The sequence below is a fragment of the Myotis nattereri genome (assembly GCF_964212035.1).
Source record: "Myotis nattereri genome assembly, chromosome: X".
Classification (NCBI taxonomy): domain Eukaryota; kingdom Metazoa; phylum Chordata; class Mammalia; order Chiroptera; family Vespertilionidae; genus Myotis; species Myotis nattereri.
In genome coordinates, this window is record NC_138078.1 from 18,490,302 (window position 1) to 18,562,390 (window position 72,089).

The following is a 72,089-nucleotide window of genomic DNA, read 5'->3' on the forward strand; positions in this document are numbered from 1 at the left end:
AGAAACTCTGGGGATAGAGGAGAGGTCCAATTATGGGTTGAGAATCCAATAGGTTATTACAATGCATGCTAACATTGCAGATCCTCATAATCTATGTGGTCGGCAAACCACGCCTCCCGAGCCACATGCGGCTCTTTGGCTCCTTGAGTGTGGCTCTTCCACAAAATACCACATGCGCGCGGGGGCCCACGTACAGTGCAATTGAAACTTCGTGGCCCATACACAGAAGTCCGTACTTTGTGGAAAATTTTAAATTAAATTTAAAATTTAATTTAAAGAGCTAATATGCTAATGGTTGATACACCATAAAGGGGTAATGACCAGATCATTAGCATATTAGCTGGGGCATTGCTCTCCAAGACAGGGCGGAGGCGCGGGAGGCGCGGGAGGCGCGGGAGGCGCGGGAGGCGCGGGAGGCGCGGGAGGCGCGGGAGGCGCGGGAGGCGCGGGAGGCGCGGGAGGCGCGGGAGGCGCGGGAGGCGCGGGAGGCGCGGGAGGCGCGGGAGGCGCGGGAGGCGCGGGAGGCGCGGGAGGCGCGGGAGGCGCGGGAGGCGCGGCCCCAGGAGGCAGAACCATCCTGTGCCGGGGAGGGTAGGGATGAGAGCCCACTGCACCCTCCACACCAGTCCTTCACCACCCACCGCTCGCACTCTGAGTGCTGCATGGCCCACCTGCCAGGGGAAGGAGCACAGCGCAGCAGGAGGGAGGCTTCCACGCTCTCCTCTGGCGCCATGATGGGGCGAAGCCGCCATGTTGCTAGGGGGGGGGGGCGAGGCGGCCAGCGGCCCGTTCCCGTTCCCGGGAGAGCGGGGGTGAGAGCCCACTGCACCCTCCACACCAGTCCTTCGCCACCCACCGCTCGCACTCTGAGTGCTGCACGGCCCACCTGCCAGGGGAAGGAGCACAGCGCAGCAGGAGGGAGGCTTCCACGCTCTCCTCTGGCGCCATGATGGGGCGAAGCCGCCATGTTGCTGGGGGGGGGGGGCGGCGGCGAGGCGGCCAGCGGCCCGTTCCCGTTCCCGTTCCCGTTCCCGGAAGAGCGGGGGTGAGAGCCCACTGCACCCTCCACACCAGTCCTTTGCCACCCACTGCTCGCACTCTGAGTGCTGCATGGCCCACCTGCCAGGGGAAGGAGCACAGCGCAGCAGGAGGGAGGCTTCCACGCTCTCCTCTGGCGCCATGATGGGGCGAAGCCGCCATGTTGCTAGGGGGGGGGGGGGCGAGGCGGCCAGCGGCCCGTTCCCGTTCCCGGGAGAGCGGGGGTGAGAGCCCACTGCACCCTCCACACCAGTCCTTTGCCACCCACCGCTCGCACTCTGAGTGCTGCATGGCCCACCTGCCAGGGGAAGGAGCACAGCGCAGCAGGAGGGAGGCTTCCACGCTCTCCTCTGGCGCCATGATGGGGGGAAGCCGCCATGTTGCTGGGGGGAGGGGGGGGCGGCGGCGAGGCGGCCAGCGGCCCGTTCCCGTTCCCGGAAGAGCGGGGGTGAGAGCCCACTGCACCCTCCACACCAGTCCTTTGCCACCCACCGCTCGCACTCTGAGTGCTGCATGGCCCACCTGCCAGGGGAAGGAGCACAGCGCAGCAGGAGGGAGGCTTCCACGCTCTCCTCTGGCGCCATGATGGGGGGAAGCCGCCATGTTGCTGGGGGGGGGGGGCGGCGGCGAGGCGGCCAGCGGCCCGTTCCCGTTCCCGTTAGAGCGGGGGTGAGAGCCCACTGCACCCTCCACACCAGTCCTTTGCCACCCACCGCTCGCACTCTGAGTGCTGCATGGCCCACCTGCCAGGGGAAGGAGCACAGCGCAGCAGGAGGGAGGCTTCCACGCTCTCCTCTGGCGCCATGATGGGGGGAAGCCGCCATGTTGCTGGGGGGGGGGGGGCGGCGGCGAGGCGGCCAGCGGCCCGTTCCCGTTCCCGGAAGAGCGGGGGTGAGAGCCCACTGCACCCTCCACACCAGTCCTTTGCCACCCACTGCTCGCACTCTGAGTGCTGCATGGCCCACCTGCCAGGGGAAGGAGCACAGCGCAGCAGGAGGGAGGCTTCCACGCTCTCCTCTGGCGCCATGATGGGGCGAGGCCGCCATGTTGCTGGGGGGGGGGGGCGGCGAGGCGGCCCGTTCCCGTTCCCGGGAGAGCGGGGGTGAGAGCCCACTGCACCCTCCACACCAGTCCTTTGCCACCCACTGCTCGCACTCTGAGTGCTGCATGGCCCACCTGCCAGGGGAAGGAGCACAGCGCAGCAGGAGGGAGGCTTCCACGCTCTCCTCTGGCGCCATGATGGGGCGAAGCCGCCATGTTGCTGGGGGGCGGGGGGGCGAGGCGGCCAGTGGCCCGTTCCCGTTCCCGTTCCCGGTGAGCGGGGGTGAGAGCCCACTGCACCCTCCACACCAGTCCTTTGCCACCCACTGCTCGCACTCTGAGTGCTGCATGGCCCACCTGCCAGGGGAAGGAGCACAGCGCAGCAGGAGGGAGGCTTCCACGCTCTCCTCTGGTGCCATGATGGGTCGAAGCCACCATGTTGCTCCAGAGATTGGCGGGGGGGGGGGGGGGGGGGGGAGAAGCGCCCAAGGCAGGACCAGCCCAAGGCGACTTGAGGGACTTTGGGCGGGTCTTGAAGCGGCCAGAGAAGGCCAGAGGGTTTGGGGTCTGGGCCAGGCACGCTGGAGCTCTGCGTGGACAGGTCTGGTGTTAAGGCAGGGCTGCAGGGGGGTGAGCGGCACCGCGCAATGTCGCGCTGAGCTCCTAGTTAAATATAAGAGAACACTTACTGCGTTGCTTTGAAGAAAGCGATCCTCCCTTGACCACTGAAGTCTTCCGAGACTGCAAAACAGCCAAGAGATGAGACCACGCAAGATGAGAGGGCACAAGAAAGGAACAGCTCAGGGGAAGAGGAGAGTATGAGGAGAGATCCCGCGAGATAAGAGGAGTGCCTAAGAAGAGACGTGATCACGCGAGAAGAGGTGAGTGAGGAGATCACGCGAGAAAAGATAATGAGGAAGAGCACAAGAGAAAAGAGCATTTGAGAAGAAATATCTCGTGAGAAGAGTTAAAAAGATCACGCGAGAAGTGTCGAGCGAGACGCGGGTATGAGAAAAGAAGAGCTGGCGGGAAGAGGAGAGTGTCACGTGAGATAAGGGTGCAGGAGAGGAAATCACGTGAGATAAGAGTGCCCGAGCCGAAACCGGTTTGGCTCAGTGGATAGAGCGTCGGCCTGCGGACTGAAGGGTCCCAGGTTCGATTCCGGTCAAGGGCATGTGCCTGGGTTGCAGGCACATCCCCAGTGGGGGATGTGCAGGAGGCAGCTGATCGATGTTTCTCTCTCATCGATGTTTCTAACTCTCTATCTCTCTCCTTTCCTCGCTGTAAAAACTCAATAAAATATATTAAAAAAAAAAAAAAGAGTGCCCGAGAAGAGAAGCGATCACAGAAGAGGCAAACAGGTGGGGAATTTGGATACCACAAAGGCGATATGGCTTTGAAAAATGTAGACATAAAGCTCCACCTTCACTACTGTGAGCAATGTGACTTAAAACATGTGAAAACAATTTTAAAATCATGATTTTTACTATCCATTTCCACAGTATTCACATGATCTGTAATCAAATGTAAATTACCTTTCACTGTTTGACATGTTACTGTTGAATGTATCGATGTCCTTTGTTACTAAGAATGTTGTGTCCTTTGTTGTCAATCGCCAAGTGTAAGGCAGCTGAAACACACAGCATACAAACAATGTTTATGTGCATGTACTAATATTCCTTTTTTTTTTTTTTGAAAAGTTGGTTTATTCTCCGTTTAGCAGACTTTTTTTCTTTCTGTCCTTTCTTTACTTGGACCTTTCTCATCAGCCATAACCAGAAATTATTCCCTGTCTCTCTGTTTACATAAGCAATGTTATCATATCCCACTGCCTTTGTATCATGATGAATTTTACTTCAAACACTGTCTTTATTATAAGCGTATTCTAATTGGTGGCCCAGTAACTGCAATGGGCCTCAGAAATGGTATACTAGAAGGAGAGAAAAACTGAATATTGATGGACACTAGCAATTGTACCACGCGTTATATAGCCTCTCAATTCATTTTAAATGCTTTTGTTTAAAATAATTTCAGACTCACAGAGAATTGCAAAAACAGTACATTGCTGTCCAAGTTTGACCTCTGTGGAGGCTGAAGAGTGAGGGGCTAAGGTCAATGATTGAAATGCTCCTTGCTTACATGACCAAGGTTGTCAACATTTTGTATGTGCCATCACACATCAGTGCTGAAAGAATAAAGAACTTTTAAGTGTAACAACACAGAACAGGAATAATTGAAAGCTTGTGCCCAGTGTCACCTGGACCCCTCGCTATGTGCCTTTTTGCTTCGCTGGTTTTAACCTGTATCCTTTTGCTGTAATAAACTGTAATTATGCCCTACCTGGTATGGCTCAGTGGATAGAGCGTCGGATTCTGGTCAAAGGGCATGTACCTCGGTTGCAGGCTCCTCTCTGGCCCAGGCCCTGGTCGGGGCTCATGCAGGAGGTAACCAATTGATGTGTTTCTCTCACATTGATATTTCTCTCTCTTTCCCTCTCTTTTCCACTCTCTCTGAAAATCAATGGGAAAATATCCTGGGGTGAGGATTAAAATAATCATAATAAAAATAAATTGTAGTAGTGAGTTTAATAGTTTTTCAGGTTTCTGCGACTTCTAATAAATCATCTATCCTGAAAGTACTCTTAGAGATCTCCAGTACACAAAGGAATAAATGATATCTAAATGTGAACACACTTTACCTAATGTAAATAACATGGGAATTTCTAATGTGTGGAGTAGTTCTCACTTAAGCTCTCCAGACAGTCACCTTTAATCCACAATTAAATCTGCTATGTTATTCAACATGCTCCTTCTTCAACATGCCATGGCATTCTAGAAGGATAACATAGTAATTTCTACAAATCAGGGCAGAAGCAAGGAATGAACCTTCTGGAAGAAAGCAAGGCAGCAGATTTAGATGAGATTCTACCTTAAGAGAGAATTCCAAATTTTTTAAAACAGTTTTATATATTAAGGAAGCCAATATCAATCAATCCATCTGACATTTGAACATGACACTTTTTAATATGCTTGATTTATGCAACCCTAGAGGAACTGAAGAAGGGATCAGCTTCACTTAAAGCCCCTAAATTGAGATATCAGGATGCATAATTCCCTAAAGGAAAACTGGAATGTAACTTTTCGACACATTATCAGAACCAACTAAAATCCCATATGTAATATCACTTACATAGTTCTATTGTCACTCAAGGATCCTTACATAACTCCTCGAGTTATTTAGGCTCCAGGGAAGACAATATCACTTCATTCTATCATTCAATGGAACCTGAAGTGTGTGTGCATTACAAAACACACCTTTCTCAGTCTTCAGTCCTTTCTGCTTTGACAAACTCCTGTTTGTTCTTTACGTCTAGGGAAAAATTCAGTATTTTTTCAGACCACTTGGATGCAATAGAGTAAATAGCCTAAGTGTACAGTATCTGGACTCATATTGCCTACGTCCCGATCCCACATGAACCAATTCCTACCCTGTTAATTTGAGTATGTTTCTTACTTTCTCTAAATCTTGTTTTCCTCTATGTAAATGAAGATAGTAGTATTCACCTCGTGGTGCTACTGAAGACTAATGAATCATTCTGTTATCAGTGAGGTATCATCCGTGTCCTCATCTGTTGCTGGTGGAAGAGGAGCTCTTGGGATGCCTGGGGAACAAGAATTTCCTGAAGCCCCCACAGGAGGATGAGGTATCATGGAAAGCTTTATTTCTGTGGAATTAAACCCTTGGGTTTCCAAGGTCCCATCTCCCTCTGACCCACCATGGAAAAAGTCCCATTTTGTGTTCAGCAGGGCTAAGATCCAAGCCATTGCCCAGAGTTTCCACTCCATATTTTTTGGTGGTTGTTAATCCTCACCTGAGGATATTTTTCCATTGATTTTTAAAAAATATTTTTTATTGATTTCAGAGAGGAAGGGAAAGGGAGAGACTGAGATAGAAACATCAATGATGAGAGAGAACCATTGAATGGCTGCCTCCTGCACACACCCCCACTGGGGATCAAGCCACAACCTGGGCATGTGATCTGACCAGGAATCAAACTGTGACCTCCTGGTTCATAGGTCGATGCTCAACCACTGAGCCACACTGGCTGGACTCCATTGATTTTTAAAGAGAGTGGGAGGGAGGGAGAGAGTCACAGAGAGAGAAATATTGATGTGAGAGAGACACACCAATTGGTTGCCTCCTGCCCCAGTGAGGGGTTAGGGGGGACGGGGCAGTATCTAGCCTGCAACTGAGGTATGTGCTCTTGATCAGAATCAACCCCTGGACCTTTTAGTCTGGGGCTGATGCTCTATCCATTGAGCATCGTTCCATATTAAAGCACAGTCCAGTCCATCACCTGGCTATGTTAGCTGGTTTTCCCAGTTGCAGTCCATTGCATATGGGATCTGCATGGCCATGGGCCTTGTGGCTTCTAGGGCCACATGGCAGCTAGCTCTGGTCACGGAGCAAGTGAGTGCAAGGAAAAAAGTGAAGCAAGAGGAACAAGGAAGAGAATGCCTTTGTCTGGGGATTATGTATTCCCAAATTTTTGAAGGCTTGCATTGGGGTCCACCCTCCTAGCCAATGATTTTTGTTCCTTAGGCTAGACTGACAGGAAAGCACCTTTCCTAGTAACCCCAACTTCACTGTGCAGGTGCCCATCTTCCCATTTGTTGGACCTCTTCCCCCAGCGGTTTGCAGAGAATGGACCCGTGGTGCCCTGGGGAGTATAAAGTTGCAGCTTCCTGCTGAAGCTGGCCAGATGACCAGGCTTATAATGTCTGGCCTCCCCTTTGCTCCTTTCCTATTATTAATATTAATAACCAGCTGGTTATGATGGTAACAATTCCAGGTAAAGTACTTAGTACTAGGCAAAGACAGGACATGTTAAACATAAATAGCATGATATATTTCTCATTCTAATCTCAGTGGCACTTTTAATTATTTTGCTCCCTTAGTTGCTGTGACATTCCCTCCTCTGAATATCTTTACAGATTTTTGCTGCCTTTACTTGTTTTTTAAATGTATTTTTATTGATTTCAGAGAGGAAGGAAGAGGGAGAGAGAGAGAGAAACATCAATGATGAGAGAGAATCATTGATTGGCTGCCTCCTGCACGACCCCCCATTGGGGATCAAGCCCACAACCCCGGCATGTGCCCTGACCTGACTCGAACCTGGGACCCTTCAGTCTGCAGGCTGATGCTCTATCCACTGAGCCAAGCTGGCTAGGGCATACTTGTCTTGTTTTCAAGATCAACCTCCTTTACTAGGCCAGTAAATGATAGAATACCCAATGCCTCAATCCAAGGACACTAATTCCTCCTCTTTTCAGTCTTTTTCAGTTTACTCCCATGCTTTCAATTAATAATTTATATACTAATATCTCCCAAAATAGATCTTCCTGTCATAGATGTCACTGCTGAATTCCATAGCTCAACATCCAGTGGCATTCTTGCCATCTCTACCCAGGAGGTGAGGCCTTTGGAAATAAGTGGACCATGAGGATGGAGCCCTCATTAAAAGAAAAAGAAAAAATTTTTAAAAACTGATTTGGATTCCACTAATAGACTACCAGCAGTTACAGGTAGATTTTGCCGCTTCTTTAGTCATTTAATGAATGAGTACTCAAGTTAATTATTGACTTAACTTTATTTACATTTTTAGTATTTTTCAAAATAATACTACAAGTCTCAATAATTCAATAAATAATGCACATGATAAAATGAAGGTTTTTTGTGAGTATGGATTTTATTTAAAAATTAAATGAAACTAATAATCTCATATGAAACACCAAATTAGCCTGTAGTGAAATTCCAATCCCTTAATATGGGTATAGCAGAGATATCTTGAAGGTGCACTGATTTGTAACTATACCTGAGGAAAAAATGTAATCTATGAACCAAATTCAACACAAATTTATGTTCAAATGACATGATCTTTTATGATTATTGTAATATACTACAAACCTTTAGTATTTCATATCATATTTGTTATTTTAATCATCTAAAAGGCAAGGATTATAGACTTCTGGTAACTCCTTTGAAAACCCTAACATCTTCTTCAAATAAGGAAAATATAAGAAAAATATTAATTTGACATCAAAACATTAAAGCACAAAAGTAGGAATTACTTAGTGGATGAACTTTCTGAACATTGGTTAATAAAACATTATCTAAACGTGGTGAATCTCACTGATACTATGGATACCCAGGCTAACTACTTATCTAGGAAGATAATCTGTTTTGTAACCTTTTTTAAAGCAAAGCACTGTTCATAGTTCCACCTTTGAAAAATAATTCACAGGTCCTAAATTACCCACAAAATAAAACCCAAAATTTAATAGCCACTATTCAAGATATTCTGCCATCTGGCCTCCAGTTGTCTTCACAAAATTATCTCCCACTCTTTTTACTCATACACTCAATGTTCCAGCCAAAACAAATTACCTAGTTTTCCCTGAACCTACACTGAGTCTCTGCACCTCAGTGACTTTGTCTCAACTCTTCCAGTGATGCCATCTCATCAACCCCAAATCAAACCATCTGTCAATGTGTAGCTCAGATGCCAAATCAGCCATGAAGTCACACCAGATTGCTATATATGACAGTAATTTTCTCTCCTCTAAAGTTCCATCATACCAGTGACATTCACCACATGCTAGTATGCATTAAAATATTTTTGCAGATATCTTATCAGTTAAAGTATTCTTGAAGCTGAACCCTCTCTTGATTTGTCATTTTTTATTTTCCCCCTTTATACTGCCTTAGTCACTGAGTATAATTGCCGTGCTAACAGAGGAAAAGATAATATTTGTGGGAACACTCAAAGGGAAACATTACTCACTGATTTCATTTTAATACGTGTCAGTGTTTCTTTGCTGAATATGTAACTTTAACTATTACATATCCAGAAAGCTTTATGTATCAGTCTCAGAGTAGTTAAACCATTATGAGCTATAATTGCCAAAACAGTACTACAGTTCAATACTTTGTCCTTATTTCTGAAAGGAACATTTAAAGGGATATAATTATAATGATCTAAGCAATGGTAGTATCATATTTAGATTATTATATGACCTCGTAAGTGCAATATTTTAATCATTCAGGTAATTTGGGAGGGGGGAACCCTCTATTGTTTAAAGTTGTACTTTTTTCCCCAATGGAAGAAAGCCCAGTACATAAATGAGGAACACAATATTTTACAAAAAGTAGTGATTCACTTACCTTTTATACCCCTGCTGCCCAATTTGCTCAACAAATATCTCTTTTGAAAAGTGTGCAATTTTGTTCCAATGAGATTACTTATTAACCAAAATGAAAATAAAAATGAATGGGAAGAATAAAGAGCAAAGCAAGCATAATAGACTTTTGGAAACTGAAATTGCAAGAAACCTTGGCTAACAGATACTAAAATTATTACCTAATATAAATAAAGTTATGGAAATAGTATGTAAATAGGTTAATAAAATGAATTAGCCCAGAAATAAACTTTAATATATATGTAATTTTAAGATATGCATGTAAAACCCCAGTTTTAATGTGTTAAAAATATTATTTATTAAAGTGTTAAAACAATGGTTGACTGTTAGAAAACAATACTATCCCTTCCCAAAACAGATACCAAATATGTATTTTGAGTGACTTAAAGAGATAAATATAGTTGACATAAATATGACTGGTTACTTATCATATTTTAGATATTTGAGCAACAGATCAGAAAAACGTGATAAAAATCTAAACACACCAATATAAATTCTGCACCCATAGAATTCTAAATTCATTTTGAATATTAGAGAATTTCACTGCACAAATTAACAAAGATAAAGACAAATAGAGTGACTTAATCTGTGATGCAAAGAAAGCATGATAACATCTAGAGAAGGATCACTTTTAAAATATATGTTTCAAGTCCTACCTAATGAAGAAACCTAAATAAGAGGGAAGTAAGCTATTTTCCTACCATTGAAATAGGACTATATAAGACTAGAGATCAGCACAGAAAAAATATTGTAGAGTATACGGATATCAGATTATGATGTTGCACACCTCAAATGTATGTTATCAAAGTTACCTCAATAAAATAAACATAAAATAAGGGGGGGATGTTTCCCTGTTCTAGGAAGGAGACCATAATATCACGTGATCATAATATGTTGGCTGGTGATACAAGAGCAAACTCTATTTTAAAGGTTTACATATATTTGTACATTTTGTCAGTTTTATGAGGAAATAAATATCATCTCCATTTTATCAATAAAGTTTGAGATTTTTGAAATTTAATTATTTGTTAAAGGTCTCATTAAGCCTCAACCCAAGGTTTGCACTCTTGATCAGAAGTATTATTACCACTGCAATAAGTCTGGATAGTTTAGTTCATTCATAGAAAAATAAACTATAACAAGTTTATAAAATAGAAAATAAAATTACGAATGAGATTACAAAATGTTGTACACAGTGTTCATAACTGGTCTTTTAGTGTATTCAAAACAAATAAAATAGGAAAGATCCAGTTTTCACCAGGCATCTCTTCCAGGGAAATGAGCTGAAGCAAATCAGATGAACCATATGTCACAGTGGTGATATTGTCTGCTTTTCTTTTATAGATTCTGTTCAGTTCTGTGTGTGTGTGTGTGTGTGTGTGTGTGCGTGCGTACTGAAACAGTGATTACAAATTGAACAAATTCTGAGTCAATGAACCAAAAAATTTAATTTTGTCTCCCTAAAGACGATTACACAGAATAAAATTTATATTAAATTCTAGAAGATAAACATACTTTATTATTTTTTAGAATAAAGACAATAGTTTGGCAAAGAGTTATGCAAGAAATTCTATGTAGCAAGTGGTAAACTAAGAACTTACAAGCTTATAGTCATTGCTTAGCAACAATCTAGGATGAATGCCCAGGAAATACTTGCTAACTATTAGAGACAAGTAAAATTTAGAGAGGAAAAATATATCATTGTTGAAGCTATTAAAAACAATAATGCTTTGTTTCTGAGCTTAGATATCACTGTTGGATACTACATAGTGGCATTTTTGTCCCCCCCCCCATCTGTTCCTATTTCAATCTCTGTTTCTTTCTTTTTTGATACAGTTTCAGTAACATCGTGGAACTCATTTTTTGACAACTAAAAAGAAGTTTTGCTTATTCCTAAATTGCTATCATTTTGCACAAATTCTGAGAAAAATAAATCAAAACCTTAAATATGCTCAGAAATATAATTTATATTACATATATTTACTGAATAATTTAATGATTCCATAGTTCCCCATAGTTTATAAAATACTTTCCTAACCATCACATAATTTAATTGTGTTTTTAAATTGGATTTATTGGGATGACATTGGTTAGAAAAACCATACAGGTTTTAAGTGTACAACTCAATAAAACATCATCTGTACATTGTATCATGTGCCCATCACTCCAAGCAAAGTTTCTTTCTGTCCCCATTCTCCCATTTTTGGCCACCTACCCTCCCACCCCACCCCCCTCTTTCCCTCTGGCTGTCACCAAACTGTTTTCTGTGTCTATGTGTTTAATATATATGATTTTTTGCTTAATCCCTTCACTTTCTTTCATCCAGCCCTCCAACCCTGAAGCTGACACTTATGCTTTTCCTACTTTATACATGTACACATATAATAATGAGCATAAGTGGAAGACACATTAAATAAATATGAAAATTTGGTCAATATTCTATGGTATTTAACTACCTGAGAAATTGTTGCAGTAAATATTTAAGGTAATCTACCTGTTCTAAATCTGCTGTTGAGGAATAATGTACATACACCTAAACTCATCTATAATAATAAAAGCATAATATGCAAATCAACCAAACAGCCAAACAGCAGAACGACTGTCCAAATGACCACGCTATGACACACACTGGTGCCAGGGCAGCTAAGGTGGGTGCGATGCGATTGGTCGGGGGGGGGGCACCATTGCCCCATTATCACCCTGCAGAGGGAGGCTCGGGCCACCGGCTGGCAGGGCAATCGATCAGGGGGCTTCACAGAACCAGGGAACTGGGGGGGGGGTGGCGGCGGATGTGGGCAGTGCCAGGCTAAGGTGTGTGTGGGCGGGAGGCAGGGCCATGAAGCCGGAGCAATGAAGCCGGAAGCCAGGGGAAGGAAGGCTACCCTTGCACAAATTTCGTTCACCAGGCCTCTAGTCAATTATAAGCATGCAGGTTGATGAAATTTGACAAACCAACAATGGAAAGAATTTCCTCATCTTAAGTGAATCAATAACAAATACACAGTTAGTGGACGGACCTAGAAGGTATTATACTAAGTGAAATAAGTCAGTTAGAAAAGGACAAATACCATAAGTTTTCACTCAAATGTGGAATCTAAAGAACAAAATAAACGAACCAACAACTAAAATAGATTCATAGAAAACACACTTATGGGTGACAGGGGAGGAGGGTTGGGAGACCGGTGAAAAAGGTGAAGGGATTAAGAAGTACAAATTGGTAGTTACAAAATTGTTACTGAGATGTAAAGAACAGCATAGATAACAGGATATTGTAATAACTATGTATGGTGACAGGTGGGTACTGAAAATACCAGTGGGAACACTTTGTAAAGTATATGATTATCTAACCACTATGCTGTACACCTGAAATTAATACAAAATAATATCACATGCTAACTGTAATTGAAAAATAAAATTTAAAAATATGCAGTTAACATATAAAAATTCTTCCAGTCAATAATTAAACTTTAAATATATGGACACTTATCTTTAGTAAATACTTGACTAAAGAATAGTCAATAAGCACAGGAATAAATTTCCATCTTTAATCATCAGGAAAATATAAATAAAATCCACATTCGTATGCCAATTCAACACCTTCCATAATAGCTAAATTTTAAAAGTGTCACAAATCAAAAAGTGAGGATATGGAGGAACTGAAACTTCATACAGTGATGTTGGTACTACAAAATGGTACAACAAATTTGGAGAACATTTAAGCAGTTTCTTAAAAAGCTAAATATACCCCACCATATGATCCAACCCCTCTACTCCTCTACAAAAATGTTCATAACCACTTTATTTATAATAGCTAAAATCTGGAAAGAACTATAATCACCATAAACTCATAAACAGGTTAAAAAGTAAGTGGTGCAACCATACAATGAAATTGTAACTCAACAATGAGAAGGAACTGATTTCTGATACATGCTAGAACATGAATGAATGAATCTCACAAACATCATGCCAAATGAAGAAAGCAGGACAAATCAGACTATATATGGCATGACTCTATTAACATGACATTACTAACAAAGACAATTCTATAGAGACAAAAGCAAGTTCATAAAGTATTTCAAAATAACCTTTAGTAATATGCCATCATGTGACTGTTCCTTTTGCTTTTATATATTAACTAGTGGCCTGGTGCATGAAATTCATGCACATTAAAAGAGAATTCATGAAAAGAAATATTTTAATATTGCTATTTGCCCTATCTCTATAATAGAAGTGTCAGAGATGAAAGAAAATTAGTAAAATGTATATAAAATCTCCCTCCTGTCAGAGTCTGGGGTGCGCTGTGGGACCTAGAGTCAAGACCCCGCCTACCACACTCACGTGCTTTGAAAACGCAGGAGACCTAGACCCAGCCATCCCCAGCCGCATCAAGCCCCTTCAGGTGGGGGAAATGGCCTCAGGTGCCCCAACTCAGCACCCGGTGGGGGCTCAGCCTCAGGTCCCCGGCCCAGTGCCGGTGCGGGGGTTGCGGCCTGAGGTCCCTTGTCAAGACCTGCTAGGCAGGGGGTACAGTATGAGGTCTCCCCGCCCTGCGCTGGCCAGGGGGCACAGTCTGAGGTCTCTCGGCCTAGAGCTGGGGCAGGGGGCACAGCCTGAGGTCTGCCGGCCTGGAGCTTGGGCAGGGGGCACAGCCTGAGGTCTGCCGGCCTGGAGCTTGGACTGGGGGCACAGCCTGAGGTCTTCCGGCCTGGAGCTGGGGCAGGGGGCACAGCCTGAGGTCTCCCGGCCTGGCACTGGGACTGGGGGCACAGCCTGAGGTCTCCCGGTTTGGAGCTGGGGCAGGGGGCACAGCCTGAGGTCTTCCGGCCTGGCACTGGGACTGGGGGCACAGTCTGAGGTCTCCCAGCCTGGAGCTGGGGCAGGGGCACAGTCTGAGGTCTCCCAGTCTGGATCTCGGGCAGGGGGCACAGCCTGAGGTCTCCCGGCCTTGCACTGGTATTGGGGGCACAGTCTGAGGTCTCCTGGCCTGGAGCTGGGGCAGGGGGCACAGTCTGAGGTCTCCCGGCCTGGCACTGAGACTGGGGGCACAGCCTGAGGTCTCCTGATCTGGAGCTGGGGCAGGGGGCACAGTCTGAGGTCTTCCGGCCTGGCACTGGGAGTGAGGGCACAGTCTGAGGTCTCCCGGCCTGGAGCTGGAGCGGGGTGCACAGTCTGAGGTCTTCTGGCCAGGAGCTGGGGCAGGGGGCACAGTCTGAGGTCTTCCTGCCTGGCACTGGGACTGGGAGCACAGCCTGAGGTCTCCCGGTCTAGAGCTGGAGCAGGGGGCACAGCCTGAGGTCTCCCGGCCTGGCACTGGGATTGGGGGCACAGCCTGAGGTCTCCCGGTCTGGAGCTGGAGCAGGGGGCACAGCCTGAGGTCTCCTGGCCTGGAGCTGGGGCAGGGGACACAGCCTGAGGTCTTCCGGCCTGGGACTGGGACTGGGGGCACAGTCTGAGGTCTCCCGGCCTGGAGCTGGAGCAGGGGGCACAGTCTGAGGTCTTCAGGCCAGGAGCTGGGGCAGGGGGCACAGTCTGAGGTCTCCCGGCCTGGCACTGGGACTGGGGGCACAGCCTGAGGTCTCCCGGTCTAGAGCTGGGGCAGAGGGCACAGCCTGAGGTCTCCAGGCCTGGCACTAGGATTGGGGGCACAGCCTGAGGTCTCCAGGCCTGGAGCTGGGGGAGGGGGCGCAGTCTGAAGTCTCCTGGCCCGGAGCCGGAGTGGGAGACATGGCCTGAGGTCTCGTGACCTGGAGCTGGGGCAGGGCACACAGCCTTAGGTCCTCCATCAAGCCCAGCCCTCCCTCTCCCCGCAGCAGCCTCATACCAGTGCTGAATGGGGATGCATGCAGGAGCAAGCAGGAGCACGCAGGAGCATGCAGGCAGCATGATGTTAGCACTGGGGGCGGAAGTCCCTGCCCATGGCCCTGCCCACAGACTGGTCATGACTGGGACAACATAATGGACAAATTAGCTTATTACCTCTTTATTATATAGATTATAAATACAGAATATACTTAATGTAAATCTTTCACAAAATGCAAATATACTAGGTGTACCTGTTAATGCGGATTTCTTTCAATAGATGGAGTTACACCTATGTTGATATATATGCGATTTGATACGTATGCTATTTTGTTGTATTGACAACAAGCTTCAAAACTTCACATGTCACATTTTATGAAGGTGTTAACATCATAGATATTTGTACGCTTAAAAATGTCAAATTTTGTGCCAAAAAAAGAGCATTTGTGGGAAGTTTTAATTTATTATTTTATCTTGAAGAAAAGTGCTGCTGAAAGTTATCATATACTTCGGGAAGCTTCTGGTGAACGTGCTCCATCTCAAGATACTTGTGAACGCTGGTTTAAACGCTTTAAAAGTGATGGTTTTGATGTGAAGGACAAAGAACATCCAGGTCAACTGAAAAAGTTTGAAGACCAACAATTACCAGCATTATTGGATGAAGATGCGTGTCAAACTCAAAAACAACTTGCAGAAAGATTAAACGTTGCTCAGCAAACAATTTCTGATCATTTACAAGCAATGGGAAAGATTTTAAAGAAAAGTGGGTGCCACACCAACTGAATGAAAGACAAATGGAAAACCGCAAAGTCATCAGTAAAATGTTGCTTCAACGGCATAAAAGTCTTTCTTGCTTTATTAATGCAGATTACCTGTTAACGAGTTAACCAGTTGGATTACCTATTAACTGGTCAACCAGGTGGATTACCAGTTAAACAGATGGATTACCTGTTAACTAGGTAACCAGGCTGATTTTGTAATCCAAAGAAAACAATAATTTCAAGAGAAACATCAAAGGCGCTTTATTCAAAGTAATGTCCATCACTAGCTACACATTTTCCCCATCTTTCAGGTAATTTGTGGATACTGTCCCAAAAGAACTTTTCTTGTTTTGAGGCAAACCATTCAGAGACCCAATTTTCCACTTCTTAATATGTTTTGAAGTGCTGCTCAGAATGTGTGTGTGCCATCAATTGGAACAAGTGGTAATCTGAAGGAGCAAGATCTGGTGAATAGAGCCGGTGGGTTAATACTTCCCATGCAAGATCTTTTAACGTGTCTTTAACTGTTTTTGAAGTGTGTGATGGTGTATCATCATGAAGCAAAATTACTTTGCCGTGTCTTCTGGCACATTATGGTCATCAAAGCGTGTTTCAAATTGATTATTTGTTGTCGGTAGCAATCAGTATTAACGGTTTCACCTGGTTTTAGAAGCTCATAATACACCACACCTTCCTGATCCCACCAAATGCAGAGCATTGTCTCCTTTCCGAAGCAATTTGGCCTTGCAGATGATATTGATGGTTGACCTGGATCAACCCATGATTTTGTGCATTCGGGATTCTCAAAATAAATCCACTTTTATTTTTCTTTCATGCCGTTGAAGCAACATTTTACTGATGACTTTTCGGTTTTCCATTTGTCTTTCATTCAGTTGATGTGGCACCCATTTTCCTTCCTTTAAAATCTTTCCCATTGCTTGTAAATGATCCGAAAATGTTTGCTGAGCAACGTTTAATCTTTCTGCAAGTTGTTTTTGAGTTTGACACACATCTTTATCCAATAATGCTGGTAATTGTTGGTCTTCAAACTTTTTCAGTTGACCTGGACTTTCTTTGTCTTTCACATCAAAACCATCACTTTTAAAGCGTTTAAACCAGCATTCACAAGTATCTTGTGATGGAGCATGTTCACCAGAAGCTTCCCGAAGTATATGATAACTTTCAGCAGCACTTTTCTTCAAGATAAAATAATGAATTAAAACTTCCTGCAAGCCGAAACCGGTTTGGCTCAGTAGATAGAGCGTCGGCCTGCGGACTGAGGGGTCCCAGGTTCGATTCCGGTCAAGGGCATGTACCTGGGTTGCGGGCACTTCCCCAGTGGGAGATGTGCAGGAGGCAGCTGATCGATGTTTCTCTCTCATCGATGTTTCTAACTCTCTATCTCTCTCCCTTCTCTCTGTAAAAAATCAATAAAATATATTAAAAAAAAAAAAAACTTCCTGCAAATGCTCTTTTTTTTTTTTTTTTGGCACGACATTTGACATTTTTAAGCGTAAAAATATCTATGATGTTAACACCTTCAGAAAATGTGACATGTGAAGTTTTGAAGTTTGTCAATACAACAAAATAACATACCTATCAAATTGCATATATATCAACATATGTGTAACTCCATCTATTGAAAGAAATCCGCATTAACTGGGACACCTAGTATACCCCTTTGCAGAAAGAAACCATGAGTAGCCATCAAATGTGTATATTAGCAAATGCATATATGTATACATTTACGTACGTAATATATAAATTTGTGCACCTATCTGAAAGCCTACAATTTGCTTTCTTTTAAAAGAAAGTACATTTTTAAAATATATTTTTATTGACTTCAGTGAGGAAGAGAGAGAGAGAAATATCAATGATTAGTGAGAGTCTTTGATAGGCTGCCTCCTGCAGGCCCCACACTGGGAATTGAGCCTGCAACCCAGGCATGTGCCGTGACTGGGAATCCAACCATGACCTCCTGGTTCATAGGTCGACACTCAACCACTAAGCTACTTTTTTATTAGAAAGGTGCCTTGGAGATGTTTTTGTAAGTATATATAGATTAACCAGATGGATTGTAGCAGTTGTATAGTAATGGCAGTGTGGATACACTATAATTTACTTCACAATTATTTTGCCTTTTATGTATCCATACTTTTAAATCTGTTCCTAATTTAATCAAGGATACACAAGGTGCTGCACTGAATAAAAAGGTCCCATGGCAGATGACTGGGGCCCCTCAGGGGGCATTTGCTTTTTGCAGTTGAGTAAAGGGAATGGCACAACAAGAAACAACTTAAGTCCCTCGTGGCTCCATCTGGACCTAGGAGGAGTAATTGAGGAGGTGGTCCAGCTGACAAATCATTTTATTTGGGTCAGTTCACCTCCACCCCCTGGGTATCAGAGTATCCCCACTGCCACTGCCCTTCTAAAGATAATTCCTAAAGGTGCACAGGACGATGCCCAATCATGTTAGCCATACTGGCCAGGGCTTCCAGGGGACTCAATTATAAGTCCTTCCTTGAATGCCAAGGTCCCAAGCTGGGTCAGCCTTTTTTTCTCCACCTTTCATAGTCTTCAGCTATTTGTCTCATTTGTCTTATCCAAGTTTTAGGTATAAGAAGCAAAAGGATTACAGTGAAAGAGCTTATTCTCCCAGATCTGTATTCTTAAAAGATGGCTCCTGTCTGAGGATGTGTAGTATCATGGTTAAGAATAGTTAAGAGTTCAGAAGCCAAGTATCATGAATTATGAATTCAAATCCTGGCTCTACTATTCAAGGAATGTGAAATTCTGGGCAGGAAATATAGCCTCCTGCACTCAGTTTTTTCAGGTGTAAATTTATGCTAGTATTAACATACAGTTCATAGTTGCACGTAATATAGTCCCCATTTAACTCATAAGGGTTAAACAAGTTACTACATATAAATAATATGGATCAGTGTTTGTCACATAGCAAATGCTTACTATGTATTAGGTATCATTAGTATAAATTTTATATAATTATCTGGAGAACCACTGACAAGTAACTGTACAAACACCATGCCAATTATTAAATGATTATTAACACTGCATACCCACAACACCCTCCCAAAGTGCAAGCAAGAATCATCAAAAAGCAGATAAGTCAAAACTGCAAGAGATGTACTTGAATTTGAACTAATTTAATACACTATTTTAAAGGGTTGAAAAAGTGGAGCCTCTGATATCTTAAGGTATTTCAAATCACAAAGAATATTGATGCCAAAACTACAAGGACCCTATTACAGTGTTTTTCTTTTAAGTAATTATTTTCTCCCCTCAGGGACAGAAGCAGAGAAAGGACTAGTGTTTCATTAAGGCTATACCTACTCTCATTCTCTCTAGAACAACATTTGCCTTCTGTGCAAGGGCACCCATTAATCTCTCTTCATGGAAGGACTTTCACCCCTTGTCAACCTAGAGAGGGGAGGTTCATTCCATCCTTCAGAATTCATCACATGTCATCTAAGTTTATTAAGCTAACCACCAGAACAAAGAAACCTGTACTCACACAATTCGCATGGCGGAAGAAAGAAAACAAAGAAAACCTTGCATATAAAGCATACCATCAAGTAAAACAAAATAAGTAAGACCAAATAGTTGTCTTGGAATGGAATAAGTTCACATATTGGAAGGAAAAGGCTGATAAAATAACATTCTCAGATGTATGCTGCATCTTAATAAGTGTATCTACAATGATTTAAAAGAAAAAGTATGAACACAATGTACCATAATATTAATCCCAATGTAGAATTTTTAAAGAAAAAAAAGGGCATGCCATAATGATAAAGAGCACTGTTCACATAAATAATAAAACTTTGTGATTAATATTTATATATTGAATAACAATGTTGAAATTATGAAACTGACTACATGAACAAAATTAAGGAAAATGATAAATGTGAGAAACAGATTTTAACCCACCATAAATAACTAATGAATGAGTCATATAATCTTTTTGAGTAGTTTATCATATAGCCTATCAGGAAAAAAATGTGATTGGAATTGTCTTATTTTGAATTCCCCCTGAAGCAAGACAAGAATTCCAGTGAAATGTGTTTATTAGAGAAGACAAAGAACACAGGTAAGGAAGAGAGAAGATATATAGTGAAGGGAAAGCATCCAATAAAGGGTACACAATGAAACTACTTATCACAGATTAACTGCATGGAAAAACTCTGAGAAATATATAAAATATGACCACATTTTCCTCCAAGGGCGGGGAGCAGCTAGATCATTTATACATCGTGCACTAGCAGTCACTGCTTGGGAGTTGCGGGGCATGTGTTAATTTACCAGAATGTCTGGCCTGCTGCATGGGAACAGAACAGCCTTCTAGAATTTTGGAAAAAGCTTTGTGGCAGAGTGGTACAGACACTGGCAGTCGGACATTCAAAGGCACACATTGAAAATGGTAGGATATGAGGGATATGGACAGGGTACTACTGGCATCTACTATAGTCATATATTATTATACAAGAGGCCTGGTGCATGAAAATTCATGCACTGGAGGGGGGGGGGGGTCCCTCAGCCCTGCCTGCCCCCTCTCACAGTCCGGGAGACCTCAGGGGCAGGAGGCGACCCGGTGATCAGGGGAAGGTGATGCCCCATCACACCTCTGCTGCTGCCACTGCTGGCAGCATGAGCCTCGGTCAGCCCTGGTTACCTGAGCCTCAGGTGGCCCTGGGCATCTGGGGGGCTGAGGGAACTGGGGGACTCTGGAGGCAGGCACGCAGAGCGGCCGTGCCCTCCTGGGGGCGGGCTTGGCCTTGCCACACGTCTGCTACCCCGGTGGGGCTGAGGGGACCTGGCACCGCCATCTTGTGGCTGTGGGCACCGCCATCTTTGAGGTCATGGCAGTCAATTAGCATAGTCCCTCCTTATTAGCTGTGGATGCCACCATCTTTGCAACAGCATGAGGGTCAACTAGCATATTCCCTCTTTATTAGATAAGATTACTAGTGACACAGGGCACAGATTCATGCACATTGAAAGCAAATTAATTAGAAGGTGGCTGGTGGGGTGGAACTGAGCAAGATGGGCTGGATACACCCTGGAGCCAACCTCCTGCGGTCCCACCCCAGTGTCTGTGGAGTGAGTGGGGTCCCTCGGCCTGGCCTGTGGGGATTGGGCTGAAACCAGCTCTCTGACATCCCCCAAGGGGTCCCGTAGTGCAAGAAGGCACTCTGCAAAGTTGCTGTCATACAGATGTGGAACGTAAGTGTAAGTGTGCAATAAACCAGATTTGGGGCCAACAGTGCCCCAGCAACAACATAACCCATAGCCAAAGGTGGAATTGCACAGGCCCCATGAGGAATCAGGCTCCCTCCTCTCTGGTTTTGGCGTGCATCACCCAAGAGCTGCCGCTGCCAAGTCATTGCAGTTTGGCAGCTCCTGCATTGAGTGTCTGCCTCCTGGTGGTCAGTGTGTGTCATAGCTTCCAGTTGGATGGTCGGACACTTAGCATATTAGCCTATTATATATCCTATATAATATAAGAGTAACATGCAGATAGACCATACAACAGAACAACCTAACAACCATTCAAAGCATAATATGCTAATGATATGCTAAGGCTGCTCAACAGCTTGCTATGATGTGCACTGACCACCAGGGGGCAGATTCTCTGACCAGTAGGTTAGCTTGCTGCTGGGGTCCAGCAGATTGGAACTGAGCGAGATGGGCAGGACATGCCCTGGAGCCCTCGTGTGGACCCTCCCCATCCTGATTGTGCACCAGTGGGGTCCCTCAACCTGGCCTGTGACCTCTCGCAATCCAGGACCCCTCAGGGGATGTCACAGAGCCAGTTTCAGCCTGATCCCGCAGGCCACTTCCCTTGGGAGGGTACCAGACACAGGGCTCATGGCTGGCAAGCACTGCTGTGGCAGTGTGAGCCTCTTCCGATTGGGACTGATTGGGCACAAGCCCACAGCAGGCACAGTGGGGCCGGGATGAGCGGGAGTGGCAGGTAGGAGCTGCAGGCAGTGTTGGACTGCAGGTTTCGGCCCAATCCGTGCAAGACACCCAGAGGGACCCCACCCATGCACAAATTCATGCACCAGGCCTCTAGTATAGATATAATAAAGTCGCAAAATTATACCTGATGATAAGACAACTACTAAAATTAAGCATGTGTCAGATAGAACACAGAGAAAATCACAATACATAAGAATGTAAAAAAGAGCCATTTTTCTGACCACAATGGTGAAAATATTTAAGATTAAGGAAGAAAGAAAACGAACTGTGGTACATTTACACAATGGAATACTATGCAGCAATAAAAAAGAAAGATCTCTTACCACTTGCAACAGCATGGATGGACCTGGAGAGCATTATGCTAAGCAAAATAAGCCAGTCAGAGCTATACAACTCAGATTAAAGGTGAAATAAAAATCAATACTGCATAATACAGAGTCAATAATGATTAAAGATGCACATGTTTTTAAAATGGATAATGCTTGACAGTCTGTTCAATGTTGCTCTGCCTCTATCTATTTTTGTTTATCAACCGAAGGACTTGTATGCATGCATATAAGCATAACCAATGGACACAAGACACTGGGGGGGTATGGGAGGCTAGGGGAAGGTCAAGGGGAGAAAAAAAAAGGATACTATTTAATAATAGACAAAGATTGAAATTGACATACCTTCGCTACGCCTCCCATTGGCTAATCACCGAGATATGCAAATTAACTGCCAACAAAGATGGTGGTTAATTTGCATACGTAGGCGCCAAGTGACAGAGTGAAGACTGAAGGCAGCTCCGGCCAGAGCAGCGAGGGCTGTGAAGGCAGCTCCCGCGAGAGCGGCACTGGTTTTCCTCCGGCACCCGGGACCCAGGCCTATTGCACGAATCTTTTCATGCAACAGGCCTCTAGTACATATATAATACTCTTTGTAATACTTTAAGCAATAAAATAAAAATAATAAAAAATAATAAAATAAAATGGGTAATGCTAAAGCTATTCGTGAAAAAAATCCACCATACTTTTAAAAAATATTTTTTATTGATTTCAGAGAGGAAGGGAGAGGGAAAGGGAGAGAGAAACATCAATGAGGAGAGAGAATCATTGATTGGCTGCTTCCTGAATTCCCCCTACTGGGTATGGAGCCCACAACCCCGGTATGTGCCTGGACTGGGAATCGAACCGTGATCTCCTGGTTCATAGGTCAACACTCAACCACTGAACCATGCCAGCTGAGCTCCACCATACTTTTTAACACATATATTCCTAAATAAAAAATAATATTTATAAAGTTGTTAAATTTTCATATTAAAAATTTTGGAAAAAGAACAAAATATAACCATGAGAATAACAAAGAAGAGAAGTTCAAAGGTTTAAATTAATAATATTAAAAATCTAAAACTAGTTAGTTTATATATTTTTTAAATGATGTTATACTAATTAATATATGAAAAATGAAATGCTATGTTAGTAAAATTGTAAATGAGAAAAGAAAAAGCAAAGAAAATTAAAAGACATAAAAATTCTTTAGTATAATTTGTATAAAATTCTTTGAAAACAAGGATTAAATGTCTTGTATTGTAGAAATAACAGAAGTTACTAAAATTAGCCCCAGAAGAGATGGAAAATCTAAACAAGCCAGTAACTAAATGAAATTAAAACCTCACCAAAAATTAAAAGGCCCAAATGGCATCATAGTAAGCAATCTCAAACCAAGAATTTAATTCCAATGAAATTTCAATTTTCCAGAGCCATAATTAAGCCAATGTTTAAACATATTTTTGTCAGTGTAATACTGATAATAACATTCACTTCAGTATAACTTATCAATTGATCAGATAAGAAATCAACTATAAGAAGAGAAGATACTGATGTATGAAAACAACTATATAAATTTTGGGCAAGGATTTTCCATGTTTTATTTATTTCTGAGTCTCTAGCATATTGGAAAATATCTGCCACATTTTAGGCACACAATAAATATTGATGATATGAATAAATAATGACAGGAATACAAGGGTGATTCAAAATTGTCCATTTAGTAAATATATATGTAATATGTATATGATATATATGAATATAAATGTGTATATTATATATATAAATTACATGTATAATTTAAGTAGATCAGGGGGAAAAGTTATTTTTAACAATTTGGATTATAGACACACATAGCATAGTATTCAGTCCTAATTTTTTTATTGAGATACTAGAGGCCTGGTGCATGAAAATTCGTGCAGTTGGGGAGTCACTGAGCCCGGCCTGTGCCCTCTGCTGCTGCTGCCACCAGCCTCCCTCTGCAGGAGGCGATTGGGAGGGCAGGTCAGGGGACAGCGCAGGCCAGCGAGCAGCCAGCCCCAATCCCTGATCGCCCCTCTGCCACTGCCGCCCTCCCCCTCCCACCCCCCACCCTCGATTGCCGTTCCCTCCCTCTGCCCACTGGCATGCGCCTTGGCTGGCCTGGCAGTGCCTGCTCACCAGCCCCACCCCCGCTGACCAGTCTTTCTGCTATTTGGTCTATTTGCATATTATGCTTTTATTATATAGGATCATTGACATATAACATTTGTAAGTTTAAGGCGTATAACTTGTTGATTAACAACTCTATCATGTCACATAATTACTATTTCTTTTTGGTGGTGAGAACAATTAGGATCTAGTCTCTTACCAACTACTGTACTGTGGACTATAACTACTATGCTGCACTTCAGATCTTTGGGACTTATTTATGTTGTTTAAGAATGCAAACTTGGAACTAGTACATAAACATGTCCTGCAGTCCTGATTTTTAGAAACAATAGTCTATATCTATACTGAAAATTAAGGAAAGTATAATGCTTAATGAGAAGACACTAGAATCATTCCATAAAAATTTAGAAAAACTAAAGAGCCCAGAATTATAACACTATTATTATTTAAAGTTGTTTAAAAATTCCAAGTACTTTCAAATGTAAGCAACATGTTTGTGTGTGTGTGTGTGTGTGTGTGCAAAAATAACATATCAAATTTATGATTTGGCAGTAAAATAAATATAAATGACTAAAAATATAAAAGAGCATTTAACTTAAAAATGCAAACAACACACCTATTTTCAACTATTGGTAACCTTATAAAATTACGTGAAATGATGATTTGGAACAGATGTGGAAAAACAGTCACCTTTAAAGCTACTCGTGAGCATCTTCGTAAGTTTTACAGAGACCAACTTTTCAGTGTCCAAGGAAATTTTAAAACCAGAAACTCTTTTTTAAAAAAACATATTTTTATTGATTTCAGAGAGAAAGGAAGAGGGAGAGGGAGATAGAAACATCAGTGATGAGAGAGAATCATTGACCAGCTGCCTCCTGCACGTTTGGGGATCGAGCCAGCAACCCAGGCATGTGCCCTGACTGGGAATCGAACCGTGACCTCCTGGTTCATAGGTTGATGCTCAACCACTGAGCCACGCCGGCCGGACCAGAAACTCTTGGACCTAGGAATTTTTGCTGGGGAATTATCACATAGACCCATTTAAATACTATGACAAGAGCTCATTATAATGTTATTTAATTTTGATTTAACAGCAAAGAATCAAACCACATGTCCAATAACTAAGAAATGATTAAAAGATTGTGTGCATCTATTTAATGGACTAGAATAAAACCTTTAAAAAAAGATATAGGGAGTTCCACATGCTGCTATGGTATGTTCCCCATTACAAGTATATATAGAAAATGTAATAATATATTTTAGAAAAGAGTTAGGGGTCCTTGTAATGAGGCAGAATGGAGAAACTTCAAGTTTTTCATTTACAATTTCATAGTTTTTTTATCCTGTACATGTAACATATATGTTTATGCTTATATGTGAGTGTATATCCATCTATAAAATAAATAGTTTTTAGAAATTGGATAAGTTCACCATGACAGATTACTAGAAAAGATTAACTGCACATTCCATTTTAAATGTTTATATTACTTGGTATTGAGAATAAAACAAATATAACACATCATCCTCAGAAGCATGTATACATGTATGCAATCATGTTGTCACAACACACACAATCTCAAATTAGTTAGGTCTGGGAAATCGCAATTAAATTTGCTTGGTAACTTTTCTAAGGGAGTGGAAACTGAAACTATGTTTTTGTATCTTGATAATGACAGAAAATTAGTTATCTATACCAAGAGCCACTTATTTGAAAAATTCACATTCTGAAGTTTTGGAGGTTTTGATATGTGTAACAAGGCCTTCCTAATGTATATAGGCCAATGGCTTTTTCAGACATTTTGGCAAATTAGACAAATACACAGTTACTATTTCTTAGCAAACGCATCAAATGTCATAGCTTCTTCTGGAAGATTACCTATACTGAATTGAGAAATAACATTCCTCAGTGATGGATATAACTGGGATCCTAATTTAAGTACAAAAGATTCAGAAATTCCATTGTGCATTTGCAGAAGTAACAGCATAGGGGCAGTCTGGACTTTGCTGTTTCAGAATTCATTTTTCTATTCTCTATTCATAATATTAGAAATCCAAATATTAGAAAGTGTGCACAATATAATCATCACATCTCATTTATTTTACAAAATGTATTTAATTTCATTTCTATTACTTAATATCATTAATATTATGGTCATTGTCTGACTTTAAAATATTGCTGAATAGCTCTAACTGTAGCTGAAAACAATAACTGGGAACTCTGTTTTCAGATCAAATGCCCAAAATAGTTTTTGTCACTCATGAAGAAAGCTGACAAGATGTAGAATTGAATGATACCTTAAAGAGGGATTTAGAGCTACATGCAGTAGGTATGAAATGTGAATCGTAGCTCTGGCTAAACCAGGGCATATAGTTCTAAGTAAACAACTGATAGATAAATGTAAAACAAAATCAATATAATTAAAGCAAAATGTATACTAGAGATAGGCCAGGAGAAAAACATACATTTCTAAATACCCTAAAAAATAAAATACTAGTTAGATAATATTTCTCCTCAGTAAATGTCAAGAGGTTGATTTGAAGATGATTCTGCTCTCCCAAGTTCAATGCTAATAGCTTTGGTTAGTTGAAATGAGAATACTAACAGATGAGCATATTTTGATGAGTCTTCCAATTAGAGAATAATTTTTGCTATCGATAAAACCATTTTATGATTTTGTCAATCTTTTCTGCTATCAGTCAATTAAAATACTATCAATAATCCTACAAATATCAAAACTTTAGAAATTAACTGCAAAATATATCAATCTCAATTTTATATTATGTGATAAACATGAGTCCATATTTTTAATATTCACAAGAATGAATAATAATACAAGTTAAACACGTTTTCATTCAAATTTCTTGCCCAAATGAAGCCATTTGAGGCACTACATGCCTTTTGGGAGCAACTGTTCTATTAAAACTATGTTTGTCCAAATGTATAAATACCTTTAAAGTGCTATCATAAAATGTTTGTTGCTGTGTCTATCAAAGACAGAAAAAAAATCCTGATAACCTGATCAGTATATTAAGCTCCATGAAAACATAAACCAGAGAAATATTTTCCAGTGCATTTCAAAAAGCATGGTATATAATGGCTTATTCAATGCCTACTTGCCAAACAAAGGATTGAGTTATATATATCTGGCAATTACATTCATACCCAACTGGCCTTAATCATGTGAAATAAAAAAAGAAGAATCTGCTATGCTTTTAAGAAAATAAGACAAAAAATACAAATGAATTCCCTATTACCCTCAAACCAATATTTGAATTATAGCACAGCGAGGGACTGTACTAGTATAATTCTTTGTGCACCTACACATAGCACAATACTTGAAAAGAGAAGATATTTGTTGAATGAATGAATGTAGCCTGAATCAGGAATTGGAAAAAAATAGCCAAAGATAATTCTACCACAACAATTATTAGAATAAGTCAATATAATTTAATAAATTTAATAGCAGTAAGTCAAACATGCTAGGGGAACATCTGTAAGAAGTATTTACTAGTAAGTGCGAATGAGGTTCAGGAAACCCTTCTCTCAGAGGGATATTAGCATAATTTTGGTGGATGAATTTAAAGAAGAAATTCTGAGAAAACAAAACAGTGCATTTGAGAAACTACATTTGTTAGCCATGGCTAGAGCAGATAACTTAATACTCATCATACACAAGTTAATTTGTTTTAAAAAACTGAAAAAGATCCATAAAACATGGCAATATAGAGAGCAGGGGTAAGCAGTGTCTGTGGGTGTTTGTTTGTTGAATAACTACAGACTCAATTGTGCTAAACGTATAGATCAATTTGGGGAGAATTCACTTCTTTACTATAGGCAGTCTTTCAACCCATGAACATGACATGTCTCTCCCTTTACTCAGATCTTCTTTGATTTATTTCATCAGGGTTTTGTAGTTTCCCACATACAACTCCTGCACAGATTTGGTCAGTTGTACATAATATCCCCTTATCCATCTGTAATGTTGTCTACTATTTCATCCTGATATTAGTAAATTTTGATCTCTTAATTTTGTGGTCATTATAAATTTTATTGATCTTTTATTCAATGAACCAGCAGTTGGTTTCATTGCTTTTCTTTATTGTTTCATGTTTTTCAATGTAATTGATTTCTGTTCTTATATTTGTTATCACTTTCTTTCTGCTTGTTTTTTATTTAATGTGTTCTTTTCTGGTTTCTTGAAATGGCTGCTTGAATCATTGATTTAAGACTTTTCCTCCTTTGTAATGCAAACATTTAGTGCTATAAATTTCACTCTCAGTGCTGCTTTAGCTGTGTCCCACAAGTTTTGACATCTTGAATTTTCATTTTCCTTCATTTGATGTATCTTGAGACTTCCTTTTGGACCCATAAGTAATTTAGAAGTGTGTTATTTAATTTGTGTTTGAAGATCTTTTTTCTTTCTATTGATTTCTAGTTTGATTCCATTATGATCAAAGAACATACTTTGTATGATTTTAACTCGCTTACATTTTGGGGGGTTAGTTTTGTGGCCCAGGATATGGCCTGTCTTGGGAAAAAAAATGTGTATTCTGCTATCTATATCTATAAAAGCCTAAGCAACTGAACAACCGAACAACTGAACGACTCAACAACCATTTGACCAGTCGCTATGACACGCACTGACCACCAGGGGGCAGAATATCAATGCGGAAGCTGCCCCCAGTATGCTCCCACAGTGGGAGCGCCACTCAGCTGACTGATGGACACCAGGCGCAGGGCTCACGGCTGACTGGCTGACCGCCACAGCCAGGAGACCACAGAGAAGCGGCAGTGAGCCTAAGGAGCAGCAGCAATGGCAGGTGCAGCAGGGCCAGGATGAGCAGGACTGGCAGGCAGCATTGGACTGCTGGTTTTGGCCTAATCCCTGCAGGCTATGCCGAGGGACCCCCACCGGTGCACGGGCCTCTAATTGGCTATAATGTTCTAAAAATGTGAATTATATTCTGTTGTTTAATGGTATTGTTCAATGAAATAATAGATCTGAAACATGCAATTCAGTAGGAGTCCTGACAATGCAGGTTGATTGAGTTAAGAAAGTTTATTCTGATACCTTGTTTTGTTTTACCATTTGAAGTCTGATATATACTTTATGACAGCAAGGCAATTTACCATGATTGTCATATTCAGGCTCTAGTTTGAAATATCTAAAACCAATATATACTTTATTTTGCTATTTCTATATCCAATTCCTACTTCTGCATTTAATACAGCTTTTGGCAAGATAAAGCAAGAGGCAGGAGTTAGGGTTGCACAGAGCAACAAATCATTTTTCCATGAAGTTTTTCTATTATTCCAGTGGATATTGTCAGAGGAGACTAGGAAAATCATAAGGGAATTCATCTTTGTCTCCATTTAGTGGCCAGTATTATCCCCTCACCCAAATGTGTTTACTCAAGATTAATTGTATTCATAGCCAAGAATGGTTAATCTAGCATATCAAAGTAAACTATATCATACCCAGGTTGCTTGTTATAATCAATACACAGAAAAAAATTAATTAAGCTAATAATAATTGGATGTAAGGATAAGAAATACTGACAACTTGTGTGTTCAATAAGTTGGATAAAAAAATTAAACTTGATATTACACAGTTAGAAAAATAGTAAACAAAAGGTATAATTTATAATTTAGTCATAAATATATTTAGCAGCTTTCTTTGGCCTGTGTAGTTTTCAATACAGTCAGCAAAAATTGAAAGATTTGAGGAATTGCATTCTATTATCATGCCTCTTCCCATTTTAAACGTGAGCTTAATTATAAAGCTCCTCACGAAGTACTATAAAATACACTGAAGGTTTTATTTGGGCTAAGGCAGGCCTATAAAATAGATACATCTGTAATAACTGTTTGTACATTAGTAGTACTGTTTATTAATATATGTAGTTGCAATCAGCCATCATTGTAGAAGCATTATTAAAATAAATCTTCAGTAATATACAAACTAAGGGATAGTACATAAGCCTTCTTAATCAATTAGAGTTTATGTGGTCAATAAAACACACAGGACCACAACAGCACATTTCATTTTTTTTCCCTGGGAAATCAATATCCACAATAGAAAATAAATGTCAGATTGAAGCCTTAAATTCTGAGGTCCTGAGGTATATTGGAAATAGCTCTGGGCTGGTACTCACGGCACCAGAGTTCTAATCCAATTTAGTCACCATCATTGACTTTGAAAAAGTAACACCTTTTTAAAGACTTAGTTTCTCTTCCTAATTTAATTCTTGGTCTTGTTACTAAAGTGTCATTGAATGCACATTGCCAAGAGAGGACCACAACATTTAACCTGCAGGAACAGATTCACCATAATTATTGACTATAATCTTTCAAACTCCTGGATCTGTCTACCAAGTTATGGGATTTTGTTATTGTTGCTGAACTCAATAATAGAAATATGCTTGAAAGCATGGTCAGCATATAAGAACCTTATTCTCCTGCTACTATTATAGGGTAAGAGTAAAGAATTTCTGCAAACCTAAAGCCAAATATATATTTCAATAATATATTTTAAAAATATGGAATTAGGTATAAAAATAGGTCACTCTTACTGCCTATATACTCCATTTTCTTATACATAAGCTTCTGTGATTTTATATTTTGCACTTCTTTGTTACTTGGTTTCCTTACCCCTATCTATATGATAACCTTCTATCTTTAATACACAAGTCAAAAATTCTAGGTTGATATTAAGATATTTAAGTGACTGAAAACTTTACTAATCTTATTCTTAACTGCCCAACAAAGTAAGTGTTTGAAACCAAAAATAAGAAGGGAACATATTCTAAAACCAGAAATCTTTTATATGACCTCGTATAACAACAGAGATAAGATAAATATATGTTAACAGCTCATTTGATATCAGTCACCCAAAGTAAATCTGCATAATTGGGACAACATATTAACCAACAATAGCTTTTAAATATCAGTGTATGTCCCACCTTAATAAATAAATTCTTATTGGCCTTACTGATTGAGAAATAAAAAAAACAAATTAAATCAATGTATCTTGTCTGTCTTCAAATACTGGGTATAGACAGTTTTTTTTTCATTTTTTCCTTTTATTTATTGTCTAAAATTTTACATATGTCTCCTTTTTCCCCTGCTTGACCCCCACCGCACCCCCCAGCCATTCCCACCCCGGGCAAGCCCCCACCACACCAGATTTTTGCTGTTGATTATGTTCAAAGATAAGTCAACAAACAATAAACACAGCATGGGTTCTATGAGACTATCCTATAGCTAAAGTGAAGAGAAACAGTTGAGAAATAGTCATAAATCATAAGTATGTATGTATATAAAGTAATATGTAAGAACAGCTTAGTATTCCATAGGAATTGATATATACTCAAGTTGCCATTCAAGTGTGGTAATATTATAAAATTTATTCGTAGATTTCTGGGATTTCAGTAAATAGAACAACCACATACTCATTCTAAGGAAGTTGATTGAAAATATTTTCAAAGGTCACCAGAAAAGAAAAACAAAATAACAACACGAAAATTGGAAAGTGCAGTTGAAAAGTACTGGCAGTTATTAATAAAATCACCTTGAGTCTTTGACAGACTTATATATCCAACTGTCAACTTGACACATCTACTTGGATGTTTAATTGACATCTCACACACAACACAGCCCAAACAAAATTCCTGAAATCCCCCTCAAAAAACTTCACATAGTCTTTGCCATCTCAGTTAACAACTCCATCCTTCCAGTTGCTCATGCCAAAAACCTTAGATTCATCCTTGATGCCTCAATTTACCTCATGCTCCTCATGTCATTAGTGAGAAAAATCCTTTTGCTTCTATGTAATGAAAGCTATAATATACCACCTGGATCCCCCTCAGGACAGAAGGATTTCCCCCCCCCCCCCCAAGCTTCTGTGAGTGGTGCTGACAGACAATCCTAATCTACCATCTCTCTTCAAGATTTATCTCCATTGGTGGAATCATCTTATCCAAAGTCATTCTCACTGGTCAATACAAGGATAAAAAAACCTGCCACCTTTGCCCCAACTCTAGACAACTTTACAGGGACATAACTCTCAGTTCCTGAGCTCTCCATTCAGCTGTATGAAACCTCCATGGATAGTGTCCCAGACACTGATCAAATTGAATACATTTGAACAAATACTGAACGAAGTCCTGAAACATGCTACAGCATGGATGAATATTGAAAACATTATGCTAAGTGATAGAAGTTAATCACTTAGGACCATATCTTGTATTTTTCAATTTGCATAAAATTATTAGAAAAAAACACTATTGCTACAGAAAGCAGATGAGTAGGTTCCTAAGGCTGGGAGAGGGAGTGGAAATTGACTATAAATGGCACGCTGATACCAGGTGCTGCTAGTTTGAGAGATTTTAGGAAAGTCTGAAGCCTGATCCAGGATAGGCTATTCATACAGAAAAGCTGATGCAAACAGCTTGGGCGAGGTTGCAAATTGGATGAGGTGGGTTCTCAAGGAATCACCAGGGTGAGAACAGTGTGGGCCAGACTGATGGAAACTCAAATATGGCTACCAGTCAGCTCTGCAAAGGGGGAGGTCCCAGCACAGGAACAATGACCCTGGTTGTCAGTACACATCATAGCGACCGGTCATTCCACCATTTGGTCAATTTGCATATTAGGGTTGAGAGGACCCCTGTCTTGGAGAAGGACGCCCCCAAGTTCCTGCTTCAATGCCAGACAATCCAGTTCCTCCCTGTATGTCCCTGGATCCCTGAAAGCCACAGCCCAGCATTGGAGCCAGAGGGAGCAAGTCTGTGTAAATTTGTGCACAGGCCCTTTAAAAGCAAGAGTCTGGGACCCCAGCACCTTCCATGTTACTCAGTCACAGTCCCTGCTGGTTTTTATTGTCCAAAGTTACATGGACTTATCTTTCCAGCTCTGAAACACTGGGCTGGGGGTCTGGTGTGGAGCTGGGACCCCTTGTTTTCTTGGGAGGCCTCTGCAGTGGAGATATCCCTCCCCCAAAAAACTGCCACATATGAGTGTCGGACCAGCCCATTCCACACTTCTGCCCCTCCTCCCAGTCTCAATGTGCTTTGTCTTTACTTTAGTTGTGGACCTTCCATTCAGCCAGCTTTCAGGTGGTTCTGAATGATGATTCTGTATTTTAGTTGTAATTTTGATGTGGTTGTGGGAGGCAGCAAGTACCAGTATTTACCTATGCTGCCATCATGATTCTCCATTGGCTCAACCCACCTCTTTTTTCCCTCAACTGGTAAGTCATTCACATGGGAATCCTATATAATAAAACCCTAATATGCAAATTGACCAAATGGTGGAATGACCGGTCGCTATGATGTGTACTGACAACCAGGGTAGAGACACTCAATGCAGGAGCTGCCCCCAGTGGTCAGTGCACTCCCACAGGGAGAGTGCTGCTCAGCCAGAAGCCAGGCTCATGGCTGGCGAGCGCAATGGTGGTAGCAGGAGCCTCTCCTGCCTCCTCTGCAGGTGGGTGGTAAGGAGTGAGGGGGTCCTGGACTGCGAGAGGGTGCAGGCCAGGCTGAGGGATCCCCGTCTCCAGTGTACAAAATTTCATGCATCGGGCCTCTAGTTATTTTTATAAGTTCTCTTCTTACAACAATAAACAAGGGAAACCTATATTCATGAGAATAAATGTATGACCACAATGTTTGTTTTTTGAAATACATTTTTTATTGATTTCAGAGAGGAAGAGAGATAGAAACTTCAATGATAGGATAGAATCTTTGATCGGCTGCCTCCTGCATGCCTGACACTGGAGATGAAGCCTGCAGTCCTTGCATGTGCCCTGACCAGAATCGAACCATGACCTCCCTGGTTCATAGATCAATGCTCAACCACAGGTCCATGCCAGCTGGGCTTATGATTTTTTAAACAACAAGTAATGATAATTAAAATTTTAGCCAGAATACTTTCTTTTGGATCCTCTTTACAGTGGGAAAAATGACTTAAAGATTATTATGATGACATTTATGCAAATTGCATTTTTACATTTTCTTAATGTGCATATAATGATAGCTACTAAGTACTCCAGCTTGAAACTATTATACCACCTGCCCCTCAACACTAACTGAAATAAAAGACTATCATTTCAAGTCAAAGATACACAGAAAGAACATTTTCTCTTTTCTTTCTTGACATAACCTGAAAATAACATATATTCCAATAGCATATCATTTTCTCTTTCACTGAAGCATCTTGTTATCCACATTTTCCCAATACTTAGAATGTTTTTAAAAGAATATTTCCTCCGGTTTTAATCATACCAGCAGACTTGTGGTTGTTGTTTTTGCCCAGATAGCGTTCTAAAAAGTATAAACAGAATTACTCTACTAGGGCATGCACTCACCAGTTTATTGCAAGCCTCTCTATTCTATTCTCTATTGCATTTGTGGTAGCTAGACTCTCAGACATTCCCCCACGGACCTCTTCTCCTGGTATTCATACCCACATTGTATCATAGTTGCCTTGTGTGTCCAATAGGGTACAGCAGAAGTAATGGCATATCTCTTCTGAGATTAGATTATGAAACACTGGCATGATCTCTCTTGAATCATTTTCAATGGAGCTGCTTTGTTGTGAAGACACTCATTGAAGCCTATGGAGAGACACATGGCAAAAAACTGAAGTCTGCCAGCAACCATATGAGTGAGTTTGGAAGTGGATCATCCAGCTTCTAATAATTGCAATCTCTCCCAACCTCAAATATGCAATATCATAAGAGATCCTGAGACAAAACCGCCTACTTAAGCCACTCCTAAATCCTTGACCCACAGTAACTGGGAAGTAATTGGTACTGTTGTTTGAAGTTCCTAAGTTTCAGGGTAAATATACTATGCAGCAATCAATAATGAATACAGAATTATAACTAAAATATTCACCTGCATAGTACTTAAAGGATTTTGAGAATGTATGTTTGTATTATTTAGGATAATTAATGTTAGCTGCCACAATAAACCAATAGACCAAAGTTTATTTCTTGCTCATACCACAGTCCATTTCTGCTTGGGAGCTTTTCCTCAAAAGTGTATTGTGGATCTGGGATTATTTTTAGAAATAAAACCCACTAAAATTTATTCACTTTCAGCTGTACACTAGGGAAAGATAGTGAACATGGAGAACCCATACTCATCCTTGAACCATAAATAAACACATCACTTCTCTCATATCCTTATTGGTGAAAACTCAAGTACATGACTCTGGCCAAATTGACAAGCAAGAAAGACTCAGTAATGCACAAAACTTATAATCTAGTGGAAAATGCAAACAATCAATAAATATTTGCCATACTGTGCACTACACTGTAATTATACACAGATGTCCATTATGCTTAAGAAAACAGGAGGGCAATCTAAGCCAGACATGAAGAACATTTTCAAGAAGAGATTAAAATCTCAGTTTGAATCTGGTCACGAGTAGTCAGCTCATGGGAAGGAACTTGGTTTCTTCCAGGCAGTAAATATTGGTTAAAAAAAAAAAAAGTAGATTCATAAAGACATTGAAAATGTATAATCAACAGACTAGGTGATTTATTGAAAACCAGGAAAAAAGAAGAGAAAAGAGTTAGGAAAAATGTATAACTTTATTGTTCAGTTAATTGAATTCACTATTCAATAAGATAGAGATACTTTCTAAGGAACAATTCTGGTGGTAAAAATAACCCTATCATTTGGATACAATTGGTTTGAGGTTCCTATAAGAAATCCAAGTGGAAGTATCTATAAGGCTGTGGGCTTCTTGCACCAAAAGATCAAGGGAAAGCCCTAGGCTGCAGGTAAACATTTGGAAATGTTAGCTTATATGTTAGCCTTATTCAATAGTCATTGAAGTACTGGGAGTAGTGGAATTGCCCAGAAAGAAGGCTGTCCACCAAGCAAAGGAGAGAGCCTAGGAATGAAACACAAAGAATTTCAACATTCAAGGGATGGGCAGAATAAAATTCACCCACAAGAAAAAAAAAAAGCAGCAAAACAAAAGGAACAACCAGAATTGTAGAAAGAAAACAGAATAATATGCTACGATAAAAGCTGAAGGAAGAGTGTTTTAAAGGAAAAAAAGTGATCTACATTTTTGAAAACTTATGATTTATCAAATAAAATAAGGTCTGAAAAACCCATTGGCTACATCAACAACATGGCTGTTGATGTCCTCAACAACAGTAGTGGTAGTAGTGTGAATGAAAATTAAAATGTAGCTGATTAAAAATACATGGATCTTATTTATTATTTTTTATTAATTTCAGTGAGAGGGAGAGAGAGATAGAAACATCAATGATGAGAGAGAATCATTGATCGGCTGCCTCCTGCATGCACTCTACTGGGGATTGAGTCTGCAACCTGGGCATGTACCCCTGACAGGAATCAAACCCAGGACCATTTAGTCCACAGGTCCACGCTTTATCCATTGTGCCAAACCAGCTAGGGCTACATGGATCTTTTTGAAATAGAGAATACAAGTGTATCTAACTTGTTCAATAAAGAGAGATAGGAAAACATCATGTGAACCAGAAACTTTTATTTTATTTTTTTAAATAATATGAGAAACTTGAATGTTTTAAAACTCGACTGGTTTGTTTAGGAAAAGGTTGAAGACCTAATGCTGAACAAAGCAAATAAGAGAGCAATCTTTCAGAGAAATGTGAGCAGATAGGAGGCAGAACAGGGATGTAGAAATTCACCACATTAAAGAGGATCACAATTCCATGGCATCTAGTGAAATAACGAAGTGCTTGTGTGAAACAGGTGATCTTTTGATTAATGCGATTAATGAGGACACCTAAAAGCATTCCACTAAGAGTTATATAGAAGAAAAAAGGTGTCCATGGTTACTACTGTTAATTAATATTGCTTTGGAGGTAATAACCAAAGCAATTTGATGAAAGAAATGGATATGGATAATAGAAAAATATTCAAAATGCTTTTGAGTGAAAAAAAGGGGACATTTGACTACAGGGTAATAATGAATTTCTCAATAACAACAAACAACACTAGAAGAAAATGAAACAAAAAGTCTGAGGGACAATTATTTCAAACTATATTCAGCCCAACTATCCATCAAAGATGAAAAGAGAGCAAACATATTTTAGACATATAATAACTCATACTATTTTCTTTCTTGCTCTCTTTTTTAGGAAAATATGTAAGTGAACTATGTAAGAAAGAAACCAGTAAACAGAAAGTCCAATAAAGGATGATGGGGTGATGATAATGATGATATCTTATCTAATAAAAGAGAAATATGTAAATTGTTTTATCTAATAAAAGAGAAATATGTAAATTGTTTTATCTAATAAAAGAGAAATATGTAAATTTACTGTCACTTCACAACACCCCCACAGCCAATCAGGAGTGAGTATACAAATTAACCTGACAAAGATGGAGGTGCCCCATCCCCCCGGCTGCTCAGGGCCTCTGGGCAGCGCGCCTCCTCAGGGCCTCCCTGCCACACTCCACACCTTGCAGCCTCCCTGTGGCCCAACCCTGGCCTCAGAGGCAACCCTCTGGTGCCTGAGTTCGTAGCTCCCGGTGTCTGGCGTCTCCCTCTACCCCACCCTGCTCCGCTGCTGCTCTGGTAAACAAAACCCTAGCATTGGAGCAGCCCTGTGGGCGTAGACATGTGTGGGAGCTTGCTCGGTGCACAGTTAGCGTGCCCCGGGAGCCCTGGGTCAGCCAAGGGGCGATGGTGGCGGCTGTGGCAGCAGGGGCAGACAGCTCAGCTTTGTTTTGAATAGATGAAAGAGGCTACCTACACAGTAACCCATATTATCAGATCTCCCTCCTCCCTATCTCACCAAATCAAGAGGTGAGGGGTGATGGGTGTGGAGGGAGGGTGGGCAGGCAGGAGGTGGAGGGCAGAGAAGGAAGAGGATGAGGAAGGGGGCCAGTTGCATCCTACTTTCACAATGGGAAAGTGAAACGCACTAGTGCACCCAACCTCTCCAGTCCTCCCTGCCTCAGCTGCCGCTGCACAGACAGCTGGAGCGAGCCCGCCACATGCCAGCAGTCAGGGGAAGGAAGGTCTATTCTTGCACGAATCTTCATGCACCGGGCTTCTAGTTAATAATAATAAGAGAGAGATTACAAAATTATTTGATATATTTGCCTAGAAACAATATTAAAATGTGTTTTACAGAGCTTGTGGATGATTTAGGAAGGATTAGCAAAAGGTGCTTTGAAAAATAAGAAAATGAGAAAATAAGATAATAATATTAAAATGGTGCTGAGACTCAATTTCCAAAGTGTGGATGGGGGGATTCCCCTCACAGCACATGTAATTCTCCAGACACCAGCTGGGTGTCTCACTATTCAACCCAATTCTGACACTGTCTACCAGGAGGTAGCATCAGATTCCACGGGTTGAAGGCTCAGTCCCACAAGTCTGCTCCCTGTGCCCCCACTTTCAGATGACAGTTGCAAGCTCAGGCTGTCACTAGTGCTCAGACCTACCAGCTATAGCACAGAGGTCCCCCCACACTCTGCTCAGGTTCAACTAATACAATTAGTTTGAGAGCGACTCACATAAATCAGAGAAACGTTTCACTACTAAATCACCGGGTTATTATAAAAGGATATGACTGAGGAACAGCCAGATGTAGGTGATGCATAGGGCAAGGTATGGAGAAGGGGGGCACAGAGTTTCCATGCCCTCTCCAGAGCACCACTCTCACCAAATTTCTGAGTGTTCACCAACTTAGAAGCTTTCTGAATCCTGTCCTTTTGGGTTTTTATAGAAGCTTCATTAAATAGTGATGAGTAATTAAAGCATGGGCCTTTGACAACTGATTCAACCCACAGCCCCTCTCCTCCTACTTGAAGTTTGGGAATCAGGGGTGGTACTGAAAGTTCCTACCTTCTAATCACAGGGTTGGTTCCTTTGACAACCAGCCCCCATCCTTAGGTTACCTAATGGCTTTCCAAAAGTCACTTCATTAACATAACAAAAGACACTTTTATGGCTCTAATCACAGGAAATTCAAGGGTTTGGGGAGCTCTATGCCAGCAATTGGTGGCAGATCAAATATATATTTTTTTCTTATAAATCACAGGATCACAATTATAATATGAAATGGTGGCGGTACAGGAGGCTGCCCTGAAATACAACTAGTATGGAGGACTGAAGCTTGGTGTTAATGGACACCAAGGGGGAATCAAATGATGGATTAAAAAAAAAGGAGGATTTCTGGTTATTTTGCTCTAAGGGTTCATTCCAATAGGCCTAGAATTGGCTCAGGTGTGTTGCTGAAGTATGAGATGTATTTCCATAGTACTGACCCTGAGTCAATGAAATATAATGATGCATAGTACTATTTTGTAACCATGGGCCCAAGGCAAGTTTCAGCACATTTTGTGCCACCTTGTCAGCATTGTTTGTCAAGTGAGATGATGGTTTGCATCTGAATGATGGTTACACCTGATAACAGCAGCAATGTTTATGGTTTGCATAAGGGTTTCACCAATGGGGTTGGTCATGTAGCAATAATATGACCAGAAAGGTGTAAGAAGCTCTGGCCAAGGCTTCATCTCTGGACCCATGCAAATGTTGGTGTTACCTGATCCTATTACAGCTAAGCTGCCAGACTGCACAGGAGAACAAACAGCCAGGCTCTCAGAGGATTCAGAAAGAACGCCTTTATTGCAGAAGCACTAGTGTGGTGACTCAGGGCAATCGGTCTCCAAAGCCTGAGCATTGACTGTAGTGTGTTCTCACGTTAAATAGCACTGAGTTCTTTGTTTCTTAACTTCCGGGCTCTGTGGCAGGCTTTGCAGCCCCCATGGTTGGAATGGGGGAAGTGAGATTACACCCAAAGGCCTGACCTGGCCGGTGCCAGTGCTGCCAACTCCCTCCAGGTGTTGAGTATGGTTCATGGTTTATGGCCTCTGTAAAATGGTAGTATTCAGGGAAACAGGTTTTGCAAGGCTAGACAGGATTAACAATAGAAACAGGGCTTAATTATAGACCAGCAAGAATGTGCGTCAGAATACTGGTTGCCTGGGCACAGACTCAGCTTGCTAGCCCCCCAAGTTACCCCTTTATTTGCTCACAATCTAAGTGATAAAGTAGGACCATTCAGGGAAGATAGTTGGAGCCTGCTTCCAACCTTTCCAGTTCCTTGCTGTGATGCATAGCAGCAAGTAGATTTGTAAACCTTGTCATTTTGGGTTCTGTGAACCTTCTTTAACATTCTAAACTTGTTTGACTGCCATCATTAACACAGCTATTGAAAAGTATATGCAACTGATAAGATTAACAGTTATTAAAAAGTGTATGTGATTGATAAGATTACGTGTACTTATCCATTATGTATACTTTTCAATTATTTTTTTATATTCCTACTGTGTACACTCTTCAAGTTAGACATCCCTTGTCTGAGACTTGCATAGCACCATGTAGATTAGAATATGCACGTCAGACAGTTTTTCTAGTGATGGTATATTACAAAGCAAAAAGAGACTATTAAATATAAGGACCAAAAAACATTGAATTCTGAGTTCTTATTTCAGTAACCAGATTTTTTTTTTAATGTGTAAGCATTTTATTTTAATTATCTCATTTCAAAGTTCTTATTTGGAGAACAGAAAGCCATTTCATTATATATTCATTCCATTTCTCAAAGGCTTCCATAGATTTCATCAAATCATGTTTCAGAGTTACTCTAGGTGTATTTGTAGATCCAGGTGTATTTGGAGATTCATCATCAATTTAGCTCACTTGTGCTTTGAATCTTTTACAATATTGAAGTCAATAGCACACTGTAAATTACCTAAGCAGATGGGAAAAGGTCTTAAAGGCCCATAGTCTCATTCTTCCAGGTGGCTGGAGCCTTGAATTAGCCTGGCCAGCTAGTGGCAATGTCAAAGTTCAAATTTGTATCAAATTTCATAGGTTAATCACTTAAAGGATCAAAGAGGCAAAATACATGTGACTTCAGGAAAATAATAGCTATAAAAAATTGAGTAGGCACTTAAAGATATTTTCACAAGTTTCTTAACTTTGCAATCATAGTATGAAAATAAAAATCACTGCCATATCTGGCAAAGCTGAATATTCTTGGGCCATCTACCAAAGAGCCCTGTCCAAAGACTTAATTCTAAGAGTCTCTTGGGTAAAGACCAATCATTGTTATACTCATGATGAGAGGGATAACTTGAAATGCAGGCAGATAGGGCAGGGGCCCAGTGGAAAACAAAGGCAGGAGGAACATAGGCAGGGGCAGACATGGCAGTTTGAGTAGCCTAACCATAGGAACCAACCCAAACAGAAATAATAAAATGTTTCTGGACTCAAAGTGGGAGGCACGGGAAAACAAGGGCGGGCCTGCAGTTAACAAGGTGTATGAATGCATAGAAACAGAAAAAGTTCAGCATAGGTACAGAAAAACAATACATAGAAACAGGGAAAGTTCAGGTCTGTTGCTGGGCAAGAACAATGAGGGAACAATCAGGTGACAACACAGATAGACATAGAGCAGGCTTGTAGCAAATATATAACCCTGGACTACAAGGCTTTAACGGGCAGCTCATTATTGGGTCCCCCTCCCCATGAGAGGAGTCTGAACCTGCTTGTATTAAATTTTCTAAACTTTTGCTTAAATCTTCTGGTCTACAGAGCTCATTCTTAAGCATTGTGAAACATGACCCCGGGAAAACACCTCTGCTCACTGTTCCTGTCATCAAGGATACAGAAGACATTTGCAGATTTCTTTGTTTTTATAAACTTAAGGATTTCCCCCTATATGAATGTGTAGCTTTCATGTGTTGTCACTGAATCTATATGAATATTGTTATATAAATAGGAACCTGTTCTAGAAGTTTTACTATTAAGCCACATAAAAAGGCTTCATGGTAGCCCTTGAGCTATCTATCTATATATATATATCTATATATAAAAGCCTAAGCAACCATTACAACCAAATCACCGGGATGACCAGAATGACCGGTCGACCAGTCGCTATGATGCGCACTGACCACCAGGGGGTAGACGCTCAACACAGGAACTTCCCACTGGTGGTCAGTGCGCTCCTACAGCCAATCTTCTGTGGCCCCTCCCCCTGGCTGGCCTCCCCGATTGGCCCCAATGGGGGGGCCAGCCACCAACCTCCCACAGCCCCTCCCCCCAGCCGGCCAACCTCCTGTGGCCCACCCCCCACTGGCTGGCCAACTTCCCACGGCCCTTTCCCCCAGACACTGGTCCCCCCGATGACTCCGATCAGGGGGCCAACTGGCCAATCTCCTGCTGTCCTTCCCCCTGTCCGGCCAACCTCCCGCGGTGCCTTCACCTGGCTGGCTCCCCTGGACCAGCTGGCCAGCGGTCCCTACCCACTGCGGGCCGGTTCCCCTATAGGCCTCAATCACTGGGCAGGCCAAGGCACCCCACCCATGGACACATTTGTGTACCAGGCCTCTAGTTAAATATATTCTTCTCCAATAATCCTGGTGCCCCATCGAGTTCTAATGGACTATATATAAATATTACTTTTCTTCAAAGAGATTATTGGTAGACTGTTCAAAGTCTTTGGGAGGGGTTCTCAGAATCTATACATATAAAAGCCTAAGTGGCCAGAATGTTGGAGCGACTGGAATGACCAGTCCGACTGGTTGCTATGATGCACACTGACCACCAGGGGGCAGATGCTCAATGCAGGAGCTGCCTCCTGGTGGTCAGTGTGCTCCCACAGCCAACCTCCCATAGCCAGCCAACCTCCCCTGGTCCCTCCTCATGCTGGCCAACTTCCCATGGTCCCTTGCCCCATCCACAGTCCCTGGCCAGCAGCTGGCAGCCAGCAGGAATGCCCCAAAAGGCAGCTGGGAGGAAGGTCCTGGCTGGCAGTTGGAAGGCCCCGTTTGGCCCTGATCACCAGCCAGGACTAGGGACCCCACCCGTGCATGATTTTGTGCACTGGGCCTCTAGTGGAACATAATCAAATCTGATCGTGAATACAAGGTAATTTGGCCAAAGAGATTACTCTCTGGCTGCAAGTCTTTGTTCATCAATGGTTCCCTACTATCTAAGTTCTTATATGCAACATAAGCACCGGATTCTTTTAGATGATGGCTGTTTGTAATATCTATCCAAAGCTATGCATTGTTTGCATAATGATAGGAATATTCCACTCATACCATTTCCTAAGAAGAGGTTTCATTTTTCCCTAATTTTTTATATTTTGATAAAATCCACATAATATAAAATTTACCATTTTAACTAATTTTAAGTGTATAGCTCAGTAGTATTAAGTACATTCATATTGTTTTTTAAAATATATTTTTATTGATTTCAGAGAGGAAGGAAGAGGGAGAGATAGAAACATCAATGATGAGATAAAAAACATCATTGATCAGCTGCCTCCTAAACACCCCACACAGGGGATTGAGCCTGCAACCCAGGCATGTGCCCTGACCGGGAATCAAACCCTGGCCTCCTGGTTCATAGGGTGATGCTCAACCACTGAGCTATGCAGGCCAGGCCATTCATGTTGCTGTACAATCATCACCACCATCCATCTCCAGAATTTTTTTTTTACCTTGTAAAACTGAAGCTCTGTACCTATTATACAGCACTTTCAACCTTAAGATTTGAGAGACTGAATATACAAATGGGCAATGGCCAGATCATACATAAAAATAGAGCTCTGACCCACAACCTATAGGAACCCGCCCAGGAAATCAACTCTTTATCTATAGTAAGCTGCCCAGAAAGCCAGCCTGTTTCCTGTGAGTCACACTTATGGGAATTCAAACCACTATCTCTATCCAATCAGGGAGGGCATACGTGAAGCCTTCCCTGTTTTCCCCTATAAAGCTTTCCTACTCCTCTGCCTGCTTTTGAGTCTCTGCCAAAACTCAAGTGACAGTGGCAGACTCCTTTGCTATAGCAAGCTCTGAATAAAAAGCTTTTGAGTGTTTCCATTTGGTTGGTATTTCATTTCCAGTTTAAATGGGTTAAATAGCTGCTCTAACACAAGGTTTATAAGGACCAGTATATTTAAACCTGTTCATAAAAGTGGTATGCAGTGTACCTTCACCTGCCACTAGGCTCAGGATAGCCCATCCACCATCAGATGATTATTTCTTAATCAAGATGTTATCTTCAAACTAGAGGCCTGGTACACGAAACTCATGCATGTGGGGGAGGGATCCCTCAGCCCGGCCTGTGCCCTCTCACAGTCTGGGAGCCCTTGGGGGATGTCCATCTGATGGGCATCCTTAGTGCTGCCAGCCATGAGCCCGGCTTCTGGCTGAGCAATGCTCCCCCTATGGGAGCACACTGACCACCAGGGGGCAGCTCCTGCATTGAGCGCCTGCCCCCTGGTGGTCAGTGTGCGTCATAGTGACCGGTCGTTCCACCAGTCCACCATTTGGTCAATTTGCATATTAGCCTTTTATTATATAGGATATACATTAGAGTTTCTCAGGATCCTACATGAGGAAATGAGCCAGAAAAAAGTAAAGGGAGAGAGGGAAATAGGAAGAAAGCAAGAAGAAAATCTGTAAGAGAGTGGGAGGAAGAGAAGGAGGGAGAGAGGAAGCGGGGATAGGAAGAGAGGGAGAAAGGAGTTTTGTTGGGCCTGGGATGGTGTTTTACATAGTACAAGCACTGACAACCAGTTGGCTTTTCGAATTAGAAAACTGCCTAGATGTCAGAATTTTTTAGTCACGGAACATTAACTTTTAGATATAAACTCTAATATCTGCCTTGAAAAATGAAAAGTTAATATCATAATGCACATTTATTTAGGTTTTCTTTTTCCCTAGGCTAGCAAGTTACTGCAATTGTATTTTCAGTACATCAGAATTGGTAAAAGTTTTTCTTATGTCACATCTCAGGAACTGATTGTTCCTGTTTGAAAAAAAAATTACAAAGCCTCAAAACAAATTTACCAAGTACATGGAAAATTTCCTTATTATAATTTTCAATAAGAAAACCCTGCTTGTGGTGAAATTTTAATTAGAGATTAAAATAAAACAAAATCATCCTAAAACTCATTAATATAGGGATGAAAAATGGATTGCAGATAGTTCCAGTCTCACTACTAGAATATGATGATACCTATGGATTTAGGAATTAATAGACCTTTTTGCAATGTTGCTTCATAGCAAAAACAGTATATAACCGTTTTACTTATTTTTTCCTGTTAAACATTTCCATATGAGAAAATGGGGAAATGATGGAGTAGTTGCCCATGTACAATTTTCACTCCCCCCCCCCCAAATTAATGACAATAACTTTAGGAGGAAATTAAGACTAAAACATCATTTCTAACTAAGACAGCGAAAGTACAATCACCATGTTGGGAGCACATACACCAAATACAATGCAATTTGGTCCTAGTTGAAAAGGATATTGGGAGCTGTCACATAACTGTGTTGAGAAAATCCAGTGGAATTTGTTGTGAAGGACTCTGCTGGGCAGCTTTTGTATTGGAGAGACTGAAGTTCTTTGGCTTGTAGCGCTTCTTTCCCAACCACATATCAACAGTGAGAGCAGCAGAGCAGGTAAAAAACAAGGCTGATCAGTATTAGTTTTTGAATTCTGGAAACAAAATGACTTTGCTCCTAACTGAATTTTTTTAAAAAAATAGATGAGATTCTATCACACACATTCATGTGTGTAACCAGCTCAAAACAACCTTTATGCCAAACTGCCATATTTTTGGGATTGGCAGATTCTGCTCCCTTTCAAAAACAATTGGTCAATTATGAAAATAAATTTAAGAAGAAAGCTAATAACATCGCAAAGCTTAAAACGAAATTAAAAGCATAAATCAGTAGTATCAAATATTATATTAAAAATTGAAAAATCAGTCATATTTAAGGTAAACTAGATAAAACATGAATTCAGTACAGAAGGACAAAAATGAGAATACTCCTAGGGAGAAAATGAAATGAAAATTAGTATTCCTAAAGCAGAGACTAGGACAAATGGAATTTTTTCTTTTAATTACACAGATAAAATGAAAAATCGTTCTTAAAATGAAGAAAAACATAAACATGCACAACTGGGTCTCAACACTTAGAAAGATTATTTAATAAACATTAACTATACTCCAAACTTATATTGCGAAGTTATGCAACTCCAATATTAAAAAGGGAATGCCATAATCACCCAGAGAGAATCATGTTAACCAAGGGAGGGATAGGAAAACGGTAGCATTAACTGTGAAGGGGTTCACAATAAGTCTCCCCACAATGTGCTACTTTGACATGCAGACTATGTTGAGGTGAAAACAATCAAGGCCCAAACTGATTCAGGACAAGCTTTTATATCCCCCTTAATTGCCTAAAAGAATTTAGATAGAGGGCCTGGCCAAGGAAGAGAACTCACACCAGAGATTTACTATAAAGAATATGGGCTCAATGTGATAAGCTGCTGGTGGTAATGGTAGTGGGGGGGGGGGGGTGGGCGAGATTCCATGGAGCCTGGAGATCAAATTGCTCTCTGTGTCCCATTGTCTCTGCAGAGCATGAAAGACATTTATTTAGCAAACATTTGCTCTTCCTATCTTCCTGAAAACTGTCTCTCTCCTTTTGGAATCCCAAGACCAATACCCCCTTTTCTCCTTAGCTCAAATGTCATATAAGCCTCAATTGTCTGAATGCATGGCGGTCTTCTATTCTTACGGAGCCCCTATATGTGCATAATTAAATTTATTTTTCTCCTGTTAATCTGGTTTGTGTTAATTAGATTATTAGACCAGCCAAAGAATTTAGAAGCACAGAAGGAAATTTTTCCTCCCCAACAACTCTAATTCTGTCTGCAACTGAACTGCTAAATGCCAGTAGAGTAGTTTTTACAGCAGAGTCAAAACAAGAAAGCTCTTATCAGGAAATTCAACTCTAACTCATATTCAACAAATTAAGGACATTAAAAAATCATCTTGAATTGCAAAGATTCTTGGAGAACAAATTTTTAAAGAATCACTCAGAATTAAAATTTAATGACTACCGATTATATAGATAAGGAGAAACAGTTGACTTAATTTAAATAAGAATTTGTTCTTACTATCTGAAAACCAGTAATACCAAACAGGAGTTATCTCCTAATTCTTTTTTTAAAATTCTGTTTTTATTGATTGTAGAACCAGAGAGGAAGGGAGAGGGAGAGAGAGAGAGAAACATCAATGAGCCAGAACCATTGAACAGCTGCCTCCTGCATACCCCCTAGTGGGGATTGAGCCCACAACCCAGGCTTGTGCCCTGACCAGGAATAGAACCAGCATCCTCTCTGTGCATGGGATGATGCTCAACCAACTGAGCCACACTGGCCAAGGCTGTCCTAATTCTTTTTTAAAAATCTGTGTGATATAAAATACAAAACCAAAATTCACATAGTATAGAGCACCATAAAACAAAACAAAAAATGAAGAAAATTTGAAGTTACAAAATAAAATAAATGTTTCAAAAGTAACACCAGTTTTAGCAGTAAACACAAAGGGGATACTATATATATATAGTATATTTATATATAAATTAATATGACTTTCAAGGTCTAGAAAAATAAATAATGCAAAAACGAAAAAGGCAAACATATATTGTCTCAGTAATTGTCCTGAAGTATGACTATAAATGAAAACAATAAAGACAAACCATGCCAATGTAATAAGATATACTATTAATATCAACAAGGATTTCAAGGTAGAATTTATAAGTGGGAAAATGGACTCATTTTATGATGATGATGATGATAAAGGATACTATATGCATTTATTGTTACATTTATAAAATAAAGTGCCTGTCAATACAAAAAGAAATTTACAGAAACATTAAATTTTTATACCAATGTCTCAATTCTTGATAGATCATAGGCCACATAAAACAAGAATATAAAATCTAAGTAATCTTAAAAGTAACTTTATACATAAGATTCATGTTTAAAATCAATGCCCTTGAAAAGTGTAATAAATTCTTTTTCAGACAACAAAGAGATATATACGGAAATAAAAGACCATATCATATCTCCAAACACAACCGCAATGAATTCCAAAATGTAAATATGATACAGATAAAACTCTGTGATCACAATGAATTTAAAAAAATCAACAATCATAAGAAGAAACAAACCTAAGAAACAGGATCCTGAAGTAGTAAGTTAAGAAAATGTCAAAACTTCCATTGAAGAATATAGAAAAAGTAGTGGGAATAAAGACACACATATTAATATTTAAGAGGATGTTGTTCTTTTTTTTAATTAAATCTTTATTGTTCAGATGATTACAGTTGTTCCTCTTTTTCCCCTGCCCATAGCTCCCCTCCACACGGTTCCCAACCCACCCTCTGCCCTTCCCCCCCTTCCCCCCCATCCTCATCCATAGGTGCACGATTTTTGTCCAGTCTCTTCCTGCACACCCCACACTCCCTTCCCCCCCTGAAAATAGTCAGTCCACTCCCTTTCTATGCCCCTGATTCTATTATATTCACCAGTTCATTCTGTTCATCAGATTATTTATTCACTTGATTTTTAGATTCACTTGTTGATAGATTTGTATTTGTTGTTCATAATTTGTATCTTTACCTTTTTCTTCTTCTTCCACTTCTTAAAGGATACCTTTCAGCATTTCATATAATACTGGTTTGGTGGTGATGAACTCCTTTAGCTTTTTCTTATCTGTGAAGCTCTTTATCTGACCTTCAATTCTGAATGATATCTTTGCTGGGTAAAGTACTCTTGCTTGCAGGTTCTTGCAATTCATCACTTTGAATATTTCTTGCCACTCCCTTCTGCCCTGCATAGTTTCTGCTGAGAAATCAGCTGACAGTCATATGGGTACTCCCTTGTAGGTAACTGACTTTTTATCTCTTGCTGCTTTTAAGATTCTCTTTGTCTTTTTCTCTTGGCATTTTAATTATGATGTGTCTTGGTATGGTCCTCTTTGGATTCCTTTTGTTTGGGGTTCTCTGCGCTTCCTGGACTTGTAAGTCTATTTCTTTCACCAGGTAGAGGAAGTTTTCTGCCATTATTTCTTCAAATAGGTTTTCAATATCTTGCTCTCTCTCTTCTTCTGGAACCCCCATAATTTCGATGTTGGTACACTTGAAGTTGTCCCAGAGGCTCCTTACACTATCTTCATATTTTTGGATTCTTTTTTCTTTTTGTTTTTCAGGTTGGGTGTTTTTTGCTCCTCCGTATTTCAAATCATTGACTTGATTCTTGTGATCCTCCAGTCTGCTGTTGGAACTCTGTATAATATTCTTTATTTCAGTCAGTGTATGCTTAATTTCTAGTTGGTCCTTTTTAATAACCTCGAGGGCCTCACTAGATTTCTTGAGGGTCTCACTAAATTTATCGGCGGTCTCACTAGACTTATTGAGGGTCTCACTAAATTTATCAGCAGTTTCTAGAAAATTCTTGAAAAACCTTATAGTGTGGTTTTGAACTCTATATCTAGTAGTTTGCTTTCCTCCATTTCTGTCATTTGTGACCTGTTTCTTTGTCTCTGCATTTTTTATGCTTCCTTGTGTTGATAGAGTGGCTTTCTGTGCTAGGTGCCCTATAGGGCCCAGTGGTTCAGCCTCCCCAATCTGAGGTGGACACTCTTGGTGCACCCCTTTGTGGGCTTTGTTCACAGTCTTGTTGTAGTTAAGCCTTGATTGTTGTAGTATCACTGGGAGGAATTGACCTCCAGTCCAATTGGCTGTGAAAATCAGCTGTGTCTGCAGTGGGAGAACTTCTGTGCTGGAGTCACGCTTCTGGGGCAAGACCTGCTTCAGTGGGGCTTTGGTGCTCACTGAGTCTGCCCCCTGAGTGTGTCCCTTATGGATCTGAGGAGTTGTAATCTGGATGGTCCCACTCTGACCACTGGGTACACTGGCTCTTGGATCTCTAAGAAGGTGCTAATTTAGCCTCTGCCTGAGGCTACCCAGCAGGAGCCCAGCTGTGAAGCAATGCAAGCTGTGGGGCTATGGGCCTTCTTTTGGAAGTTCTGGGTTTCTCTGACCCAGCTGCAGTTTGTTAGGTAATTTTCAGATTGCAAAGGGCCAGGCCTTTCATATGCAAAAGCCTCTGTGCACAGCTTGGTTGGGGGGGTGTCTCTGGGGAGCAACAGGGTGGAGCAAGCAGTTATGGCTGCTCCTCAGTCCTACCCTAAGAGGCCCAGCTTCTCAGTGTCCCGGTAATCACTGCAAGCACCTCTGAGAGAAAGCCACCCTCGAGTTCCGACCGATGCCAGACAGTCCAGTTTCTCCTGTATGAGTCTGGGTCCCCAGAGACTCGCCTGGAACTGGAGTTCAGAGCAGTCAGGAGCTTGAGACTCCCTCCTGATTGAAAAAGACAACCATGTTCTTAGCTGCCAGCCCTTTCTGCGTGCGCCTCCATACCTGTGCACTTTACTTCCGCACCCCCTCTGAGTCTCAGTGTGCTTTTCTCTTTCCTTCTAGTTGTATAATTTCCACTCAGCCAGCTTTCCTGTGGTTCTGGATGATGTCCGTTTTGTCTTTTAGTTGTATTTTTGAAGTTGTTGTTTCGAGGCAGCAATTTCCGGTGTTTACCTATGCCGCCATCTTGGTTTCTCCTCGGATGTTGTTCTTAATAAAATAGAATACTAAACTACTAAGCACTTCCAATAATAATAAACAATAAAAATCAATAAGACTTCATTTTAAGTCTTAGAAAATAAACAAAATGAATATAAAGAAATCAGAAGAAAAGTATTTATACAGACTTAACACATATAAAAGTGGGAATTTTCTCTTTATAACATACTAAATAGTAGCATTAATAAATCATTTCTAAGAAAACTGCGTAAGCTAGCCTAATCACACTACCTTAATCAAAGAAAAGAAGTGAAACTTGATGAACCTAAACTAAAACTTACAATATGCTAATTAATATACTGGCAAGCCCAGTTTAGAGTTTTTCATTATCTCAACTTCACTATCCTCCCCAATAAAAATTAAAGGAGAACCAGAGTAAGTTGGAAGTAAGGAGTGATTGGATATTAGTTGTTTCTACATATTACTTTTTAGTCATTGAAAATTTAAATTTTCCTAAGGGTATTATTGTTATATGCATAAACTCTGTATCAGATAATATAGTTTTAGTTTATTGTTTACCACAGTTAAAACACACACACACACACAAACACACACACACACAGAAATTCAACTGTGTAAATGTAAAGATCAATTTGCTGTTATCAATCTTTTCAACAATTTATGAATCGGGCAGCATCCCATCTAGCAAGTAGAATGAAACTCCAAGAAAGTATAAAATGGAAGGATTTATTGTTAGGGTTTGGCTGGTGACTTGGACTGTGAAAGAATTCACAACTAAAAGAAGACTTGTAGCCTGGAGGTCATGAGGTCAAGGCATACCTGGTCAGGGCACATGCCTGGGTTGTGGGCTTGATCCCCAGTGGGGGGGGGCGTGTAACAGGCAGCTGATCAATGATTCTCTCTCATCACCCATGTTTCTATCTCTCTCCATCCTCTACTTTCCTCTCTGAAATCAATAAAACTATGTAAAAGAAGAAGAAGAAGAAGAAGAAGAAGAAGAAGAAGAAGAAGAAGAAGAAGAAGAAGAAGGGCTGAAGAGAGGAGGTTTATTTTACTTTCCCAAAGAGAAAGGGCCTGTGCAAGGGCAAGAAACAAAGGGCAGCTTCCCCTTTTAAAGGATAATGGCTGGTGTTGCTAGATGACAAGGAAGGGAGGGGAATTTGGGGTTAGAGTTGAGCAGATATCAGGGAGGTTTTAATTTGTTTTCTCTTCAAGAGACAATCCAGGCAGATATCCTAGGGAGGTGTCTTATTAGTACTTTTTTCCACACCTGTAAAACATGCTTAGGACAAAAGTTATGAAGAGTTCAAAAGAGGCCTATTTGAAGTGGATGGGTAAGGGAACTTTCAACTAGAGACTCCTTGGTGCAAATTATCTCTGAGTTGTAAAAATAGCAGGGAGGAGGGGTATTCAAGAATGTAGCCTTGAAAATAGTTTAGCTTGTCTTGTAGTTTGAAAAGAGGAGCTGTTTGAATCACAGGAGCTAACAATATTGGGGTTTAATTACCAGGTGTTTCTCATAAAATTGTGGTTGGTTCCAGCAAGAAAAAGAGCTCTTTTTCTTGTCCTAACATTTATAGGCAGAGGGGGGCAGAAAACGGAACTTCCCAGCAAACAGTGGATTATTTCAGGCAAGGTAGCCTTCCTTTGGACAAGGGCTGGGGTTTTTATGCAGATTGCCTCACTAGTACTGATCAGGTAATTTCAGATTGACTGGTTAATGTTAAAATTTCTGGAAGAGATTGGAACTGAAATTAGGTTAGATATTAAGTCTTGGTTTGCTGACATGGTGCTTAGTACAAGTGAGTCTTTTTTGGTTCTGTTGTCTTTTTTTCTTTAATACCACCATGGTGGGGGAGTAGTAGGGGTGGAAGAGGTTTATTTTGTTTGTTTGTTTTAAAAAGGAGTACTCTTCCCTCCTGTCCCCCTCACCATTTTGGGATCCCTTGATCCCATTTATCATTAAGTCATGGCTGATTCCTGGTAACTTCTGGCAGGCTAGGAAAGGAGTCATCACAAGGATAACTGACCCTAATCACCATGAGGAGGTAGGACCGGTTTGTTTTTTAGAGATCTGGAAAGACCAGTGCAGACTACTATGATGTTCCTCAGAGTTAGTCTCTTACTGATTTTATGGGGAGGAAGAGGCATCTTATAGTAGGGATTTATTGGTGTAGGTGAGGGAATAAAAAGTGCAGAGAAGGTAAAAGTACACTGCCTGGGAGACGATTTGAGATTTTTCACAACTATGATAGAGAAAGGCAGTGATTTGCTCTGTTTAGTATGTGAAGGATGGAAGCTGATTCTTGAGATGACTGTAAAATACAGATAATCAGATGACAAAAATTATCAATAATTTTACTATCTTGAAAAAGTATTTCTACCTTGATACATTTTTATCTGTACTTTTAATGAATACCATTTGTGATCAATTGGGTATATAATTCTTATTTTTTATTATACAAGTTATTTCTAAAATATGAAAAATTATGATGAAAAACCACCACATAAAATTCCACCACCCAGATATAACCATTTATAAATGCACTCATCATTTTAGTATATTTCTTTACTATCCTTATTATTGCATACTAGTGGCCTGGTGCATGAAATTCATGCGGGGGGGGGGGGTCCCTCAGCCAGGCCTGTACCCTCTCCAATCAGGGACGCCGATCCCTGTGGGAATGGGCCTAAACCGGAAGTCGGACATCCCTCTCGAAATCCGGGACTGCTGGCTTCTCACCGCTCATGTGCCTGCCTGCCTGATTGCCCTTAAACACTCTGCCTGCTGCCCTGCTTGCCCTCAACTGCCCCCCCCCCCGCCAGCCTGATCACCTCCAACTTCCCCCGCGTCGGCCTGCTCACCCCCACCTCCCCCCCCCACCGGCCTGCTTGCCCCCAACTGCTGCTCGCCCCCAACTGCTGCTCCCCACCAACCTGATCACCCGCAACTGGCCCCCACTGATGGCCTGCTTGCCGCCAACTGGCCCCGCCTGCCAGCCTGCTCACCCCCAACTGCCCTCCCCCCGCTAGCCTGATCACCCCCAATGGCCCCCCCACCAGCCTGATCACCCACAACTGCCCTCCCCTCTTGGCCCCTAACTGCCTCTACCTTGGTCCTTCCACCATGCCTTTGTCCAGAAGAATGTCTGGAAGGTCTCCCAGTCTAACTAGCATATTACCCTTTTATTAGTGTAGATTTTTATAGAGTTTACATCATTGAAAATATATTAGATTTTTCAAAAGAGTTAACTTGGGAATATTCATAAATCCTATATTGAAGATTTTTATTTTATTTATTTTTAAAATATGTTTTTTATTGATTTGAGAGAGAGAGAGGTAGAGAGAGAGATTGGAATATGGATGTGAGAGAGAAACCTCAATGGGTTGCCTCTCATACCTGCACCTACCTGGGATCCAACCTACAACCAGACCAGGAATCGAACCAGAGACCTTTTGGTGCACAGGATGATGTTCACCCAACTAAGCAACACTGGCCAGATTTAAAATATGTTTTACTATGCTTGCAAATATCAAAAAATTTCTATATGTGACATGGCACCAGAGTTAAGTTAGGGTTTTTCAAAATGCTGACACGCCGAGCTCAAAAGGTTCGCCATCACTGCCATATATTGAAGATTTTTAAGTGGTAAGTACAATAATTAACTAAATAACAAAAATGGCTCAACTCATCCAATACAATATTTAAAGTTGCAGAAAATAATTACATGTCTCTAACAAGAGTGAGACTATTATAATTTTATATGCAAGCGTGCTTTTGTGGAGATAGAGCAAACTCATTTGGAGTACAATTTCATTCAGCAAAGTCTCCAAAAACAGTTTAGTCATTATTACCAATTACTGATTTAGGACAGCAAGAGTAATTAGTTTATGTCATCCTAAGAAAAGAACAAGATTTTTCCACTAAACTGTGAGATGGGAGACACATGAGAAATTGAACAGAAGAAACAAAGAGCCTTCTAGTACTAGAGCAATATTGTAATTATTGTGGGGAGATAACTTCAGCAAGCATTGAGAGACATTCACTTTGAGCTGCTATAAATCATCCAGAGACACATTGCATTCAGGGCATTCAGTCTGTTAAGGAAAGTCAGTTGATGTCATGAATTAACTAGTCTAGAATTTAGTATTAATTAATTTTCGGTAAAGTCTTCAAGTAATATTTTGAAGAAAGATGCATGGGTAGTGTATTTTCTAAACTTTTAAATTTTTAATTAAATTATTATTATTTTGTTGTTGTTAATCCTCACCAGAGGATATTTTTCCATTGATTTTTAGAGAGTGGAATGGAGCGGGGAGAGACAAAGAGAGAGAAACATTGATGTGAGAGAGACACATTGATTGGTTGCCTCCCACATGTGCCCAATCAGGGCAGGGGATTGAGCCTGCAACCAAGGTTATGTGCCCTTGACTGGAATCTAACCCAGGACTCTTCAGTCTGTGGGCTGATTGATGCTCTATCCACTGAGCAAAACTGGCTAGGGCAGTGGTTCTCAACCTTGGCTGCACATTAGAATCACCTGGGAATCTTTTTAAAATCCTGATTTCTGGGCCTCATTCTCTGGAAATTCTGTTTCTCTGTTACTAACGTTGTGGCCCCACCCCATAACAAAGAAAGAATTTCCAGAGGATGAGGCCCAGAAATCAGGATTTTAAAAAGATTCCCAGGTGATTCTAACGTGCAGCCAAGGTTGAGAACCACTGGGCTAGGGCTAGGGGTTAAATTATTTGTCTCTATAAATGAAAATTAATTTATCTCAGTTATGAGATTCTCAGGTCACCATATTTTCCTTCTAGGACGTCTAAAATGTATCAATTTGTTGTCTTCTAGTACCTCATATGGGGAAAAGAAAAGTCTAAAGGCAGTCTTGTTTCCATTCTTTTCTAGGTAATCTTTTCCCTCTTCTTCCTGGATGTTACAGACTTTTACATTCAACTTTGTAATGTATCCCATTTGACAAAGTATCTAGATGTAGCTTTGATTACATTGATTTTACTGGTGTTCAGTGACTGTTTTGATCTTCACCCCCATGCCATATTTTGTTGTTGTTTTGTTCAAGAAACTTTATATCAATTGTAACATTGATCAATTGGTTAATATTTCTTTATTTGTCTCTTCACTATTTCTATAGTTTTATTTACATTACCCAACGTTGTCAGCACAAACATCTCTGCATATAGCAATCTTTGTCTTTTTCTCAACCTTTTAGAAATTCTCAAGCACCTCAGGAATAATAGAGTATTACATTGAAAAACCTTGCCCTGACTGGTTTGGCTCAGTGGATAGAGCGTCAGCCTGTGGACTCAAGGGTCCCGGGTTTGATTCCGGTCAGGGGCATGTACGTTGGTTGCGGGCACATCCCCAGTGGGGGGTGTGCAGGAGGCAGCTGATCAATGTTTCTCTCTCATCTGTGTTTCTAACTCTCTCCCCCTCTTCCTTCCTCTCTGTAAAAAAATAATAAAATATATTAAAAAAAAAAGAGAAAAGAAAAACCTGGCATTACTGCTCATCAGCACTGACTTGGTTCATATTGCCTAATTCACAGATTGTTGTGAAAATTAAATAATAAAATAAATATACAGCAAAGGTGCTTATCATTGAATAAATGTATGTGAATATGTACAATATTGTATATTCTGTTATTTTTTTCTAAAATAGATTTGTGAAATGCTATTCAATTTTACTTGCCCTGTAATCATTTGTTATTTTTAACTTTGTTTTTTTTTTTCATCTAATTTTATCTACCTCTACTTTTAGTTAATCCTGCTGTCTTTTCATTTGAGCCTGGTAAATTCTGGCTTTCTTATACTTTAGCACATAGCATTTGTTTTCTTGTATTCTTTCTGAATACCAAGTATTCCTAAAATGTTGGTTGAATTAATGTGGGCTGTTATTTCCAGATGTATGTTATATCTTTGAACTTTCAGGATTGTTTTCCTTCTTCATAAGACTATACTTATATAAGGACCACTTATCTTTGAGATGGGTTACATTAGAGGCAAGGAATTTATACTTAATTCTTCCAGAAACTCGCCTTCCAGATAGACTAAGCTGTTACTCCTCAGCTCAATTTTATAGCTCTTTTTCTAACGGGAACAGGGAGTCAGGGAGTCAAGTTAACAAAAAAAAAATTAGTATTCTTTGCCCAACCAGCATGGCTCAGTGGTTGAGTGTCGACCTATGAACCAGGAGGTCACAATTCAATTTCCTGTTGGGTCATATGCCTGGGTTGTGGGCTCGAACTCCAGTGAGGGGTGTGCAGGAGGCAGCCAATCAAACATCATCATTGATGTTTCTAACTCGCTCTCCCTTCCTCTATGAAATCAATAAAAATGTATTTTAAACAAATATTATTCTTTAAATAGTCATGACTATTACATTATAGACTACTGGTTCTTAATAAGTGGTGATTTCGCCACCCCCCACCCCCTACTCCCTACCATGGATCATTTAGCAATGTCTGAAGACATTTATGGCTGTTTCAACTGGGTGGAGGTGTGTAGTACTGTCATTTAGTCAGTAAGGGCAAGAGATAGTACTACACTTCCTACAACACCCCACAACAAATAATTATCTGGCCTCAAATGTGAGTGATGCTTAGGATGAAAAACCCTGTTCTTGAGGACATTATTCTCTCCTACCTTAATTATTTTAAGGGGAAATTTTAGGAGTTCAGATACTTGTATATGAGCAGGAACTATGAATCCACATAGATTATTTTTTTCCTTAGGAAATTTTCAGCCTGATTGTGCAGATTCTGACAACAATTCAGTCCATTTCAAACTGTCAAAACCTTTGGATCAAATAGTTTATTGAAATCTTCAACAGACAGGGTTTGAGAGATCCAAGTTCATTTTATATTAAATAAAATTTCTGTGAAGTATCAGAAAATTAGGCAGGGAATTCTCAAAGAACTGAAATGCCAGTTTGGCTGGAGAAAACACTTCAAAAGTGACAAATAACATCTGAGCTCAGACATGCTAACCTGAGGAAAAAAGTAAAATCTTCTCTGAACTTGTTCTTTTTGAACAGCTGAAGTGTAAAAAATAGCTTGACTTTTATCTGCTAAAAAGATAAAAAAGCTTTTTAACCAAGTGATGAAGAGACAAAACAAGTAAAACTATTAACTGATAAATAAAATAGATTTACTGAAATCATTTGAAGCAAGTCAAAATAATTGTTGCTTTAAAAAAAAAAATCCTCTTCCTTATTTGCTCAAACATCAGTTAGAATGATTTGGTATTAATTTAAGCAAAGCAAGCCCAGAGGGAGAGAAGGAAAGAAAAAAAACAGGAGGAAAGTGTAAGGCTATGATGTCAGAATTTACATGGCTTTAGAGACAAGTAATTTAGTAAAATAAAATAAATACTGGAATCATCCTATCTAATAAAGAGGGAATATGCTAATTGACCCTCACACTGTCACAAAGATGGCAGCGCCCACAGCCAATAAGGAGGGAATATGCTAATTTACTGCCCCACCCTCAAAGATGGCGGTGCCCACAGCCAATAAGGAGAGAGTATGCTAATTGTCTGCCCCACCCTCAAAGATGGCAGTGCCCACAGCCAATAAGGAGGGAATATGCTAGTTGACTGCCCCGCCCTGAAAGATGGCAGTGCCCACAGCCACAAGATGGCGGCGCCCAGTCCCCTCAGCTTCATTGGGGCAGCAGGTGTGCAGCAAGGCCGGGCCCGGCCTTGCCATGCACCTGCCTCCAGAGTCCCTCAGTCCCCTCAGCCCCATAGCTTCCCAGGGCTGGCTCAAGACACAAGCAAGCCCCGAATGGCAGCTGCTCAGCCAATGCCCAGGGCACAGGAAAGCCTCGGATGGCAGCTGCCCAGCTGCCCAGCTGCCCAGGGCTGGCCTGAGACGCAGGTAAGCCTCTGATGCTGGCTGCCCAGCCACCCAGGGCCGCCTGAGGTTCAGGTAACCAGGGCCGGCCGAGGCTTGCACGGCAGGCAGTGGCAGCAGAGGTGTGATGGGGGCATCACCTTCCCCTGAACGCCGGGTTGCCTCCCACCCCTGAGGGCTCCCAGACTGTGAGAAGGGGCAGGCCGGGCTAAGGGAACGCCCCCCTCCAGTGCATGAATATTTATGCACCAGGCCTCTAGTGTAAATATAACCAGAGACAAAAAAAATAAACAGTTGACACAATGTCGTTTGTAAAAAGAAAACTTCCCCCAAAAAAATCCTTCTAGCAGATAGAAATACTTAAATTAACAAGGAAGATTGCATACAAAGTAGATTGTGAGAGTTTAGGCTATCTCAGAATTGGCCATGTATTGGAATATCCAGTATTATAAATGTGTCAAGCCTCCCCAAATTAATCAAAGGGGGCTTCGACTGGCCTATAAGGAATACTTTGTTACAGTTGCAAATACATCAAATATAATTTTAAAAATCAATGAGTTCATAATGTTGCTTTAAAAAATCCTATAATCATCATTGCATGCAAGGGAACAATTTCATTGCTCTGAAAACGAATAAATTAAAGGAAATAATTCAAATTTATCCTCCATTTCCCATACAAACTCTGTGCCAGAGTAATCAAATACTTGATGAAGTTCTTCTTCATAAGAGAATTTCAGCTAAAAAAACACAGAAAGAAGGATAATATTATAAAATTGGAATTTTAAAATCTAATAAAATGATGAAAGTAGCTAATAAACTTCAGTGGATGCTCAATCTTTCAGGTAAGGTTGTGATGGAAACATTTATAATGGAGGGGATAACACTGATATCACATGAACTCAGTGATTAAGTGACTAGTCTTAGTAAAACTGGTAGTTGGACAATCCTACATTATGTGTCTACTAATATGATACAATAGGAAATATACAGTACCACCTCTAAGATATCTTGTCAAAATATTGTTCCTGAATAAAATAAAGCTCATAGATCTATCTGAAGTTTACAGGAAATACAACGGGTGATATGTAGAACAGAAAGTGAAAGCATACAATGAGATAAGTCAAATTAGAATATAGGTCTTTTTACAGAACAAGTGACCTGGTTTATCCAACAAATCAATGGCATTTTAAAAAGTGAGGTTATCATTACCGACTAAAAGTGACTTTAGAGACCTAGTAACCAAATATAATATATGGAATTTATTTGAATTCCAATTTAAAAGAAAAGTATTTTAAAATCACGTTTGAGATCATCTGGAAAACCTGAATATGGATCAAGTATTAGTTGATATTAAGGAGTAACTGTTAATTATGCTGTGTGATAATGGCATGGTAAATGTGTTATCACAAAGACCCAGATCTCTTAGAGACCAAGTGAAAAATTCACAGTTGAAATGACATATCTTTATTTACTTTTAACTTCTCCAAAAAATTTCTGCTTACACACATACACACATACATCATATATATGGGCATTGACTTCCACAAAGTATCACCAGACAACCTATTAACAGAACAACAGTAAGTTTGCTCAAAATCATTTCAGTAAGGAGACCACCACTGATATAGTCTTAGCAGTGTCTCAGGCTCAAGTGGTTTAAGGCGGGGAACTGAGAAGGATTGGACAAAATTTATAATGTACTAATTTAGGGCTAGTGGACACAAGGAAGTAGCAAGGGCCTTAAAGCAAAGTTTTATAAGTAAATCATTATTTAATAAGTAAGCTCTTTGCCTCGATGAACAGATTATGATCTTTGATAAGCTGATTTGTAGGAATTTTCTGAAGCAAATAATAAAGTTATTTACTAATTTACAGCCTTATATTTTCAGAGCAATTGTTTACCAGAAAGAAAATAAAGCAACTAAATCATGCTGATATTATCTTAGTTATCAGGAAATGAACAAGATTTGGAAAATGTTAACTGTTGAGGCTATCAGTTGATTTTTACTTTTCTCTATAGTTATATATTGATTTGAAAATTCCCATAATGGAAACCTTTTAAAAAGAGTAGTAATGTTGGGGTCCTCTTCTTTCACAAAATCTAAGGAAGCCACTCAGTTACAGATACACATTTAAAAAACTAAAGAAAGAATTTTCTACAAAGCATTGGGTAAGAAAGGGACTGCATAAATATCAGGAATAATAAGAAACTCCTTACATACTAATGAGACGATTAGAAAACGAGAAAGTAATTTTATGATGTGAATGTTTTAAAATTAAAACACCTGCAAATTGGTACTTTAGCTAATTTTTAGTACTTGATATACACCAGGTATTCTGCTAAATGCATAACATATATTTCATTTGATTCTCACAAAACTATGAGATAGAAATTCTTAGTAGCAGCATTTTACAGTTGACTTTACTGAGCCTCAACAAGGTTCAGTTATGTGTCCAGGGACATAAAACTAGAAACAGACAGAATAAGATTCCAAGACAACCTCTTCTGGCTTTAAGAAGTTTAACTTCACTAAGTGGAATGAAGGGTTTTTTCCTAAATCATTATTTTCATTTTCTTTTCTTTTTTTTTTTTTTTAGGGAGCAGCAACCTCCTACGTCACATGGAAGCCAGTGCTTCTGAATGTGGCCAGCATACTTTGAGAAAAAAGTTTGATGCCAAGACCTATCGAAAGAGAATAGAAGTAACTCCAGATAAATGGTGTTTATGCTTAAATGCTCAAGCTGGACAAATGCATTGCAGCTGAATTTCAGTTACAGCCTTGATAAATGGATGAGGGTCCCTGACTTTGAACTACCAGTATACTTAGAAGCACCTGCGAATGTGGTCATTTGTCAACATTACTGCTTATTTTGGTTTTAGATACACAAGCAATGTGCTCATGCACTGACATTAGTGCATACAAAATGTGCAATCTATCATCATCATCAACAAATATTTACGGAATGCTCACTGTGTTTGAGCTGGTTTCAGAAGTTGCAACGGGAATTTATTATATGGCATGGAGAAACCATCCTGTGTTTAACCTTTCTTTCCTTTTCTGCCATATGTAACGTTTCTAAGAACTGTGAATGTTGAGAAAATATACTTACCCATCATAAATCTGATAATTAAAAAAACTGAAAATACCTTTTTGCTCCCTGATGTATGTATATGTGTGTGTGTGTGTGTGTGTGTGTGTGTGTATTTGATTTCAGAGAGAAAGGGAGAGGGGAGAGATAGATAGAAATATCAATGATGAGAGACAATCATTGATCAGCTGCCTCTTTCACCCTCCTTACTGGGGTCGATGACTCAGCAACTCTGGGCATGTGCCCGACCTGGAATCAAACCGTGACCTCCTGGTTCATAGCTTGACACCAACCACTGAGCAACTCTGGCCAGGCACTCCCTGTTATACTTTATATTGAGTTCAAAATATCCCAAAGTCATGATTCTTTTGCAAACAAGGTGAGGTTTTAAAATCTGACTTAAATGGTTGATCATTCAGGCATTAGATTGGTGATCATCACTGTTTTGCATTTGGGAAAAATGGAGAGAAATATAAGAGATATTTTCACTTAAAGATCTTGCCAGATATAGCATGCTCTTTGAGTAGATATGTAAAGGAAAATGCTTGTTTGTTTTCCTATGGGCACTTAAATTGTAAACATTTCCTGAATCAGTACTCAGTTCTGCGATAGTTTAGATCTCACAAACTTATTTATTAAGTATATATTATTTTTAACTGATGTGATTCCTATACAAACAAATGGAAACAGTGTTTTAATTTCATTTTTGCAAAGGAGATATTCGTAATAGTTTTTGTTTCAAGTATGTTGTAATTCATCTACTTTTGAGCCGAACTGGTATTGGTAAAGGAAAATGGATAATTGTGTCACTAGGCAACATATGCTAATTAATAATTTTAGTTTTATAAGTCATTAGCAATTAACTTCCCTCACTGTACTTTAAATAAATGATTGCCAACTCATATCTAACATCTGGAAGTGGAAAGAGTGAATCAAAAATTTTAATGTATATTTTAATATTTCTTTAAGTCTTCAATACAGTATAAACACCACCAGTTAATGATTCACATTGATTATAATATTCTTTTAAAACTAGAAAAGTTAAAATATACAACAATATGACATATTTGGACTCTACCAACGTTTCCTATTTTGTGTAAGGTCAGAGGTTTAAATTAAAATATCATAGTCTGTTAGCTTTTGAAGGCTACTTTTGACTAAGAAGAGAACATCAGATAAAATCAGCAATACCTATACCTGCATAATCAGATAAGTAATAATAACGGCTATTACTTATTGAGCTCTTAACCTGTACCACTCATTTTTCTAAGTGACTTCCATAATCTATGATAATATGGGGTAGGTACTGTTTTTCCTAATAGGTAAATGAGGAATCACAAAGTTCAAATCCTAGCAAGTGGAGGAACAAGAAAGTAAAAGTAAAAATAGGTAACTCTAGACCAGTGGTTCTCAACCTTGGCTGCACATTAGAATTACCTGGGAATCTTTTTAAAATCCTGATTTCTGGGCCTCATCCTCCGGAAATTCTGTTTCTTTGTTACTAATGTTGTGGCCCCACCCCATCACAAAGAAACAGAATTTCTGGAGGATAAAGCCCAGAAATCAGGATTTTAAAAAGATTCCCAGGTGATTCAAATGTGCAGCCAAGGTTGAGAACCACTGCTCTAGACACTGGTTTTGGCCACTATGCGATATTTCTTTAAGTATCAGCAAGGTGGTACCTACAAATCAGAACAACAAATACACACTGGCTGAGCAGGCAAGGACCAACATGATATGAGAAACCTTTACATAAGCATATGACAACCAACCATTTACATTTTTCAGTATTTAATTATGAAAAGTCTTAAGCATACAGAAGATTTTAAAGAATCATACAATGATTCTTTATTCATAAAGCTAGAAACGTTCATATATGCACCACTTAGATCTTATAAGTCACATTTTGCTATATTTGCTTCATCACATTTCTCTCTATCCATCAGTCCATCAATCCATCTTATTTTAAATCTATTTTAAAGTAAGTTCAGAACTTTGATTTTTGTCACTATACTAGTGCAGGGGAAACAATGGAGGGCCTGTTTAGAAAGGATGTTAGAAAACTTATTTTTTTCAAGATCATACCACAAAAAAGGCACTTGTTCTTAATTTTCTATTAAAGATCAGTCATTTAATTTCTAAATCTATATTTTGCTTTCAAATATGCAGTTGTGAGGATTTAATGAGATAAAAAGATATACAACACTTACTACTCTAGGTGTTCAATAAATTATAGCCAAAATAATGAAGCTAATGAGAAAATACAAAAGCAACTAAGCTTATACTGAATTGAATCAGTTGATACACTAAAGAGCTTAGGATAAGACAAAATAATCTTCCAACCAGGGAGAAGATAGTATTGGCCAGATGTTTTATATCTGTATCTAGAAATGTTTGAAAAATTTTAGGATATTAGAATTAATCAAGTAAAATAAAGATGAAAATAAGATCAGAATCTATTTAGGATTATGAGAAGAACGTACAAAGAAATATTATCAGATGAATATGTTTACCTAGTTCTCCATGAAAACAAAAGCAGTTCTTCAAGCAACTGAGTTAATACAGTCCAAGTACATTGCTCTTGGGGGAATCTTAAACTGGAACACCCAGAATAACCAATTATCTCTTAAACTGTCATTATCATGTGGATTTTGTGAGCAGTGCTTTTCTCAAGTCCTTAAGGACATCAATTAAAAGCTAAACATGTGCTTAAAATGCAAATAAACAATTACTTACTGCAAATATTTTAGCTCTCCAGGTAAGTAGATAATAAATATACCGTATTTTTCCATGTGTAAGATGCCCCCCACTTTTCCAATCCAAAATTAAGAAATCAATATTTTTAACATAAAACAGAACACATTTTTATTTAGTAATTACCACAGGTAATGTTTACATACCAGTGCAGTGATATTATGCAGCATATCACTTTATTCAGATTCTGTTGCATCACTGCTCTCTTCTTCATCACTATTAGTTCCAGACATATCAATTTATTCAACTTCTATCAACAATGTTCATTTCACTTGCAAATGACACACATTAAGCCACTCTGGCGCTGCTCCATAATCCAAGTCTTAAGCCTCTGCTCCAAGTTTGCCCATTTTTCTGGTTTTCTTCTTAGGCCTTCTTCTTTTTTGGCACCTTAGGGAGTTGTTCTTCCTGTTTTCTCTGCTGTCTGATCATATACTCAGTGGGAGGAGGTTCAAATTGTCTCTCTGCAGCTCTATGTCCATGCTCTTTTGTATAGCTGATTACATTCGTTTGAATAAGACAATCGCTTACCGGTATTTTTCTTTTTATTTTTTGACATCTTTATGGGCTCAGAATGCTCAGGTCCCTGTTGCATCTGCGCACCCTCCACCTCCACCTCCACCTCCAATTATGGCATCAGCTGATGTCAGTAACAATAAGGCTCCTGATTGGAGGAAGCCTGTTTGACAAGGTATGGGCAGCTACGTACCTGCAGGGCTTCCTCCTAGGCTGACTTCTGTGTATAAGATGCCCTTCAATTTTCAGTCTAAGGATTTTAGGAAAAAATAGTGTCTTTCATCCCAAAATTTACCATATCCTCCCACAGAAAAATGCCACAAATATGATTATAGGTAAAGATAACCACATCCTTAAAAATAAATTTGGATCTCTATCCATGCAGATGACGACACAGCATAAGACAGAAGGAAAAACAAAACAAAACAAGAAAAAGTCATTTTAGCCTTCCTAATTTTAAATAGTGAACAAATTCACTTCATTGAGAATAAAATAATAGAGAATCAAAAACATCTGACTTGGTGTTGGAAGGTAGAAAATAAAAGGAAAGAATACTGCCCCAATCAGAATGAATGGGCAGCAAACTAAAGCCCTAAATACCTGAATGATGGAGCTGTTTACAGTCCACATTTCAATTCTTAAGAATGCTGGCCCAGTATATTGATTTTAATATAAACATAGCTATTGTTGATATATACTTTTGTAACAAATTTAGGTAAAAGTGAACTGAAATTTTTTCCTTAGGTCATTTATTACTGTTTTGGGATATTAAGAGACAACCCAAATGAATGCGACTTTGGGGATCATTAGCTATCATATCAATAGACTTGAAGTTTGGACTTAATATATGTAGTTGTAGATAGTTTTTTTATGCTATGTACAGGAATGATAAATGATAAATTATTTATGTGAAAGAAGGGCTAATCATAACTGTATGTATAATATTAATATAGTTTTCTCATGAATAAAATTCCAAATAAACAGAATGAAATGTCCTTTGAAATGGAATATAATGAAACTTGCCTCCGATAACTTTAAACATGCATTATATTAATCCCAATATAAAAATTTCATGACCTATTCCCACACCTGCTTAGCTTCATTAGCACATACAGAGTGTACATCTGTTCTGATAAACATTGTGAGGTACCAGTCCGGGTAAACAGCACACATGAATTTATAAGCCTGGCAGAGTCCCAGTTCCAAGTGGTTTTAAATTATTAAAAACATAAAATGTTTAGGTAGATTTTACTTCTATACTTATGTACATTAAAAAGATGGTCTTTAAACATATTTATTTTGTGAGGAAATAGGAGGAAAAAAAACATCTCCAAATATTGATGTTACATGTTTTGATCAACAACCCTCTATTATTATATTGATCTTATAAAAGAATAAATCTAATCTAAAGCCTAATGAAAATGGAATGAAATGAAAATATGTAGGACACTGAGAAAATCTAATTTCTCCTATTGAAATTCAGCCTCTGTTATGTACCTTTTGAGAGACAGAGGAAGTAAACTCACAGCATTACAAAGCCTCTACTTAGACTATCTTCTTATGTAAATTTAAATTTGGAGAATGTTTCCAGAAAATTCTGAGTGATTTCAATAATGATGAAAGTTTAACTACATTGGGGGAAGGGGTGGGGAATTGGAGTAGGGGTGTGGAACATGAGAAACAATCTAATCTAGGTAGGCCAAATATAGGGTGAACCGAAAAATGTACACACACACTTTGAATAATTATAAAGGCAGTGTTTATTAAAATGCATTTCATTTTCAAAATTGAGCTATTAGCTGTTAAAATATGTATATACTTTTCGGACACCCTGTATAAGAATAATAATGAATTTTAACTACACTAAAAAAGAAAACAAAAGTTATGATTTTAGCAAATCATTCATCAGAACTGAGTAGAAACACCAAGAGGCTTGGGAACCGGAGACTGTATCAAATTACTAGTGTCCCATTGCACAGATTCGTGCACATTAAAAGGAAATTAATTAGAAGAAATATTTTAATATCGCTAACCACACTTTCTCTATAATAGAAGTGTCACCCAAATTAACGATTCACAATGACAGATCGAAACACATGCGTGTGATTGGCGCCAGTGGGAGCTTTATATGTATTGTGCATGCGTGAGTCAACTTAGCCTTTTATAGATAGAGAATAAACTTGCTTAATTAGACCTGCTTTCTGATTTAGCTAAACTTTTCCAGCCCAGTGAAGCACCACAACTTCTCTTTCAGGTTAATTGTCAGCAACACAGCAGTAAATATCAACACAAAGCAGATTATTATTATAGATCATGCAGGGAGAACAAAGGGCAAAATATTTAACTGCAGTAGTGTTTGACTATATTCTGCATAGTGAGAAAACCTGAAGTCATTTTCAAGGTCCACCATTCTTACTTCTTTTCAGTCAGGTCAAGTTTCTAAGCTTTCTAAATCTCTGTTGTCTGTCTAATAAAAAGAAAATAAGATTCCACCGAGTCTCCTATCTACCTACTCCAGGACTTCTGTGAGGATCAAATGAGATGAGGCACATGAAAACGCTTCACAAACATTTGGTTAAACTGTAAAATGTTTGCACCTGTCTATAAAGCAAGTCGTGTTCCTGGGCTGAAGAAACTGCAAGGAGGCTAGTTGCTAAGGGGAGGAAGCCGGGCATTGCTACATGATGTCATTACCCAGTGCCCACAAAGACTGGATTGTTTCCAGGCTGGGCTGGGCTGTGGGCCGTATTTTGGGCCATGGGGTCTTGGCAGCGTTGGCTGTGATTTGACGTGGTGTCGCTCTGGGGTGGTGGCAGAGCCTGTGTCCCACTTAGGGGAAGGCAAGTGTTGGTTTGTCGGTGCCAGGTCTAGGGTGCCGTTTATTTTTTAAATGGCCAGTGCGCATCATGGCAGCTCCTGTGTTGAGCGTCTGCTCCCTGGTGGTCAGTACGCATCATAGCTACTGGTTGGGTGAATGGACACTTAGCCTTTTATATATATATATATATATATATATATATATATATAGATAGATAGATAGAGAGAGAGAGAGAGAGATAAGAAACATGGTCTGAGTAGTTTCTGGCTACCTGTTAGGGGAATTTGACAGTAGGCAGTTGGCAGAAAGATAAGCAAGCAGACACCCTGCTACGTAATCAGCAATATCCATTGGAGGGCAGCCAGTGGATGTTCTGGCAAGAAAATGGTGTAAGGAAAATCTGTTGACTGGTAATCTATAGCATTACTAAAGCCTCAACATGATGGAGGCTTAGCTTAAGGTACTACCAAGACAGTTAAAGGGCCTGAATACTAAGACGTCTGCTCAGAGATGGGGAAACACCAAGGATTTAGTGAATTAACTGGAGCAAGAAGGAAAGGTCTTTGCACAGAATATAGCCAGGAGCCAGTTATTAGAAAAAAGAACAGAATCAGCACCAAAGCTGAGCTTGAAGCTGGTCAGTAGAATTACCGACTGAGACAGTAAGAAACTCTCCAATAGAAAGATTATTACAGAGAATATTGGCTTGAGCCTGAATTTAAAAATTAAGCAGCACCAAATGAGGAAACTTGATAGATGAAAAGATCAAGGAATGAGGCAATTTATTACAATCATCTGCACAATTATGATGAAGTATGATGGTTCTTCTGATATGATTGTAATGTAAGCCATTGTGTATTGAAAACAATGGTATCATTAGGCATATTGCACACAATGGTATTTTCCTACCGAATTCCCTTCTGAAGAGTTTTCCTGCTGCATAATAAGAAAAATAGCCATTATTCAGCACCTAGGAGTCTGTTTTAGTCAGGGTTCTTTTTGTTTAGGCAACAGAAGCTGATTCCAAGTAACTTTAGCAGAAAGTAAATTTATTGGAAGAAAAGCTGTACCTTCAGTAGGAAGGCTTAAGAACCAAGCTCAGGAGATGTGTAGAAAACAAAGGGACTGTGGGCAATGTTGACACACCAATGCCATGCTATAGAAACTACCAAATACAGTATTGATTTGGCATCATTTTGCTGGACTTACATGCTGTCAGCATATCATCACAGGCATGACTGATTTCTCAACTACCCTGCTATCACAATATCATTTCCTTAGATTCAAATTCCTGAGGGTTAGTATGTGATGGGCCAAAGCTAAAGCAGGTTTACACTTGAGCTTCCAGAAGGTGGTTTTCCTCCCACTCATTCTCAGCCTCAGACAACCACTGGTCTGTTTTTGGTAATTATAGATTATTTTTATGTTTTCTAGAATTTCACATAAATGGAATCATATGTATTAATTTCCATCTGGCTCCTTTTGCACAGCATAATTTTTTGAAAAAAAATTCCACATTGTTTCATGTATTAGTAATTTGTTCCCTTTTATTGCTGCATAGAATTCCATAAACATGCCAAAGCTTGGTTATCTATTCACCTATTGATGGGCTTTGAGTTGTTTTCAGATTTTTGCTAATATGAAAACAGGCTGCTATAAACATTCATATACGTTTACATGGACATGGACATGTCTTTTTTTTTTAAATCCTCACCCAAGGATATTTTTTCCATTGGGAGAGAGAGAGAGAGAGAGAGAGAGAGAGAGAGAGAGAGAGAGAGGTAGAGATGTGAGAGAACACATCAATTGGCTGCTTCCTGTACGAGCTCTGTTCAGGGCCAGGGATCAAACCTGCAACCCAGGTACATGTCCTTGACTGGGAATCAAACCCATGACCCTCTGGTGCATGGGCCGATGCTCTAACTACTGAGCCATGCCAGCCAGTGCTATATGGATATATGTCTTAATTTTCCTTGGATAAACAACATGAAGTGCCCTTGCTGGATTATATGGTAAGGACTGCTCCACATACTAGGTATATTCGATCTTTTTAATTAGCCTAATTCTAGTGGGTATGTATTAGTAATTTTTGTGGTTTTAATTTGTATTTCCTTGATGACTAATCATAGTGATGGTCTTTCCTTATTATTGGTCCATTTGTATATCTCTTTTGGTAAAATGTCGATTCACTCTGACTGTACCAGACTTCATTTTCCATAGACAACCATAATGATATGCTTTTTTAAACAATGTAATTATAACACACCGACCATCCAAAGGTAGGGTCTATGTCCCTCTTTGAATTTGGATAACTTCTGAAAATATGCCATTAAGTCATAAAAGGGATGCTTGCTCTTGGGATTCAGGCACCATGCAGTGAGGAAACACAAGGAATCATACGGAAAAGCCATGTGTAGGTGTTCTGGCCAAGGGCCTAAAGTCCTAGACAAAAGCTAGCATTAACCACTAGACTGTGAATGAATAAACTTTTAGATGATTTGCAGCCTCCAGATGTGGATTCATTTTCCAAGCTGAGGCCTCCGCTATTATGGAACAGTGACATGTTGACCCTGATGTGTCCTTTCCAAATTCCTGCACCACAGAATCCAAGAGCATGATAAAATAGCTATCATTTTGCACCATTATGTTTAGGATGGTTTGCTATACAGTAATACATAAGGAAAACTCAGACTTTGAGATGTAATCAAGTATTTAAAGACTCCTTGAACAGAAACACAATTTAAATTGATTTTTTTCTACTCATAAAGGTCATATTTTGCTTCATAGTATGTGGGTACCATTAAGTTTTCCTAAAGCTTGACCATGTTATTATATTGTACATATAATATACATATAATGTGTAATGTTTTATATATATATGTTTTATATATATAAATTTTAGACAATATAATAAACATAATGTGTAATATTTTGTATATATAAATTTATGTATATATATATATATATATATATATATATATATATATATAAATTTTTAGACAAAACTCTCACTTCCAGTGTTACTTGGTCATTATTCTGTCATTATCATTTTTTTAATCAACTTTCAGGAGGCTGATAAACTGATAAATGTTACTAGTGCTTATTGATTTCTCATAAACTATTTCACAACTCTGAATAAGATTTTCCTATGGTCAGATGTGCAGGTGTGCAAGGACAAAATAAGACAACCAAACCAAACAAACGAAAAACATGCTGAATTTATTTTCATTAACTCAGAACAGATGCCCAGGTAATGGAGCCCAAAATCACTACTTATCTAGCCAGGTCAGTGTACAACCATAATTACATCAGTAACTCAGGGTTACAAATGTGCTTATATTCAAAGTATCCAGGACAACAAAATAAAGAAGATATATATTTAGATATATTTGGGTTGGCTTAAAATATCATGGTAATTGTGGATTAATGGATAAGTGTTCAGTTAATCAGCATCTCTAAATTTATCTACAGCTATCTGAACTAGTCTTGTATTTTTCCACTAAATTTTATGAACTAAATTCAGACCAATATATAATGGATACTTTCCTTATATCTGCATAGGATAAAGTGCTGGACATAACAAGATAAGACAAACACCCCTGGCTTATTTGGTTCAGTGGATGGAGTGTCGGCCTGCGGACTGAAGGGTCCCAGGTTCAATTCCCGGTCGGGGAACGTGCCTGAGTTGTGGGCTCGATCCCCAGTGAGGGATGTGCAGGAGGCAGCCAATCAGTGATTCTCTCTCATCATTGATGTTTCTATCTCTCCCTTCTCCCTTCCTTTCTGAAGTCAATAAAAATATATTTTAAGAAAAAATAAGATGAGACAAACATACATCATTCAAGAATCTGGCAGGGTGGCTCAGTTGGCTGGAGTATTATGCTGTACACCAAAAGGCTGCAGTTTCCAGTCCAGGTCACGGCACACACCGAGGTTGTGGGTTTGATCCCCAGTTGGGGTGCATGAAGGAGGCAACCAATCTCTCTCTCCCTTACCCTCTCTCTAAAAAATCAATAAAAACACATCCTTGGGTGAGCATTAAGAGAAAAAATCTTAAAATAGTGGGGTAAGATGTTTTTATTTTGTCTAGATTTTATTTGCAATCACTATGAGATTTACCATGCATTCTACAATAAAAATATTTTTTTGAAAAGTCAGTTTATGTGACCTACATTAAAAGTA